Here is a 72,089-nt window from a genome sequence, read left to right as displayed (position 1 = left end):
TTCAACGATTAGTGTTAAAAGGTTGTACCTATTCGTATTGATAATATTCGATGAACGTGGTTGATTTGTTTAACTCCAATTGCTTATATTGAAATATCTTTCCCACATTTACTTATAACAAATCTGCACATCTATGGTCTTTCATCTGGTACATGTGCCGAAATTCGAAAACTCTTCTCACGACTGCAAATGTCTATCAAGTTTGCTGCATAGTAGACTCAATCGATATTCAAGTGAAATAGTAGTTTTCATAATCATGTTCCTATCTTCCCGTTCCATGTTAACTTTCACTTAACCAAATCAGCGTAGTAAAGCCTTCACTTGTTACACGCGCAGAAAACCGAAGGCTATACGTCCACCGCGCTTGTCACAGCCGCGTGTCAGACGTCAGGCACACGGACCCGCCTCTCGTCTGGCAATTGACGCCTCCGTGACTGACACCGAGTAATGAACTAATGAATAACGCGGGGTCACCGCTGCCGTATTTGCATCTCTGACGCTCATCTCTATTCTACAGTAATTACAATGCCGAGCAACGCCCACTACTCTCGCGTAACACTCAAAATTAACATACTTAAAACTCTTGTCAGAAACGTTTCAGAATAACCCAACAGACTCCACCACCGTTCGGAGATGCCATCGTTAAATATGTAGCATAAACGCTATTCCTGTAAATGTTTATGTAATAGATTTAAGAAAATATGAGCCTGTTAAAACGCTTTACGCGCATAACTACCGTATACAGTTACTTATAAAACCACTTCTTGCGGTTTTGGCGAGTATGAGGCTTATTGAAAACGGGTAATTAAAAGTATTTATGATGGGTAACCGTTTAACATTGATTTTGCGGCGCATATTAAATCATGGTTCTTATTTCCCTTGTGTCTCTGGGGTAGGTATACCTACTGTCTGTATATTATGTGACTACGCTAAACTTAGAATGATGGTCGCGTCCTTATAAAATGTAGGTATACGATAAGAGTAGTATCCATATTCAATTTTGCCATAGATATTTTAATGTCAATAAACGTGTTGATATTGCGTCCGTGTAATCCATTTCACCCTTTCATCAGAAATCCATTAATTTGAAACATAACTGAGGACGTGTGGAACCCAAGTAACCGAGCCTCAATAGCAGCCCCGAAACAAACAGAAGTAGAACGCACCTACCTCGCCATTAGACAACACTATTCACGCCTCCGACTACTATCAATACTGGGGCCTCAAAGGTGTAAGGTATTACGGGTGTACGTCACAACACTATTTTGAGCTCTACCCGTTTGTAATACAGGGTGTATTGACTTGCTCCGAAAGTTCTTTTCAATTTTCCTCCAATCGAATTTGGCTGTAACATCAATCGAGTTCCCACATTTTCCGGGCGCACTTACACAATATCAATCAGGTTTTATTGGTGTTATCGGGGTGGAGCGGGCGCGGTGGGGGCGGGCGGACTATTTGTATCAATAACCTGTCAATGGGCCCGCGCCCGCGGGGACCTCTGCGGCTCTATTCGCCGTCTGTGACCGCAAGGATTCGATTAGCCACGCACACCCGTGTGAAACGATTGGTGAATGAAATGCCAAAATTAACCCCAAGGAACCAATATCATATTGAGGTAAGTACAAATAAATTGTATTCCTCTATAAATAACTAGAGAAGAGAACAGTTAATAGTCATAATGTTTCAAATACAAAAGAATTGTTTGTGGAAAACTCTTTCAGTCTTCAAAACTCGCCCGGCGAAATTATCATAATGCTCGTGTAATAAAACACAACGAAAAATGTTCCATTTGCAAAGTTTCCCCGTAACACTACATTAACTGCTATCAGTGGCGGTCGACAAAGTAAAATTGGGGACACCTTATTTCCTCTGCTGGTTTGCAAAACACGTTCACGCTTCCCACCTATCCCCACATCACAACGCTTATAGATAGTATCTGTTACACACCTATTAAAGGCAGGTGAGTGGCGTGGAGCTGCGGTGTTTTGGTTACAAGTCTGGTTTCGTTCGATGTTGGGTTTGCGTGCTTTTGGGGGCGGAGTAATGTGTAAGTAGGAAGGTGATGTGGTCGTAATTTTGGGGTGAGAGTTGAGGATCAGGTGGGTGCCGTCTTCACACCGCCGCCGCCGATAACACGCTAATGCCCTCAACTTTGCACCGCAACGGGCGCCCGGGGGTGGGTGGAGGCCATTCGTGGGGGAAAAACGGGAAAAGTCAGATCATTCGCGTTATTGAACGCAAATAACTTTATCGGGCTGCAATATGCGCTGAAGCCGGGGCCGGGAGCTGAGTAGATTTGTACATAATGTCGAGATTTTCTTCCATTCTATTTGAAAAATAGATTGCGCTCGTTCCTTATATCATATTGGGAATGGAAAAGGATTCTAAAATAGATGGAATGGGTTAGGTATCTAGAAAATAATCATTAAATTATTTAGATATTTGTACATATTGTTTTCTCGAGAATAATGAATTGCTTACTGTTTAGTAAATTCTCTAGTAGGTATTTATGTAATGATTTGTTGCCTATTGTTTGTCTGAAAAAGAAGTAGAGACGTTAAAACATGTAATGTGATTCCAAATAACGACCATGAATTACTGTGCGACCATTATGCATTGTCGATGTAAGTCTAACGTAGTAAATATCTCGCAATAAATAAAAACTCGATTCCATTAGCGAACCATTCAGATAATGTGCCCACCTTAGCGACGAGCCTGCCGATGTACTCTGCATGTATTGTTTCACATGTGCGTAACGCGCGCGTTTGCGTTAATATTTCATAGCGCACGTTCAGAGGATTCCGCGTAAACGGCACGCGGCCGATTTGTTCCGGTACCGACTAGCGAGGTAACGTGTACATATATTTGCGGTAATAAACGTGAATTTATTGGCCAGTTACGTTTGCAGTTTAACTGAAATGTGGAGATGGGCCACGAAATGTGACATTAGCGCCGCCTGCTTCACCCCAACACTTGCTCTGTACTTGCTGTTGATTTTATTTCTTGCTATAATATTTGCATTGAAGAATGTATTACGAAGTTAGTGGGTGATTTACGAAGTTGGTAAAAATCGAACTATCATTCGAATCGATTACCTCTGTTTTAGAATACGAGCAGGTAAGATTGCGAATTAAATGTCCCTAGTCGATTAAAAAACAATTCAGCCAGTTTACAACTTTCAGCTTAGAAGACGACATTTTTTTTCTATGTACGAGTAATTTGTTTTCATTTAAAGGTAAAGTCAACTCTCAATTTATTCTCCTGAAAATGTAAGTTCGCTAAATCTTGTGGTCACAATATTTTAAACTACTTACATGAAGGAGTTTCTCGAAAGTTTTACTGGCAAAGTTTAACTTCAACTGGTGTAGTTAAGCTGAGTACCTACTTATGCTCGTTTTGAAGAAAAGCACAGAATAATGAGAGAGAAACATTATTATCCCCGACACTTGTATTAAATCCATTTCTACGCATTTTATGGTAGTTCGTAAGTACTGAGTTAGGTATAGATGAGTTTTTTCAATGTTAAAGAAGGTACCCAAGACGTACTCATGTTTATTAATACTTACCGAAAAATTGGGAGATATTTTTTAACTGATTAATAAGTTAAATATATTGAAAGTCTAATATATTTCGTCAAAAAACCTACCTAACATAGAATTCAAGAAACCATAGAGATCAATTCTCTTACATGACCTCCTAGGCCCCTTATTATGTAGAATTATAAGTTAGAAAAAGTTCTGCAATTTACAAACAGACAACTTAAAAACTGTATCATCATGTAGTCGTGTAGTAGGTTTGATGTCAGAACAAAAATCTGCCTGCTTAAGTCTGAACCTAAAGCCATCGGTCCACTCGCTATTAAAAGTGCACGGCGTGACGACATCGCAGGAGTGCGAATGTTCACGGGGAAGAAACGGGGCATAAACATTCGGGGCACGTCCACACGGGGGGCAGTTAAAAGGGGATTATAAGCCCGCCGGCCAATACAGGGCGTCGATAATCCAAGAGCTCTGTTGGTGTTATAGCTGGAGACCAAGCTTGAAGATTGGGCTAGTTTTATACTATGATTAATCCATGCTTAAAGTAAATTAGGTTAGTTAGCTCCACTTCCTTTAACCATCTCTACTACATAATAATAAATGAGAAAGGATGTGTTACTTTTTCACGTTTGAATCGCTGATTTATACATATTATATCACCTCTGTCGCCAAAATAAATCTTAAAGGAGAGTGAATCTTAGATAAAAGTTTGTATGAGGAGACCTCATTCCCTTAGTGATAATGAAAACTCATGTCTAGCAGTGTTAAAACACGACATAATAATATTTACTATTTTGATATTGAGATGAAAATTATTTAATTTACATTCAACGACTGAAATTTCAGTCAGCAAATTAATTTACTTATTTATTTAAATAGTGTCTGCAGTAATTGGTTGGTTCTAAGAGGGATTATTAGCTGACTGGCCAAAATGATTCGCCGACCGACAACAAATGAGAGCGACTCGACACGTGTCATTAATCCGAATGGAATGAGGTATTCTACGGAGCTGAAGGTGTCTATGCCCTGTAGTACATACACAAGGGTATCTACTAAAGTAAATATATTTTAATAAGAAGCCTATGGTTAGAAAATTGGCTCCGGTACCTAGAGAATCTAGGTTCTATTGCAGGGTCGTGGGACAGTCTATTTTTTTTAATTGGCTGTACTCCAGCTTGTTTTGAAAACTTCAAGGTTGAATCTTCTTAGTTGGGCTCTCTTGTCAGAGTGGTCGTGGTGCGCTGACGAGGTACACGGTAAGGGTATTCGATGTCATCTCCGAGGGTACCTATAGCTCTCTTGGCGATGTGCTTAGAGGCGTCGCAAGTATACTGGACCATGGTGGACTCAGTAGCTTTTGTGATGGCGTCTATCCAGCGGGTTGACGTCATAATATTAAGCCCTCGATATTCTGTGGTCAATGATGCGGCAGCTGGCAGGCTGGCACCAGGTTTGTGAGATCAATTACCTGTGCTTGTGATGACAATGGTCATGAAGTCACTTTAATTCTGTTGTTCTCGAAATTCTGAATCACCTGGCAGGAATCAAAGCTCAAGACAATACACTCATGCTATGAAAAACAATTGCATTGTAGTGATACCACCTCGCCCCTCAGCTAATCAGTTCCACTTACTGCTTCCAAAACTATGCAGTAAATCTTTGGCTCAATTTATATTAGATTACAAGGCGCCATTACCGCGGACACTGAATGAAGCACCCAGTGGCACGGTAAATTCAATCAGGGCCTATCGAAAGCGTCGCGTCACCCGGACAATTTCTACAATTGGAAACAGTTTTACAAGCGATAAATTTGTTCGACCCGCGTCGGAACGCACAATGTAGAGACAAACGGAATGTTCACTTGGATTAAACTATTGATCACACATTTCAAAGATTGCATCGTCATTAGTATCGAATTTATACTTAGTACTGCTGCATAGCAGAACCCGGAAAATTGCCATAAGAAACATCAAAAACTTAATTAAATAAAGCTTTGTGAAAGAATTAATTAATTATTACAATTTTCCGGCGATAAGTCGCCCTCGATCTAAATTTTTAAAATAACTTCAAAAAATCTAACTGCCTGAGGTGGGAATCGACACAAAAGGTTCATCCAGTGTCTACTAAGTAGCTCAGATAGAAAAGCAGTCGCCCAGCAAGGTTGTGGGTTCGATTCCCACCTTAGGCAGTTCGATTTTTTCAAGTTATTTTAAAAAATTAGATCGATAGGAATGTAGGTATAATTTGAATGGTTTTAATATTAGACTGGTGGAGTATTGCGTAAAAAACTCCTAAAGATTTTAATAACCCCTTTATATTACAGCATAAGTGTACAAATTAGAATAAGTAGGTACCTTTATTTATGGTTTACTTTACTCTATTAAGCAAGTAGGTAAGTAATAATATTCAATTGCATTTTATACATTTAACCACGAGCTTACTGAACCCAACTATCATCTTATCTATATTGTACAACATTTATTAGCTACCATCCAGATTAGATTAGCGTTGCATCCCTCGACCGCTGGGACGCGAAATTTGCCCCCTATAATGTGGCCACGCGCCGCTCTAATTCGATGTAGACCCTTCCTATGTGACTCGAATGTCCCGCCACTGTTTCATTTTAATTGAATAGTTTGCAAGGGTGACGCCCGTTGTTTTCCTAAAGATAACTTTATGGCCGCTTTGCATAATTGCTGGCCGTGTCTCACTAATTTGTTGCAATTTTGCAATCTGTCACGCTCGTTGAAAACGGGTCGATTGAGGAAGTCGCAGATTTATGTAGAGCTTTCGATTAAAAGTCACTTGAATAGCATTATCATTATGATAAGGGAGAGTCCGCTAATTTGGACCAGTTTTTTTCAATCCCATTTTACACATAGTTTTCTTTTGTTTCTGATAATGTCCATGNTACTAAAGTAAATATATTTAATAAGAAGCCCATGGTTTCATCGTGGTTAGAAAATTAACTGGTACCTAGAGAATCTAGGTTCTATTGTCAGGTCGTGGTCTATTTTTTTAATTGGCTTTACTTCAGCTTATTTTGGAAACTTCAAGGTTGAATCGTCTTAGTCGGACACTCTTGTTATAGTGACTTGGTTGCGCTGACGAGGTTCACGCTAGGGTGTTCGATGTCATCTCCGAGGGTAGCTATAGCTCTTCTGGCGATGTGCTTCTATTTCTGACGGTTAGAGGCGTCTCGAGTACACTGGACCATGGTGGACTCAGTAGCTTTTGTGATGGCGTTTATCCAGCGGGTTGACGTCATAATATTAAGCCCTCGATATTCTGTTCTTAATGATGCGGCAGCTCTTATAAGCTGGCACCAGGTTTGTGACATCAATTTTATCTGTGCCTGTGATGACAATGGTCATAAAGTCACTTTAATTCTGTATTTTTTCGAATCACCTGCCAGGAATCAAAGCTCAAGACAATACACTCATGCTTATGAAAAACAATTGCATTGTGGTGATACCACCTCGCCCCTCAGCTAATCAGTTCCACTTACTGCTTCCAAAACTATGCAGTAAATCTTTGGCTCAATTTATATTAGATTACAAGGCGCCATTACCGCGGACACTGAATGAAGCACCCAGTGGCACGGTAAATTCAATCAGGGCCTATCGAAAGCGGCGCGTCACCCGGACAATTTCTACAATTGGAAACAGTTTTACAAGCGATTTGTTCGACCCGCGTCGGAACGCACAATGTAGAGACAAACGGAATGTTCACTTGGATTAAACTGTTTTTTTTTTAAATAATGATATTGATATGCACCTGCAATTGGAGCTAGTGGAGTACTCCAATTGCAGTGCGGTGATTTAGTTTGTGATTTTTATTGTTGTAATGTGTTGGCTGCTTATGTTTGGTTGAATTATTTTAAATGATCGACTATATTGGTAATGTAGGCTTTAAAACTTTTTGCTGTATCTTCTTTTCTGATTATTTCTGAGAGATTGTATGGATCGATGTTTAACAAACGGGATATCATTTCATGATTATATCGGGCTGAAGCAAATCTAGGGCACTGTGTTAAAAGGTGTTTCCAAGTCTGTGGAGTCTGGTCATCGCAGGGACAGCGGTCATCTGCGACGATATGGAAACAATGTAGANGGGGGTGCGGAGCGATTGTGTAAGGTTGTTCATGGATGGAAAATGAAATTTCACTATCGAAAAACATTGGCTAAAACTCATTTTTTATAACAAATAATACCTAAATCAAATTCATGTTTAAATGCAGTTTATGACATAATTTTTAAATTGTCACTATTTATATTTTTTACTGAATAACCTGTAAAAGTTAATTCTACAATTTCTGAAAAATCACCTAAAAGTAACCTTTTCATTAGTGTAACCTAAAAGTGGCTATCTGAATGCGTGATTCTCGATGTATCGGGGAATCCCCGAACATTGGGTGGGACGGCGCGGCAGAATGGAACGTTTGTGAATCGTTTAGTTTTGTAAGTCATCCTTTTCACTCTTGTCGAACGATGAATTTTCTATCTATCTCTCACACGCTAGTGCGTCAGTAACGCCGCACGTAGTTAATGAATAAAATCAAAGATAAAGGGAGGACCAATGAATGTGGCTGACAGCAATGACAGCGTAACGTGAACTATATGTACAGTCACGGAATGAAAAGGTTCGTCAGTTTTCAAATTGATTCCTTCAACGAATCGCGAGCACATATTACCTTTTGAAACTATGTTACAGAATAATCTCGAGTTAGAGAAAATAATCTTTAACTGTTCGTCAATAAAGTTCAAAATTATTCAGATCAAAGTTGTTTGACGATTTAACTTGTCAAAAAGATTATTATGATTGATAAACTAAAACCTTCTTGTTGGTTCAACCTGCCATTATCTATTGAAAAAAAAACTACATTTTGTAACATTGCACTGATGGGATAGAAAAATAAACAAGCAAAACCTCATTCGTTAGCAAACGTCATATTTATTTAAATGTTAGCAGCATTGTTTCTTGCACGGTTATGTTGGCAGGTTTGACTCCTACAGTACCTAGTGCAAGCGAAAACCGACACTAAGGTGACGAACCTTTTCATTCCGCGACTGTACATCTCCTCAGCTAGATTGACAGATTTGCTTAGAACTTCTAAGTTAGAAGTGGCGCCCTCCAAATGAATATAGACAGAAATTGTCTCATAGTTACGGTATAGGTACTTTTGTTTGTGTATGTAATATTGCGAGCAAGACAAGGTGGATTTATATTTGTCTGATGTGTCGTGAACTCGTGACGTGACGCGTCAGAACTGTATCGGTTCCATACATAAGACAGACAAATATAAAACCACCTTTACAAGTGTTGTTGTTTCAAGATCGCTTGAAAAATGCCATATAGATATAGATAGTACAGAGGGCGCGTCTACACCATATTCGCAATGAAACAAAATGTACCTACTAACTACCATGCATGAAACAAAACTAGATACTGGTCTGGTCATTTCTGCGCCCCTCCAGGGTCTGCGCCCTGTGCCTGGGCACCGCTGGCACCGCCCTAGTTACGACACTGCTGCAAGGTGTTGTATGTTGGCAGGAGAGATCTTGTATGGACGCAGGTGTTCGGGTCCATATACAAAGTTTTGGCCGATTCTTTGCATTTTTGCCTATTTTGATGTATAACGAGGCTGATGGGTACGATCACACAACATTTCAAAGATTGCATCGTCATTAGTATCGAATTTATACTTAGTACCTACTACTGCATAGCAGAACCCGGAAAATTACCATAAGAAACATCAAAAACTTAATTAAATAAAGCTTTGTGAAATAATTAATTAATTATTAAAATTTTCGCCCTCGATCTAAATTTTTAAAATAACTTCAAAAAATCTAACTGCCTGAGGTGGGAATCGACACAAAAGGTTCATCCAGTGTCTACTAAGTAGAAAAGCAGTCGCCCAGCAAGGTTATGGGTTCGATTCCCACCTTAGGCAGTTCGATTTTTTCAAGTTATTTTAAAAATTTAGATCGAGAGGAATGTAGGTATAATTTTAATGGTATTCATATTAGACTGGTGGATTATTGCGTAAAAAACTAGCTTTTTATAACCTCCTTTAAATTAGGTACAGCTTAAATATACAAATTAGAATAATATTAAGTAGGTACCTTTATAATTAAGGTTTACTTATTAATCTAATAAGCAAGTTAAGTAATAATATTCAATTGAATTTTTTCACCATTTAACTACGAGATTACCGAACCCAACTATCATCTTATCTATATTGTACAACATTTATTAGCTACCATCCAGATTAGATTAGCGTTGCATCCCTCGACCGCTGGGACGCGAAATTTGCCCCCTATAATGTGGCCACGCGCCGCTCTAATTCGATGTAGACCCTTCCTATGTGACTCGAATGTCCCGCCACTGTTTCATTTTAATTGAATAGTTTGCAAGGGTGACGCCCGTTGTTTTCCTAAAGATAACTTTATGGCCGCTTTGCATAATTGCTGGCCGTGTCTCACTAATTTGTTGCAATTTCGCAATCTGTCACGCTCGTTGAAAACGGGTCGATTGAGGAAGTCGCAGATTTGTGTAGAGCTTTCGAATAAAAGTCACTTGAATATCATTATCATTATGATATGAAATGATTACGTGACATTAATTGGTATTGCACTAAACTAAGCATATAAAAATATGAAATTTATCACGACATTTTCAGGTAGGTAATAAATTAATAAAAGACTACACATTATTTATTAGGTTAGTTAAAAATAACAGTTTCATTTATTTAACAATGAATAACTAATAAGATTCTTATTTGAATATTAACTATAAAATATTCATGTGTCTCACATAATAGACAGAAAGGAATAATTTTATCAATACACTATAAATGCAACACATCTTCCAAACGACTCTACATCACTCGGAACTTACTCGGAAGTTATGCTACGAAGCGTTTCTTGTGAAACTGCTTCTCTTAACGCCATCTAGCGGCGCCACCGTAAACAACTCAGGACAGGTTTTCATTTCAACCTCACGCACCCCTCGCCAACACAAATGGGTACGTTACGTGGCTAAAGGTTGTAATAATATTTGTAGGAATTTATAGAGAGCACCAGTTTAGCCAGCTTCAGATCTGAAAATAAATCCGTAGCGATTAATAGGTAGGTACCAGTTATCAGCTATCGTAGGTAGTTAAGTTATTGATAAGCTTATTTAATGCAGGTATTTCACATCTATGATCATCTAACTTAGTACCTACTTAGGTTTTGGATTAAAGGCGAATTTAAGGCTATATTTAATCTCTACATTAAGTTTTATTGCGAGGAGTATCCTCATAATATTATACCTACTTAGATATTTATAGATAGGTAAATAAGTACTTTTCATGATGGCTGTGGTTTTATATTAGTTTCGCTGAAAATAGTACATTGAGCTCTTTTTTTCTTTACTTTCATAACCTTCGCTTGACTTTGTTGATTCTGTCTCTGAGACTACTTATCAAAAACAGGTACATATTTATTCTCGCCTTGTTACTTGCGTGCGAAACTCGAGGTGAGGCGCAGTTCAAGATATAAGGATAGATAGGCAAGAAACAAGAAAATCTTGATTTTGAAATGAATTTATCTAGGTACCTACTTTTGTTTTGCTACGTCTCTACATTTGGTTCCTAGAACATTAGGAATTTGTATTGTCGTCTTTTAACTCGAAAATAATGATTTTCCACGACACAACAAGTAACTTATGTAAATGCATGTCCTAGGTGAAACTTGCAAATCTAGACTTATTTTTCTACTCCTACCAGATGTTACAAGACAGCTCTAACTGCACTAACCAGCGCTCTATAAATAAATGTTTATGTAGAGTCAAACTAAAGCAGAATAATAGAGAAGAAAAAGCAATCTTTGGGTAAGTAACTTACGCCCGTATTCACAAACATTACTATGAGATCTCAAGGTGCGCGCGGACGCACAGGGTGACATACGGACCAATCACAGAGCTCTCTCTATTCAACGCTGTGAGTTCGATTTGCTGCTTCACTTAAGCAAGCATCGTTTGTGAATACGGGCGTTAATCTTTTGAACGGTTCCGTAAGTATTGACAGTTTTCGTTATGTAGTCTATATGACGTTATGTGGGTACATACGAGATCAACGCTTTTGCTGTATTACAAGGTTCACTGCAAATATTGCAGCCAGATGGCGCTTGAGCCATACCTTTAGCGGAGATTCAGGATTTAGATTTAAACCAGATATTCATTCATACATGTGGGTGGTTAAACCGTCGTAAGGTTAGCAAAGTTTGTTTCAATTATCCTTGCAACAATTTTCAGTTTGAGGCAGTGGTGCCACTTATCTAAGTTTTGCAGATATAAAAATGCTAAACAGGTGATAAGCTTGATAAGAAAAAAAATTGCTAAATGGATTATTGTTTCTGTCACATCAATAAAATATCATGAATAAATAGCAAATCGAAATACGTCAATGCTTCTTACTTTACACATTATATTTTTGTATTATAACCTTCAGTTACCTACGATTGCAGAAGCTTTGAACCTTGTGAAGTTTATAAAATTGACAACTCAATGGAGTGACACCATTTTGACCCCACAGGTTATTTTCATGCTGTCAATAATACATGTCACCAATTAGTTAAATAACTTGTTGCTTTACTACAATTTTTACAGCATTTAACATGTTAATATTTTCTTTATTTCTCACTATTTAGTCAGGAGTTGAACAAAATGAAACAAAATGGTATGTTAACAAACATTTAATTTTTTATTCTTTAGCAATATATTATCTATAATAACTTTAATTTAACTACAAAGTACCCACGAGGATACTTCTATGTGTCCGCTCATATTTTACCAATCATTTGGAATTAATAATAACACAGACAGCAAGTATAAGTTCTACCATTATTAACTATGTCTATATCACTATTTCTAATAGAGTAAGATCTCTTAAACAATTTTGTAATTCAGTTGTATTGCACATTTCACCTGAACAAGCTGAAAATCAGGTGCTTCCACGGCACAAACTTATACGTAATAAACTTACGGACCCATTGCAAATTAATGTAACTACAAAATGCTTCCATCCAATGCGATTTAATTCTAAATTACTAAAGCTATAACATGAATTGCGGAAACCATCATTACTACCAGAGAATACTATTAGGAACATATAACAAATATAATTACAGATAAATTATAGTTAAATATTACACGTATTTTACAATATATTACAAATTTGATAAGACATCGTTCCACGAACTTCATAGTTTATACACATCAGGTGCAGCGAAAAATAAATTGTCTATCACCAAGTCTGTTCAATTGTTCCTAGTCCATTCACCCGTCCACTTTACAATAGTCCACCACCATACTCGGGTACAGTTTCAAACTTCCAACGTTTTTAATATTCTTAAAGAATCACTTTATAAACTCTGTAGGATATCGCGTATAAGGAGATCTCAGGGTGATTTTGTTTGCTGTTTTATCACTAAGTGGGGTTATGCGGCGGGTGCGGGGTGTGAGGCGGGTGCGGCGGCAGGGGGGGCGGGTGCGGGCTGGCGTCCCGGAGCGAGTCTGGTGAGGACCCGGGAGAGGCCCGTCGTGGAGGGTATGGTGAGAACCGGTGCTGCGATAGGCCTGCCGAGCCGGCAGGTAGCCCACCGGGGTACACCGGCCGCGGCAGCTGCAGCCCTGATCCAGAAGCCGCAAGATGCTGCTGCGCCAGTAGCTGAGGCGCCAGGCAAGCCCACTGGCCCCATAGCGCCGCAGCGGGAACACCGTACAATGGATATGCCGCGCGCAGAAACAGTTGCGAACGCGCCGCAAGAATCGCCTTCTCTTCCAACGTCAAGTTATTATTATGCTGATCCAGGTCAAACGGCCGCAGCGGCGACCGCAGGTAGTGCTGCTCCGCCAACATCGACTCCATCGTCTCCCTGTAACAGCAGAGAACATCGAATCAGTTTGGTCATTCCCGCAAATTCAATTGGCATAATTGTACGAACGTATCTACCTATGATGGACAGCATTGAAGCGAGCGACATCGGGGTAGACTGATGTTCTTTCGTGTTCGCCCGTCACATAGAATCTCAAAAGAAAAAAATATTTCAAATAAAAAAGGTGCGTGTGAAAAACAAATGAAAGCGGTGTGAAATTATAAATCGTCTTAAGAAAATTATCTGACATCATTTAATCGCAAATTATACAGTTGCGAACGTTATATCGTATGTCAATGAATTAAAGGTATGAGAATGATTAAGAGGATAATATTATATGGATTCGTAATTGCATAGTCTGAGTTATCAATTTCAATGTCCGACTGTAGGCCGTGTTTGTTTCTGAGACCGTAACCAATGCGCGATTAGACAAACCGAATTCTGACTAATAACATGTAATGAACAGTCATTTGATTTACCGTAGCCGCTTCCGTCGATTAATATTCAATTATTTTCAATAGAATGCCTGCAGTTGGAACTAAATTTCTAACGCTTATTTAAATAGCTCTGAAATTATACGTCAATCTAGAGAATACCTAATGTCCAATGAAATAAATAGCAGATAAAATCAGTGTAATAGTTACCTTTCAAACTCAGTGAGACGTGAAGAGTCGCGAAATCCCTTAGCGAATGGATTACTGTCGATTTTCAGCTTCGTGATCTGAAACAAAATAGATAGTTTGTACTCATTTGAATGAACGACCATCAGCTTGTTGCTTCACGAACACGCAATGTCGTGAACAAATAATCTATAAATGGTGAAGATTATAGACGCTTAGTGTAATCAATTAGGAGTAGTTAGCATTTTAATATAATGGACAAGATTTCTATTAGACGCGGATTACACGAGAAGGGTCTATAATTAACATAAAATCATTATTCAAAGTGAGATACTGCATTTTTAAAGCTTCATTGTGTGAATGATAGAGTTAGAATAGGTGTATAAAGCCTCTCAGTATGAACAGTGCCGAACTGAGACCATATCACCACCCGCCGAGTTGTGGACCAACTAATAACGTTAAGTTATTGACGACGTACCACATTACTCTATCATTTAAGTAGATTTAGATAGGTACTATAATTAGATGTTCAGTAGGTAGGCAAACTATTCAAAATATGTACAATAAAATACTACATTATTTTATTCTCTTTTGGCCGAATGTAAACTTGATTCCAAAATGTTTGCAAGAGATTCCTTTATTTGTTCATGCAAATTGTTAAGAAAGTGTGTTAAGTCGATGTCCTCATAAAACAAACGCCTGATTTAAGTTCGGCCCAAGGTGTTAAAAAATGTGTTTGGCAGAGCAGAGGCAGTGTGGGTGAAAAATCGCCCCCTTGCTGAGTGGCGCTCCCGCTGTGGCTCCACACAATTTGTAAATAATATTTACGATAAAACCTTCCACGGAAACCAGTCACCATTAAATAGCCAGCCTAATAACCGGGCGGATTAAACCAATATTGGTGACCGATGTTATGCAACACTTGGGAGGGATTAAGAACAATTAACGCTTTAACAAATAAACAAGTCCCCACGAATGTCCGCGCAATTTTTCAGCACGTCTTTTGCAATCGATAATTAGGCTTGGCAATAGACCCAGACACTAATCTTGTTCAAGCAAAACACCTACGCGAAATAAACTAGAATCGTTTAAAACTAATACAGTAGGTAGTTTAGGATAATGACTTGTCGAGGACATTTTTTTCCTGAAGTCTAATTGTACACGCCAAGCTTTTGTGTTGCGATAAAGTCATCTGTTGTCTAAGACAAAAAATGCGCGCTATAAACAGTCTGCTGTTGAACTATTTCGGGACATTCCACCGCCCCGACAATTAACTTCTTAATTTTTGTTTCTGATATTTATGTATCTGTTTGATGTGTTCCGTTTGAGATGCGTTAATCTACAGAATGTCTTGATAAAAACTAAATGTACCGCGCATTATGGTCGGGCATCAAAAGAGAATAATAAACAGTACAAAATATTGACCGCCCCGTGACAACTCTTCGGTTTGCAGTGAGTAATTTCTCAAGCTACGTGTCGCCCCAGACTAATAATTTTGAAAATAGACACAAGGAAGTTGTATTTTTTGTGTGCTCATTCTTAAAAATATGTTAATATTAGATATGAATAAGTTAGTAGAAGAAAATGAATGAATGCTTTGTCATTTTTGGTATGAATAGCGTTTTGAGGAGCGTGTGATCATCTGGTGGTAAAATGGGTTTGGATGCGTGGCGGGTTGTGGTTTTGTGGTGCCCGCGAGCCCTCGGGGCGGGCCGTGTCGAGGGTCAGCGTCAGCTACTTAGCTTGCACACCCACCTGGCGAGCGCCATTGACTACAATGGCCGCGCTCTCTCGTCGCGCCTGCGCTTGACGTAATGAGTGCGCCTACAATACCACTAGTAGCTGACAATATTGACGCACTATACATTATGTATGATCCCCAGTCCGACCGCCCGTAATTGTTTTCAATACCACGTATTTGTTCCGCGCATACCATTTACGTAAACTGTACTTGGGTACGTAGCGGGGCTACAATAGAATGTTTAGCAGTTTAAAAATATAGCTCGGGGCAAAACGAATAATGGATGAGTCGAGTTCTTGCTACTGACGTTTATTAGATTTAGTACAAACATAAGAACGAGGCGTGTCAAAACAACCTAATTTAAGTATCAACAAACGTTCGCCTTGGGCGGCGGAGCTCCCGCTCACTGACAACATTAAAGGCGCCATAATGACATTATTCCCGGGCGGGAAACAAAAAAAGTCACAAAAAGGCGTCAAGGAGAGTCATCTCTCGATGAGCGCCCGCGCACCCCGCCAAACGACGCTCTAATTATTGGGATGGTGATGTATTGTTTATGGAAGTTCCAGTGCGCCGGGACGACTACTCGGATTTTACATGTCACAGCGTAAGCAGATGTGCTTCACGTGCATGTATCAATTTTATAGCTTTAAGTTTAAACGAATATTATTATTCTATTCTATTTATATTAAGCAATTGACTTTAAATTATAGCATAGAGTCGTTCGCTAGTCCGTATCTCTTTGGTATTTTCTTTTATCATTTGTGTTGGAATAACTAAAATCACTACCCTGCTGTTAGACATAAAAATCGATTTGTCCTAAACAAAAAAATTGTATTCTGACCTCTTTTTGTAGCTATAATGCAATTTTTTGGTAAGTTTATTAAGTATAGATATTTTGTCCCCACCATACTGAAATTTCTATTCTTGTGGGCTGGATCTACAGCTTATCCACCAATCAAACTTAACCAGTGAAGCATGGGTAGTTCCGGGGAAAGCCTAACTGTCTTGGGACGATCAACGAAATAAATCAGAATTCAATTGGAGCTTGACGCTAGAACGACTTCCCTCTAATTTCAAACGGGACATGACAAAATAAAAGTTTAGTAAGCTGTTCTATGACGTACTTAAGTTGTAGGTTATTTTCTAGTAGTAGTAGTAGTTTTCGACATTATAATCCCAAAATTGCTTTAAATTCCATAAAGTATTTTTAATTCTGTAAATCGAACAATTATTTATAAAAATCTTAAGCTTGGCTATGAGATTCAAAAAGTGGTCATACGAACAGAGTATACAAAAAAGTACACGCTACGAAACTTTGCTGCAGCCATACATTAGACACATCTCAAATTCTCAGTGGTAGTAATTAGAAAAAGAGGAATATCCCCAAGCGGGTGTCGTGTAAACATATGGGGACACGACAGGAACGGTGGGAGATAAATACACGTCAGGTTAGCGCGCCGCGCGCGCATTCTCTGTGATTGACGCGATGCGCGAGAGAACTAAGTTTTCTGCTGAAATATGGATAGCTTGAAACCGTAAAAATGATAATCGGTTGTTGACTAGGCTATTATTAGCACTTTGGAAGAACAGTAGAGAGATTGACTTACTTAGTTCACTCAATCAAATATACAATTAATGAAGGCATTATTTATAAATTATATATGAGAAAATAAACCCCCAAATTCTACGCAGAACAAAATAATCAACTTTTACGGGAACCATATAAAGACAGCCTGGATATTAATAAAAAACCGTTAAATGTAAACAAAGAGTTGTTTAAATGAAAGAACTCCCATTGAAAATACTTCTCCTTGTTTGTTCCAAATTCGGCCTTAGCTTTGCGAATTATTTGCGTCTCACGCGAATGTTTGAGTCCGCTGAGCTGAGAGAGTTACAGCATCGTAATGACAACAAAGTGCATCCCAATTGTGCGTTAATTACAGCGGCGAGCATAACCCGATTCGTTCCCGACGATTCCGCAAGATAGTCGCCGACAGATCACAGAGCCTCTCTGTAAATTCGGAACGACCTACAGCTGCGTGCAGTTACAGCTTTTCCAGAAAACCGATGCTTTATCGACAATAATTCGCGAGTGCCCGAAATAATGTGCGCTGCATGTGGCATCGGTCCGTTCCTGGAGTACGCTGTGGTTTTTGCAAATTGCCTACTGTGAAACTTGTTTAGTGCGTTCATTTGCACTTGCTGCAACTGAGCTTCGGAATAAAATTGTACATCTTTATTACGGGTATCAGCATCGAAAGGAATTATTCCAGATAATGATGTATAATTTACGAGATCCGCTGACTTTGTATCTATTTTTCAATATGAACTAGCGTTTATCCTACCATGTGAATTTCGGTTAGTTGCGGAAAAATATACCTGTCTTTCACGGAAAAGTTTATAGTGTCCCAATAAAAATCAGTTAACTGAGGAATTGAATAATTTACATCTGTAAGAAACTAAGGCTGGGTTGCACCATCTTACTTTAACTTTGACAAACGTCAAAAATCTGTCAAACTCCATACAAAAAAACACCGGTTATCGTCAAAGTTACGGTCAAAGATAGGAGGTGTAACTCAGCCTAAACATAATTTCCAAAAACTTTTCAATAGAGTTAACATTGACAATAGTCAATAACGTCTTTAAGCAAAATAAATCTAATGTAAGGACAGTGAACTCTACTTTTGTGTGCCCAATTGGGTGCATTCAAAGACTTTTTTGTGTGTCATTTATAAACTATTTATTTGTTCGACAAAAATTTCACTTGAAGGTTAATTCATAACCCTTCGTCTTCGTCCAACATGTCGATTAATTGTAGGCTTTCACTGACGCTGCCCACCGAGAGAATGAGCGACAGCGTGTGCAAATCGTACAAGTCGCTCGCGATCTCCGATACTATCTTCACGATCATTCTACACACCCACATCTCAGCTATCTTCTCGATTTGAAGAGTCTGTTCTTTTTATCATATACATCGCGACGTTCTACTGCTAATTGGGAAACCGATCAATGCTCTCTCTGTTTACACGGGTCAACAGGTCCCGCACAGGACCCACTGTCAATATCAGGTCAACCTTGCACTCGTGTCCGTAGTTCTGACTGTACACTCGGAAAATGAGCGAATAGGCAATTTGCCACATTTCAAAATATTTAGAAAGTAAACAAAAAATCAATCATTAAAGTTACGTACAAAAATAATTCACGGACAGAATACGCTCATGTCAGGCTGACGCAAAATCGATGTCATGTGTCACTTATAACACGCTAATAAAAGAGGTTTATTTCAGCATAGAGTGGGTAATAAATTCCTATTTGTTGTGGTTGAATTAATTACAAAAAAAAAANAAAAAAATATAACAGCATCTGTTTGCTTATTAACAATATCTACAGACATTAATTGACTTCAATTAAATTTCAGTGAGTGCAGACTCATGTAGTGGCTTTCTTCATTTACGATACGGCGAAGAGTTAGAAATTTAATTAAACCCCAAGAAGTACAACAAATGTTAAGTTTTTCTGTGGTAGCTGGATGCGCAGACGCAATAAATTCAGCCGGGCCGCACACGACGGCTCTGCGTGACGTCACACCTCGGGTGATCGATGGCGAGAAAGACCGAGATGCCTTTACAAGACTTAACGCGAAAGAAAGAGATGCCAGTTCAATAAATAATTCCATCTCAAATTATTTTAAATCTACTCTTAAGCAAGTACGTTGACTTCTTGTATTTAAGACTTATGTCGGTACGTGTTATCGTGTTTATTGATAAATGAACGGATGTGGAAGTACTGTCCTCTTAAAACGGACTTTTGAATGGCTTAATTGATTTCTTAACAGAATAATTATTTGGTCACCAGACTTGTTTTAATAAAATTATAATTAGTGCTCAAAATAGGATTGGCCTGTGAATAATTGCCGTAAAAGATTAATTGAAACATAAATATAGAGACTCCGAAACAAACAACTAAAGCAAACAAAAAACATCTTTATTGTAATCTTCAGCAAACAAATTAGGCTCGAGTCAAGAGTTACAAAAAGATAAGTTCACATTGAAAAGAATGAATCGATTATTGGAGAAGAAAAAGAAGAGTTGGACCGGCGGTGGGGGGTGGGGGACACCGTGACACCTGACCGCAGCCATTTTGGCCCGTGAAATATGTTTATTTGTCATACCTGCCCTTTGTTATTGAAATTGTGTTTGCCTTCACTCCTTCACTATATTGTTCGATTATGCTCTTGTATAACTCGTTTGTGGACGCTCAATGTGAGAATAGCTTTAGAGATTTTAGAATATTGATTGTTGATACTAAGAAATGAGGAATAAATTTCAATTAAGCGGCTATTGAAAGTGTTTACGTAGCAGCGTGCGCGCAACGAGCGCAGTTATTTCCATGATTATCTCCTCAAGAAGCATGATAGTCCGATGTGGCATGACAAACAAAACTACTGACGCGTTAGTGCTACTGATCGTCTTTATTTTATTAACTCTTCCTTTGTCGTATAAGCCCATGTAACGGCAAGCTTACATTGATACTTCCTTGTCATGAATACAAAGTATCAAGTAACGAAAGCAAACAAATATTGACTAGTATTGTGGAATCGTAGCAGGTTATCTTCCAGTTTTTATAAAGTCGAGGAAATCTCTGCGGGACAATCAATCACCACAAATTCACAAGTCATCGGCTATTAAAAAACGCATTGTGTACATTGAGGATGCGTAAACTCCAACAAACATTGTCACCTCGCAGCAAGTCGAATTCCAGACAAAGGACTCTATAGAAAAGGAACAAAATATCGTGGACGTAGGGTTGTCATCTAAGTATTTTTATATTTTATTAATATTCTGTTAGCCAGTGCAGTTAGATCTTTGGATCATTGAAGAAATCTATACAAAAATATAATTTAAATAAGAAGCAGTATGTCTATAACTTTCAGAAGTGCTATGTTGTAACTGATCTTAAAGTTAATGTAGATTGTAGAGCGCATACCTAACAAAAAAATATTAAAATTTCACCGTTCGTTGAAAAGAGGAAAATCGACATTTTCTCTGGTCTTAATTGTAGCGTGAACTAAACGCTGCCACCCCTAGAGGTTGTAAATGTTTAAATATTGAAACAGGTCGTGTGGCCCGCGGGCGCTTTCCTGGGAAACCACCCCGCGGCGCGCGCGGCGACGCTCAGTCTCACTCTGCGACGCCACAAAAACACAATCCACCTTTTTTGTACACGTTTTTATCCATCTTATATCAACGTTCCTGTATGATAAAGCACCAATAATGATGTTTCATTCCAAACCGATTTACAAACGTCTCGTAAAAATTGGGCGACACTTTTCCACAACCAAAAAGTCGAGATCGCGCTCGTTGATGAAACTTTTTTTTCCATCAAACCATTTTTTTGACTCCCAAGTTATGTGGGTTTGGAAGTATCAATCTCGACAGGCCGCAGGTGCAAACATGCTAAGTGTATTCTTATTGTTGTAAAGGATTGGGTTATCAGTGACACTATCTGGCTGGTTCGACAAATGTTTTAACTGTCAGAGGTGTGACGTCAGCCAAATCGGGACGGTGCGCCCGCGCCGGACACGCATTGCGATCGAACGATATCGTTACTTTGTATACTTATTGCGTACAAATATAGAGCTTATCTGCATGATAATGTGGTATGGAATTAAGTCCAAAAAATTCAAGTGTCAGTTAAGTTTTCTTTTCTCGAAAATCTGTCGGAATTCTAAATATAACGGTAGTTTTATCTTTGGAAAAAAGTTGAATACTTATTCCAGTTTTATGCAATCTTTTTGTATCCAAATCCATCTGATGTAGATTAGCCGATTCAGTTGATCGATAGAACTCTCCAAGCAAAATCCCATACGCACTTATGTCGTAGTATAGGCGTGTCTAGAGAGTGTAACATCGATAATGGATGATAGCATCGTAGGTGTTGGCAGTAAATCTAGAATCGCATTAGAATCAATAGAAATCAATAACCGATAGCCCTCGGGAGTCGTTTGTAGCGGAGGTGGGGCTTCAGCGAGCACAGACTATAGTTTGTCCATTGCTCGAATAATAATTTATCTGCTAAGAGCGCATGTGTGTTGTTCATTTCGGTACTTTATACTTTTTAATAACTAGTGTAAATGTTTTTGTCTACTTATACTAATATTATTAAAGAGGAAAGATTTGTATTTTTGTATGTTTGTATTGAATAGGCTCCGAAATTATTGGAGCGATTTGAAAAATCCTTTCATAATTTTAGATTTTTTACTGATAAACAGCATCTTTATTTTTTGCAAAGCTGTGGCGGGTGTTATCAACGGCTGCAATTTGTTGAGATAGCTCCTGATAGCTCCACTGATCGCTATAGATTGTTGATGTGCACTCTCGCCAAACAAAAAGTGTGAAACCAAGTTACTTACTGCTAAAATCTTTTCCATTCCTCTTAAATTAGGTACAAGATAAAAACCAAGATCGCCAATTAGCACAGAATAACTAATAGCTATTAAATAAATTAGGACAAAAAGTGACCGTATAGAGAAGATTAAAACAATTTAAGAAGATTTCGTTTAGTTTATTCTTGACAGATCCTATACGATCATTTCTAGGTACACTTTTTTTTACTTGTTGCATGCAACTTTGTATACTTAGTTATAAAGTAGACCATTTAATAATAGAACAGATTTGATAGGCTATCACATTAGTCGAATTCTATCGCATATCCAACTATTGACGCAGCCTTGATTGGTAGTGCCAATTAGCACGAAGAATGCCAGTGATGAAAAACTTGTCACATATCTCAAAGTCAACAACAGACGGTATTCAATCATGAGACATTATTGATGGTCATTGTCATGTACGAGAATGTATTAGACATTAATTAGTTAGCGAAAACACAGAATAAGTAAAATCATCATTTATGCGATTCGCTTTTGTTTTTGATTAGACCGACATCATTTTGCCTGTATCTATGTATAAATTGATGATTTGTTTATTCTATAGTAAGTGTTAATGGAGCTAAGTCGAACTCTACAAACTCTACAAGTCGCATTGTATCGATAAACCAATATTTGTAACACGTCACTAACTGGAAATAGCTAATTAAGCTACAAATGAAGATTTATGTACCGCGTTGTCGATATAAAGTAAGCTTCCTTTATGAACCTCAAAACGTCCTAATTATTTCACTACGGTACGGCACAAAACGAGGAACTCGGAGACGCCCAAACGCTCTTGTGACAGAGAATTAATTGCGCGTGGCGACACATGCGGTGACGGGTGGGGCTGCGAGCACAGCGGGTAAAGTAAAGGCGGAGATGTAGCGGATAGCGGGTTACGTAGAGCTACGAGTTTTTTAAAAAAAGGAATAAAACTATGATCCCTGGATTCTCAGGATTGAGTAATGTTATATCCTGATTTGCGCAGATAACCTGCTTGATGATGACGCTTACCTAAGTTAAACTTTTTGTTCTATCGTCCTATGAGAAGCCTGATCATAGTGTTGGCTTAGATCACGGTAGGCACGTTTAAGTACCTATTAATAAGGTGGCAATAGTCCCCAATAGGCTTTCAAGATAGTTATTTCCAAATAAGGGTGACATCAGGCAAATTCACCTGTTTGTAAAGAATCCATAAATATGGCTTCTATGAAAATGTTCAATACTCAGTTTAGTTTGTTAAGTGACAGTTACGTTCTGACGACGCGATCGAAGTTTGCACGTGCGTTCATGGAACGCTTAACGCGAACTTGCGTAATGTTCCTTCGAAGAAAATCATCGGTGAGCAAATTAGCTGTACACGGAAAACATTTGCAATAATAGAGAAACGAGCGTTCGCCAGGATCGAGTCCATCGACGGGCGCTTATTTTAGCCCGGGTGAAAACTGTCGTCGTCACCGCGCAGCGAGCGTCAGACGCACTGTCCGTCTTTCGTCGGCACCGCCCGCGTGTGGCCGTCTGATACACAAAAAAATATGTGCCACCTCCCTTTGTTCAGACTGGACATACCTTTCAACGAGATGCAATTAGTGCGATAGAAATAGCACCCGTCGATAGTCACCCGACAGCTCCGTGCGATTTCAAACGTTCGGCTCTCTGATCTATTTTCGATATCAAATGATAGAAACAAGAAGATCATGTCGCCAAATGAACTACGGCTTATTTATGTCAATAGAAGCGAGTAGGAACTTACCAGTTGGTTCTGATACGCGGTGACGGCGGTGAACACGCACTCGGGGAATATGAACGTCTTGAACTCTTCCTGCTCCAGGTCTGTGATGGGGGCGTTGATGGCACCTTCTCTTCTGAGCACTAGGTGGATCCGTGGCTGATATTTGTGCATTGAATTTAGCACCAACTGGTAAAAAGAACAAAAAAATATTAGTCCCCATGTCAATTAAACTCGTGATGAATACCTAGGTAAAGTCCTCCAATTTTTACGCTTAGTAGGATAAACAAATATTAAATAATAGTATTTTTAAGAAATCTCAATTTACGAATAATAGTTATTCTATGACTTATAAGGTCTTACTTAGCCACCAAAATGCGTAACGATTTGAAGAGATACTATTGTTAGATTCTGGTTTCCAACATCATCAGATTGGAAACATTGAAAATTAGCTGTTGCTCTGATTAAGTATGATGTCTGTGGCGTAGCGTCGCAAGATAACGTCCTTAATGTCGATATTAGTATTATTTAGACCTAGGTCCACAAAACCAGTTTAGATCCGCCGCTTACCTGTCCATTCTTATCCATTTCATTGTTAGTGAGCTTGACCTTCTCGAAGGAGACGACCTGCTTGCGCAGCTGGTCGCCGGTGAAGGGCGAGTCGGGGTGCGGGTAGAGGCGCGCGGGCGCGGGCGGGTCGGCCTTGCCGGCCACGAGCCACGAGGAGCGGTGGTAGGCGTAGCGGTAGCGCTTGCCGTCCACCGGCACCACGTCCAGCAGCACGGCGTAGCGCGCCTCCGCGCGGCAGCCCGCGAACGACACGCGCACCGTCGGGAACATGCGTCTGCGCACAAAAACAACACTTATAGCATATAGCTACAAGGTACAAAACACCGTGTCCGAGTCGATTCAATTGGGAGTGATCCTGGTGACACTGCACCGTCGGGAACATGCGTCTGCGCACAAAAACTATACTTAGTACACATAGCCACAAGGTACAAAACACCATGTCCTAGTTGATTTAATTGGGAGTGATCCTGGTGACACTGCACCGTCGAGAACAATGCGTCTGCGCACAAAAACAATACTTAGTACACATAGCTACAAGGTACAAAACACCATGTCCTAGTTGATTTAATTGAGAGTGATCCTGGTGACACGTGCACCGTCGGGAACATGCGTCTGCGCACAGAAATTATACATGCGTGTCCGATCCGGTTGAGAGTGATTTTGGTGCTCTTGATATTGTGAATCCCATGCATATAGGAATCGAACCCAAAATGATCCAACTTTCTCCTCACTAGGGTTATATTAACTTAAACCCTTTGATGATGCTCTGATATTGTATATCTGACCAGTTGATACTGGGGGTATAAGATCAGAGAGTTCAGAATTTGTATCCCAATCTGTAATTCATCGTATCGATATCAAAATTATGGATCTTTATTTTGACGTTTTTGTATTTCAACAATCAAAGCTACCCAATGCCAGCAACACATACCTATTAGACTTCCTTCTTCCATTGTTATGTTAAAGCGTATATTTTCACATTAGCGCAATTATTCGACAATTAGTCGGTCAGCTCACAATTACGGNAGGTACAAAACACCATGTTCGATTTAATTGAGAGTGATCCTGGTGACACATGCACCGTCGGGAACATGCGTCTGCGCACAGAAATTATACATGCGTGTCCGATCCAGTAGAGAGTGGTGCTCTTGGTGCTCTTAATATTGTGAATCCCATGCACATAGGAATCGAACCCAAAACCGTTGGATTAAAATAATCCAACTTTCTCCTCACTAGGGTTATATTAACCTAAATGCCCTTTGATAATGCTCTGATATTGTATACTGATACTCGTACCTATATCTGACCAGTTGACACTGCGGGTATAAGATCAGAGAGTTCAGAATTTGTATCCCAATATTCCCGATCTATAATGCATTGCATTGATGTCATGGATCTTTATTTTGACGTTTTTGCACATTTCAACAATCAAAGCTACCCAGTGCCAGCTACACATACCTATTTATTTAGACTTCCTTCTTCCATTGTTATGTTAAAGCGTTTATTTTCACATTAGCGCAATTATTCGACAATTAGTCGGTCAGCTCACAATTACGGCCCGCACCGGTACGAATGTTCCCTTGCTAATTAAGACGCGAGTTATCGCGAATTATCACCAGTCATTAGTATAACAATAGGCAAATCTAGAGCTTAAGCTTCTCAACAGTAAACGCAAATTTTATTATTTTATTTAGCTTGGCTCCCCCATCATAACTTATTTTGTAAAGGCTTTATTCTGAGATAAATAAGAGTAGTATTTTTTTAAAGTTAGATATTGAAACATTCTTCTCAATACCTCCTTTAACACATGTAATAAGTTATGTTTTTAGGTATCTGAACAAATAAAAATGATTCAGCTTTTTAGATAGGCTGAAAGGAAATCGGTAGAGCACAGATGTACTCGTAAAATGTCCTAACTGAAATATTAAAAAATCTCAAGTCTTCGTTACACTATGTTCTGTGTTTCTTTTGTATAGGTACTCTATTTTCTTATATTTTTAGTGAGAAACAACCCAACATTACGTTCCCCTTTGCGTATACGTTGTCAGCAATAATACATATTTTAGAAAAAAGAAATAAAAAATCCCTAATAGATCAACAAAGCCCAAAATTTTTAGACAATATTTGAACACAGCAAACAAAAGTTACATGTTTGACATAAAATGCTACACACGAAATTGACTCTTAGATATTCACTGGGTTCCCCCTCCTTAACGGAGACATTCTTAAATGTCTCCCGTTCGAGAAAGATGAATGGGTAGACATTTTTGAAAAGGTGTATGTTTTTGTTTACCCACTGAAATTGTTTGCGGTTGGTCGGTGTAATGGGTCTTATTACACTATTCCATCGCGGTTTCCTGTTGTTACTCACTTTAACTAGGGGGATCGCTACATAATAAAAACATATGCGGTATCAAAGACAGTTGAAACGAAGCAGAACTGTTAAAATTTAAAACCAATAACAAAAAAACTTTCACAAAAACTGATCTAAGATATAAAACTGGTTGCGAGAAGAAAAGAGTGTCATAAGAACTGGTGTCGGTAGCAGGCGCGTGAAACACTATCTTCTAATCGACATAAAATGGTAGTCATTGAGGCGGCAAGAACGGAAACAACAAATCTGAAATGTAAGCTGATACGGAGCTTCGTCTAGCGGCCTCTCACTTTTTTCGAAGCCCGCGGCTGTGTAGCGTGCGCGAGAGCACTTTGACAATTCGCAGTCGAGCTTACGCAACGTCTGGAATGCGGGGTCTGACCCGCGAACTATCAAACTTACATTCATAACAGGTGACAGCCGACCACCCAAGTCGTTTGCTATGATTGTGTGAAGAAGACGCATTATATTTTACAATATAATTTTGATTGGTTTGATTTATCTCGAAAATTTTATGCTTCACAGGCTCGGAGTTCGAACTGAGCGTGAGTTTAACAAAAGCAACGCTAGTTATATCTAACGATTTTACAAGATCGTGGTAGGACGAGAATAAGAATGCCATTAATAAGATTTATGCGCGTTTAGCTGTGGTCGCGCGCGTCGATTTGTGAGACGCTTCTTATAGCTTTCGCGATGGTGCATGCGCTCGCACACGGGCAATTGCGCGCATGCGTTAATGGCGACACTCGGCGCACCGCGCGATATATTACCGCAATGATATATGGCCACCGACGTCGTCCATCATCCTACCACCCAAAAGTTAGCGGAAAAGCGACCGAGCAAAAGGACATCGAGCTCGTATAAGAAGCACTTTAATGAGCAGATACCGAAGACAGAAATAAGGCGCGCGCGTTTACAACGCCTCGTTATTGTTATGACATTGTTAAAATGCTGCTCCGCGGTTGATATCTAGATGCATCCCATAAATAAAACTTTCTGAGTGGAATTTACGCATGAATGATAGTTTTCTATAACAGTGGTAAGCATACCCTTAATGTGCTATGCATTTGTATGTGATAGCATGCCACACTGACAGTAATGAATATATCGTGCTCGAAATGTATTTATTCCGGATTAAGAATTTAGTCGATGTTTTATCTTAATATTATGATGAAATGTTGTTTAGAGCAGAAGGGTGAAATTAGTGGTTTTGTGAGTTAAAGCGCTGCAGCGAGCAGCGGTGCGCGGGCGCATGTCGTCTTAATTAGAGAGGCGCGGGCCGAGGTGCGAACTCGTCAATCATTGTTTCCTTGCGACCGCTTGATGAATCTGTGCGCGGTCTATTGGCGGTTTGTCGACCGTGCATCCTCAGTGATCCTCCGCTAAACTAACATTTTAAGACTAAACTAATTGCTGTATTTCTGGAGTGTGTCTTAGCTTCGTTTTTAACACCTGCAGTTCATAATCGTGTCCTGATTGCATGCAAACTTAATTACGTGTAGTAGAATTATCTATTACGCATAAACAATATTAAATACCCGTAAACTAGCGCATAAGTGTTATTATAATTAATTACGTATTAGATACCAGATGCAATTTATTTTTATCTAATAACCGATTTCCCTTTTGAGACGGGACCATTTTATGCGCCACAAAAATTAAATACAATTAAGAGATACGAGCGACCTAACGAAAGCAATAATAATTTAGGCTGTGATTATGCAATAGGAAGCCGTGCGCGCCATTAGCGCAGTGTTATCACGTCGTGATTAGGGCCCGTCGCGGCCAATCCGCATGCGCGCCGTCTAATTATACAGGAAAGCGCTTTATTAATAGCAATTACACCCGCCGCCATATTGCCAACGCGATTTAATTAACTCGATTCGTTGATTAGAGACAGATGGCGCGAGATTGCAGATTCCGACCCGGCCGCTCATTAGCGCACTTTTGACGCTAAATGCTAGTGCTATCTGGCGATTGCTTTACACGTGTTTTGAATGTGCAATGTGAGATATTCATCACCACCGGTCTGTGTTAGTTTCAATTTATTGGACTTTATATTATGTTAAATATTCAAAATCTGCGGCTTACTGTACGAGCCTAATTGCTAATATTCAGTTAATATTGGTTAATTTTAGTAACGGTATTTACGGTGCCACTTAAGCTTGCAATTAAAAATTCCTAGCTCGATTAATTCAAAAGTGTATTCTAATCGGTGACAAGCTAAGCACGGCGCTGCGTTGAGTTTTTATGAAAAAGTTATTTTATAAAATATAGCCTTAACACGGCCGGTTACGTTATTGCATGAAGCGGACCTTTCATGTTTTGTAGTGCGGCCCCATGTTCCCGGCCGCTATTACAGCGAATTAGCACTAATAGTGGAGCCCTAAGTGATTTCTGCCGCATAATTCCAGTGACAACAATCCATACCGGTGGCCAATGAATATTTCATATCAGATAATGAACCCACTTACAGTTAATTTTATAACCCACCAGTGAGTTGCAGAGACATACGGAAGAGTGGTTATGATAACAAAATTAAGATAAATTAATAATTTTCTCTTTTTATACTTTGATGAGATGCAAACGATCCTAAGACGATGAGCCGCTCTACGAAGAAGACCTAAGAGTCTAAAGCACGTAACTTACAGAGGAAAAGTTTCTAATGATGATAATGTGACGAGTAAAAATTCAAAATACATTCAGAAGAACTAATGAATGGGTAATAAGTATATTCATGTATTTTAACGGTTTCCTTTTCATAACTTATTATGACTTGAGATATTCTTATAAATAAACAAATAAAATATAAACAAATCGGTAAGTTCAAAGATTAATCAATATTACACAGGTGTACAACCTGAGTGATATTTGCTCACAAATGCGAGTGCATTTGCATGTGGTTTTACAATATTTTAGTAAAAAAGGAAAACGTAGAGTACAGCGCCCCTATAAATATTCATAAGACAAACGGTTGATATCAAACAGTGGCAGTATTCGTCGATATGTCAAATCACTCATCTCAGCTTCCCGTTTCAGTGTCGGGTCGCGACGTCGTCACGGTCCGTCGTGACGGATCGACGCTACATCGCGCGACGTCGCGCAACTCAGTCACGAATCGTCGCCTGCGCATCGGACGCGCGTTTGAAACGCTACACGCGTCGGGTGACGCTACGTACGAACTGTCGCACGCGTCGTTAATTTTAGTAACGAAGACTGTTTTAATTAGTTAGTAATGGTATGATATAGGATAGGTTGTTACAAAATTAGCAGAAGAATGACTCAATTGAAGATCACTCATCGATTAAGTTTTACAAAAATATTATTTGAAATCTGGTAAACTGGTGTCATTCAAATTGATAATTATACGGACTAAAGCCACGGTTTAGAAAAAAGTTTTAAAAAATCTCAACCGCCATAAAATTTGTGTAAAATTTGACTAGGACAGAAAAGGGCGTAGCAAAGAAGATGACGTGTGAGTGACATAAAGACAAATGACCTAACATATACCAGAAATATGTGCATAACACCTTCCTCACACAGAGCTAAACAGGACAAAATTTTAATAGAAAAGAAAACTGACAAAGGAAATTGTAGGTGGACACTAATACAACTTACCTGTCCCCTTGACTCTAAATCATAATTGATGATAAAAAGTTATGACATTTGGAAGTAACATACAGTAGTGATACTTAGAACACACACATTTTTCTTTCTTTTTTGTACAAGTAGGTAGAGCATGCTTGACATCGAGAGAGCCGGTGACCCTACATACTCTACTCTACTATTCAATTCATTTTCAACTGTCCACGCGAGTTGATTAATCAAAATGGAATTAATTTATCGATGGAAAGATAGGCACGGCTCTATCACTATACAAACACTCGGATATCTCTATTCAGGGAGCTTTACAACTCTACATCTTGACAAACCAGTTATGTATAAATAAATACATCGTTTTGGCTTAGGACTATTAATTATCGCCTCTATCAGGGCCTGTCGCTTGACATCAACAGCGAGTACAATGTGAACGTGACAATAAAAGTTATCGCTAAAAATAAATTATTGTTTTCTATTGTGTCTAAAATACAGGCATGTCGATATGACACTCTTCATATTACACCCAATTTGTAAAAATAATTTTCGTGAATCACCTATTTACGAGTAGGTATTATTGGTAGCGTTTAATACTCGTTTAGCAATACTTTATAGTGATTTTCTCAGTAGGCATAATCGACGAAAATAATCACATTGAAAAATACAACAAATCACGAAGCGAAATAAACGTCAACTTCAAATTATGCTCTAATACGAAATCGCTTCGACATGGTATTTCGCTGGCGCGAGAAAAAGTGGATTATCGCTACACAAACGAACATTCTCCATGCATGGTAGAAAGTAGAGATTGATGTGCATTAGGCGCACATAATGAGCAGGGGGGCGTGGCTGGGCGTTGTGGCTCGCGGTGAAATATCGCTCGTCCTGGGAGGTCTGGGATTTTCGACACTCGCACGATTTTGTCAATCGCGCTGATTAATATCTCCGCTAGACTACCGCGCTGTCACGCCCGTGACTTGCAGGCGGAAAAAACGGTTAGTTGTTTGGTACCGGCTCCGATTCAAGTTTGATCATCGCGTTCGCAGTCGAAAAAGTAAGGTATAGTTGTTTCTTTTTTATGATAATAATTTTGGATAGGTTTATTATTAAGCTTTATTGGAACCTCCGCACTAAAGTAGTGACTGAGTTTCTTGCGATTTTGTCTTCTCAGTACTGGCCCATTTATTATCCCAAAACAGTGCAAGGGTTAAAGTAATACTGGGACACGTAAAAGCGCTTTAGATACCTATTTGAAGAAAATAAATTACTTTCTTGACTTTCTGAGAAAACCGAAAAATTTGTCCAACGTGTCTGTTTTCACGCGTAGATCGATATGCCATTAAAAGCTCTATTCATATAAACAAAGGCATAACGGCACCGAATGCTATTAATACGTATAGATCCAATGATATCAAAGTATTTGCTAGCACTTTGTATCATAAATTCTAACCACGTAAGCTCCGTGTTCGCACGAACAGAAAATTATAAGGTTCGGTCGATGGCGCGCGTATCAAATAAAACATTTCTACAATGGCGCGGCCATTAGTGCGCAGATGTTGCATGTAAGTATTTATTAGCGGCCGCGTAATTAGTGAATTTAAACAAATATAACTTAAGCGTACCATTTTAATTGCGGCTTGCGAGGTAATGACACACTGTACTACCTTCACCCGCCGGAAACAGTGCCTTTTGTATAGGGCCCTCGATTGACTACCCTGTCCATGCCAACTCGCAAACACTACATTGAGCAGTTTGTGTGACAAAATAATTTAACCCCAGTCATTACATAGTTGCAAGGAATGAACGACAATTTAATAAACGCTAAAATAATCACGCAGAGTCGAGATTTATTATTTAAGTGTTATTGTTTCTAATTATCGATTAAAATGCTTTGATTCGCACTTATACTAAATCATTGCTTGTAACTTGAAAAGAGAAGCCGCACGTCATATTTCTTGACTGCTTTAAAAATAATTCGGACAGCTGAGCTGTAAAGGAAATTAGCTGAGGCAAGTTTCATCGCGGCGAATTGGAAAGTCGTTAAAATTCTTTTAATTTGTTCGCACTAGCAGCGAAATGATAGGATCGTGCAAGCTGGGGGCGGGCCGAGCGGCGACTTAGCGCTACCCGCGATGAGAGGAATTTGGCGAGGTATGTCGCACTAGCGATGGACGTCGGCGTCGGCCGTCATCGGACAGAATTCTCTAGTTAAGATCATTTGTTCTTTGGGTCGCTATTTGCGTTAATATGCTCAGGGTTGTCACACACAAACATTTGATTTTCTATGCTGGTGGTGGCTGATAGAGAGCATTGCCTGTTAACCGAATCAGGCACAAAATTTAAAACAATACACAAATAACTTCTATAGGTAATCATTGCCAAATTATTAACTAAATGTCTGCGCTTTGGAAAAGTCAGCCTTTGATGATGTTTGAACTAACACATTAAATCATGTGGGCTGTAGCAAAGCTTTTTCTATAAGCCTGCGCCAATCATCTAAGTAGAACAATTTGGAAAAGTTTAAAATATTAAAACCATATTAGAACAGACTATCGCTGAACCGTTTCAGTGATCACAACATTATTTCATTTTGCAATCAGAGCAACTTTATTCACATCACCAGGAATAGAAAAGATTTCAATGCTAGTCGGCCGTATTTGTTTGCGAGATCGCTAAAGTCAATCGGTGCGCTATAAATAGCAGTCAGTTAGCCAAAAGTTTCCGCTAACACATTCTAGACTTCGCCTTATTTTGTTACATGCGTTGTGTGCACTGGAATATAACGCTAATGGTCGCTCTTTATCACTATTTTATAACTTTAAATATCCGCAAAATGGTCTCGTTAGCTCTATTACAAACTATTGCATTGAGCAGTTTCTGTGAATTTACTTTGCATCCTTATTGTTTGCACGACTCAGCTTGTAAACTTTTTAAGCTTAAACTTAAGTTTCATTTTCTATAGTTTTGTAAGCACACAATTAAATTTTAATCTATATAGTTGGTTACAAAATTACTGCAACGAAAGAAGTCTACCTATACCCATAGCCCATAATTCATACAGAAAAGCTTTATAAAGTAAGCAAAATGTCGACTTCAGAGTTCAGAATCTTACAAAATAACAATTAAAAGTTTTAATCTTTTTAATATAACACTCTTTAGGCGCCTTTGACGACGCAGTTGATAATTTGGGACTCTTGAAAATATTAACTTTAAGAAAGGAAAATGGTGTCCCATTTTCATTCATTTTCTCCCATTTTCTATGCAAACTATGAAACTAGTGTAATAATCTAGGGGCTGTCTATTTACTTCAGTTTATTTGTAATCAACTGTCTAAATAAGTCAGTAAAACTCTTCGTCGAGGCCGAAGGTATCCACGCCGTCGCTCGCGAAATTCCGCTTCGTTTTGTTCGTGTGCGCGCGCGCAGTTTACTACGCTAATGGTGTCACATTGCATAGCGAACGATGTCAGAACGCGCGCTCCTCTTGTTGCCAGCGTATTTTGGTCGTTTGTGAATTTTAACACGATGACTCGTTAAAGCCAATACGTTACGTAGAGACAAAGGTGGACAGAACGTTAATTTATGTCGTAGAGACCCAACTGTATTTATTTAAACAATTTTACTTCACAAAGAAAAGTCCAGTTAATACCTTAATGCCTTACGCCTTTCAGCATTTTCTACAAAAGATCTTTGGGGTAATGCAGAAAATTTACCAAGGTTCCTAATGGACAGTTACATAGGAGTATAACCATTCAAAACCGCATAATAAGAAAATGTGATGAGAAGTAGAGTTAAAAATATAACATTATAGTTCAGAAAGAGCTTTTTTGACTCAAAATACCTACAGGGAAAACCTATACATACATACAGGGACATATTCACTTTGTTTTATTATCAGCTAGCCAAAGAAGCAATAATTCAAAACTGTTACTCCAATAGGTACCTACTCCAATTTACAGTGCAAAATTATTCAGTTAGAATACAGCAGTGTGAATTTTCGTGCATGCGAATGTGGAAATTAGGGCACCGTACTCATTACACAGTATTCGTAGGAATTATTCCTTGCAAATCCGGCGTTAATTCCCGCAAAGCCCTCAATTTGGGATCACGTTTGCACACCGCACGGCTCGATACACGCTCACCTGTGTGCGCTCTACATAGAGCAATGAGCAAAATATACGAATTGTTTATGAAGGCGATTATTTTCTCTAATATGGCAATTAGCATTTAAATCGTGAACATGGCGAAAACAATAAAAATAATTGAGTATCTACAATGATGTATGAATATTTAAAATTTTAGAGCAAGATAAAACATTTAATTAAATTTTCAGCATCAAATCTCCATTCATGATGATTTCTTTTGCACCTCGCGCTTTTTGTTTTCTATTTACAACTTCAAATACCATCTACGAAAACAATTCAGCAACTCATCCTAATTCAATAACAGATACTTACTAGCTGCTTATTGTTTTTTAATTAACACGAACAGATAGATTTATTGTTTTATTAATTAAGGTAAAATTTCGATCGTTGTACGCTAAGAAGAGATCACACAGCGCGGTCTCTATTAAGTAAGTTGTCTACCACCAGCGCCTAATACACGCGCACCTGTTTCGCAGAACGCGGAGTTTCGCAAGTCGACACCGAATTCGGCAACTTTGGCGACAATATTGCGAAAACTGTCACCATTCTGCCTCCTTAAGTTGCAGCGACAGCAACGTTGGAATCTCTTCACTTTGTAGGTAAGAAAAATGATGTTGATACAAGAAAATTTTAATGTTTGATAAAATTTTAATAACTTTATGTTTGTGATCATTATTAAGAAGACTTTCAATTCTTTTAGCTTAGTTTCTATTTTGTCATGTAATTTTTTTTAAATTATGTTACAAAAAGTAAACATTTTCATCGATCAATTTCTGTGTGATAGACATTAGATAGGTACCACCAACATACGCGATGAAATTTTAGTTCCCACTCTTTCTCTTCCTTGTGCAAAATAACCAAAAGACTTTTCAGGTTTGCAACTGAAAAACGGGAATAGGTCAACCATTTTTAGATCAGACGTGACCTGTGCAACTTCCTACCTAGGTACAGTGTAGGTACCACATCAGCCTACACATATTTTTTGTAAAACAGAACCTAATACGACCGCATAAGATGCTCCAGTGTGTGGCTTGACGTGCCATCCAACGTCGACGTCTGGCGTTCCGCCCTATGTCTGCGGCTGCTAATGTCATCAGTTCTGTGGGCGCCCCCCCGGGGGCGGTGGGGGCGCACGTACAGACTGTTAAAACGCGACATGTCAACGGGCGGTGGGGGCTCGTCTCCGGCCCTGTAATCGCTGCGATGGAGCCCTGTTGATAATGTCGTGACCTCTATGATGGCTTCAACTATTATGGCTTTATTAAAACGGTAAATTAAGGGATTAAAGGGTAGGGAGAAGTTGGCTGATAATATTATCTAATGAACTTTGAAAACCCGCTTTCGAGAATCTAGTACCTACCTAAATGGTTTTAAAAATTACTACATAAGTATTATAAAAAAAATCGCTTTTCTGTCTGTCTGTCCCTATGTATGCTTAGATCTTTAAAACTACGCAACGGATTTTGATGTGTTTTTTTTTTTAATAGATAGGTAGATAGAGTGATTCAAAAGAAAGGTTTTTAAGTATACATACATTGTACCTGTGCGAAGCAGGGGACCCCGCTATCTAAATATATATAACTCAAAGGTGACTGACTGACTGACTGACATAGTGATCTATCAACGCACAGCCCAAACTACTGGACGGATCGGGCTAAAATTTGGCATGCAGGTAGATGTTACGACGCAGACATTCGCTAAGGAAGGATTTTACGAAACTCCACCCCTAAGGGGGTAAAACGGGATACAAGCGTACGAAGTCACGGGCGGCCGCTAGTAACTTATGAAACATGATGCATTTAGACTAGCATCTGTCGTTGTTGTGCATCGTCAAAATCGGAAAATTTTAACCACAAAAATATCCATATGCTCGTTTGACTCGAGTATCATCTGACTGGCGCTGACAGCGGCGTCATCAAAGGAAGTCAACGCGGTGGTCTTTCTCTACGTCTGGAGGTATTTCTTTCAACAGTAGGCGCCAACTTTGATGCAAGGGTCGTCAATCGTCAAGTCAAAGATGCAGCTTCAAAGACATTGGGCTTCTATTTGGAGGTCTTACATGGTGGTCGAGGAAAATTTACCTACGTAGAGATACCTGTAAATATCTGTAGATCATAAGTGCCACTTGTGGTCTAAACTGAATAAATATTTTTGATTTTTTTTTTATCATTTAAAACGAAAAATAAAAAATATCTAGTGATTAAGAATATGGAACTCTCTACTTCATTAATAGTCTGTAATTGCGTATTTTGTCGATACGCAAGAAACATAATTTAGGTATTAGTTGTACTGGAAGTGTACCGGATGTCAACGACGTAGGGCAAGAGGACTCAAGTGCCTACATAAACATTTTCCGCGTACTTACTTCCATAAATTAGTTCCCGAGAAGGCGCGGTATAAATACCCGCGAAACGACGGCCACTCGCTCATTACCTACTAATAGTTTTATTTATCGGCTTCCTGCACATTTCACAACAACGCCGCTGACGCCCGCGGCGATCAACCTCAGAGCCCCGTTTCAACATTAACCCTTCCTCAAGAACGAACCATAAACACATGAGTAAACGCAATTCATAGACAACAAAACAGTCATCAAAATAATAAGCACCTTCCGACAGTCAGACAACGCGTCTCGGCGAAAATTTCAAATTACACCTCCAAGTTTCCCAGACGTTTATCCGAAAAAAGTTGTTCGATAATCACCTATCATTACCCGCGAGGCGGCGGGCGACGCACACAAAGGGTGGTGGCAGGAAGAAAACGACGAAAATTAAAAGTTTCCTCCAAACAAAACAACAGCTGTCATATTAAACCGTCAAAGTAAAGATTACAAATGAAATATTCACGGTGAAAGCGGGGTTCAGCCCGTGGTTATGTAAATAAGTGGCTACGAAAATGTACATAATTAGTTTACACGTTTTCTCCAACAACCCCCACCCTGTCGCGGCATATTGCCGGGCGGGGGGAGATTAGCCCGCGATACACTTGCTAAGGGTACATTTACATGAATCACACATCTATTACACCCTGTATTCAAATAGGTTGCATGTGTTCTCTTCACATAGCCTAGATAACAACAGAGAGGGTTGTATTTCAATCTTTTATTGAGCATTGGAAACGTAACTGTCAAAGTTCGTTTCTAATGCATTCAAAGTAGGTAATTATGTATGAAATACAATGGTAAAATGTTGTGAATACCAACGTCATTAATTTTTCATTACAGTGATGTCTTAAAGTTAGATTGAAATCAAGTGCAATAATGAGGTATGTATGCTCAAAGTTTTAAAATTGAAAGGGTTTATGACTGGCGGTGCCCAAGTGACAGCTAATCTCTTAAGGTGGCACAAGCAAAGTGAATTTGCAATGTGAGCGGCGCGGGGGGCGCGGTGTCGCCGCGTCGACGTCGAGAGCTTCCTTCCTCCTTAATTCTTTTGTCGTTTTCAACTCCGTCAAATATCGCGTTTCGCGTTTGCATACATTTTCACCAGAGCCCCCACCACTCCCTAGAGGCGTCCGACGCCGTCTCTCACGAATAAAATTAGTGTCAGCAGCGTGACACCAACTGAATTTAAGCTTAATAAGATATTTATAAAGAAATTTCCGATTCAGCGGCAAAGTTCAAAATTTGACTCCGACTCCACAAAGAGTTCGGTGGCGTTTTCAATTTAAACTTTGAACAAGTTAAATAATGTGCGAGCTCCGGCCAACTCGATTCATTTAAGGTTTTAGTGAAATTAGCTTTTGAATTCGAATGACACTCAGACATCCGCGGTATCAGTCGGAGGAGCTTAAAATATATTAATCTGGCTTTTCCAATAAAATTTACTGTTTGATGAGAGCTTTTTGAAGAAGGGAAGATTAGCAAAGAAGTAATTACTTTCCGCCATTACAAGTTATTTCGGAGTTGTAATTTGAATTTCGGATAAGCTTATCTGGCATTTTCTTTAGAAGATCAATTATGTATTATGTACTGTCTCATAGTATACCTACTAATTATTAGTAGATTGATAAAGTTCCAGTTAAGTAGGTACTATAGGTTTTATGAGACGGCATATTGTTATGCAAGTAATTTAAGAACAAAACCGGACCTTCTCAAAGTAAGTTGTTCAGCAGAGCTCATCTGGGATACATACCCAGGCAGAACTTCCAGTTTGTAAAAGATGTCCTTTTGCTACATAACCAAGACTCGACGGGGAATCCCCTACCAACAAATACACCCAGTTTACAAAACAATTCCTAGTTCCTCCTAGGAAAAGCGTCTCTACATGATGTAGGTGGACAGGTGAGAAGGCGAGTGAGTGGCAATGGTCCACGCGGCGTGTGTGCATTTCTCGCGTTTCGCCCACCTCGGTCTAATGTCGGGCATAAATCAGAGGTAACGCGCCCCACTCCCCCCACCGATAAAATTCCAAATTGTTTTCTCGCCCCCGGTGGGCGCCGCCCTGGGTTCGCTCTTAAACGCCGTTTCAAGTTGCACTTGTGAATCGCACTTTTTACTGTTCTTGAAATTGGCGTTGCGAATTGCTTTTCGAGCGGGCGCTGCTCGCTTTCTTTTATGAGGATTATGGTTGAGGAGTGCTGCGTCCGGTGGGTCGGGTAAATGGAACAAACTGGATGTTTTAGCATACAAAACATTAAGTTTCCTGTTTCAAAAAGTATAAAGCTTTTTACTAACTGAATGTAGAATGATTTCTACGTATAATGCAGTGATATGTAATATTAACTAAGTTTACAGTTTGGATTAGAAAATGGTGCAAGCGCCAATAATAATAATATAGATAGCACCTGCGCTAAATGATCAAAGAAATATTTGAATAAGTGGCTTAACACACTGCCCAAGGGAGCTATTAGATGTGAACTTGCTTGTATAATTTGCAAGACATTTAGCCACGACCCATCAGATAAAAAAGTAAGTCGTCAACGTCTCTAAGTTAAACGTAAATTTTAATCACAGAAAGAATATATATTTCCTTTAGTTACAGAAAGCGCGTAGTTTGTTTGGAAAAAAATTGCCACCACCAAAATGATAGCGTCTGTACTAAATGGGCAAGGAAATATTTGAATAAGTGGCTGCCCCGCTGAATGTACGCTGCCCAGGGGAGCGAGGGCTATGAATTTGCTCGTATAATCGCGAGTGTAGAGGCGGATTTTTCACCCGCGAACTATCAGTGCGATTGGCGGAGGCGACACGCTGGCATTGGTAAATGCGCGCCTATTAGGAGATTAAGCGTTGACAATTACGCCGCCGGATCGCGATCGTATATCAACAATTATCGTGCTAGTGCGACAAATGGACAAATTGCTACGTATGTAGCCCGTGCATGGTACCTGCACATGATAGCCCTATCTACATATACATGTACATTGTACACGTTTCCGCGGCCTAACGTCCAGGTACCCAACTAACTTTAGCGGTTTAAAATCACTGCTTCGGTAGAGTCGTCATCTAAAAGAAAAAAAGAGACTCTTTCTTCTGTAATAAGTTTAAAAACGTAGAATGAAGCTTAAAGCTCTTAAATAATTTCAATCAAACGTACATGATCAAAACTAGAAATAAAAATAAAACATTTGAAATCCAGGATAAATTATTTCACACCACTCAAATCATAAATAACATTATTGTCTTAATCTAAATGTTAGACATTTCAAAACAATGAGACGTTTGATTTCTAAAAACTAAACTAGACGTTTCAAGAAATTAGAAGTGAGAATAAAATATTTTTGTTTGACATACTCAATCCAATCATTATTAATCTAATTTGCAGATCAAAGAGTCTCCGGGGAAAACACGATTTAGGAGACAAGTATTACGGCACTCAGCACAACGACGCGTTAATATTTTAAATCTCGATAATTTATTGCGATTTGTCCGAATTTGCAAAGTTCAGGGAGCAAAGAATGTTTGCTTTAATATTTTATGAGATAGATTTATGATGGATAGAATGGTGGTGAGAAGTAAATCAAAGAGCCGGTAGTCTGCCAAGTCCGCGGCTGCGATTAAAGCGTCGGGAGCGTCGCTGCGCCTCCGACGCGAGCATTCTATTATGAATACATGTTAATTTAAAACTATTCGCGCGCGATCGCCGACTGAGTCGTAAAACAGCGACAGCAAAGCGATTTCTGTTTAAAATGTTATAAAAGCCGAATAGATCCATTTCAGATTATCGAACCGGTCCAGTTTTGGTGAAAACCCATTATTAAGTTAGGACCACCGTTTTATTGGCTCTAAAGATTCCTTTAACGTCGTTCGAATTTATAAAAGTGCAAACAAACTAGTGCATCAGCCGGACAGTTAGCTCGTAAAAGCTGATCCAAAGCCGCGCTTCCGACAAACATCAAAATATTTGCAGAGCGGATGAAAAATGGGTCCCTCCTGAATAAACTAAAAGAGCTGTGCACAATAGGGACAGGTTTTAAAACGGAGCTTACCGCGAGCGCCCGATTAGCATGGCAACTAGCGGCCGACAGACAGACGTGAAATATTTACATTATTCTATTACGCCTGTTATGTTAATCTCCGAGGGGTTAGTGCAGCGAATGTACTTGGATTTATAGAGCGCTGCATTTTTACCCTGACTTTTTAATAAGTGGTTTTTAAAAACGAAAACTTGGTGCAATAGAAATCGTATCACCCTGTATAACAAATATAAGTTTGATACAGTTTACAACGGGAAAAATAAAAAAGATTCTTTTAAACAAGAATCGTTATATTTGCAAGCTCTATTTAGAAATTTTGTATATGAAAATGAAGAATTGACGAACATCACTAATTCTGAAAATATTTTGAGCGGTACCTAAGTACCGTACTTAAAATTAAATAGCACAGCTCGTAATGGGACGCTACGCATCCGAGTCAACAGTCTCAACGCACATTCGCGCAACATTATTTGACGATTTGGCAGATCTCTGTGGGGCAATTCAATTACAGTGAAAGATCCCTCATAAGCGAATCGTTTTTCCGAGTCATTAATTTTTTCGAACGACACGGGGCTCTGCGTGATATGGCGGGGTGGGTCCAGGCGGCTATCTCGCGAGATAATACTGATTTATGCGGGCAGGCGACGCTCGCGATTCGTCGCGCACCGTCGCCGCGACACGACGCGACGCTGCGATCGCATCATCGCGCGTCAGTTTGTTTAGCCGCTTCCCGCGCCCGCCGTTCATTTGTGACGGTTAGTTGGCGAGATTTATGCTAATCGACGAGGCCGACTCGGATAAGCTCGCGTGACGGTGTGTGGCAAATTGTCTCTCATTGCGATTTCCGAAAGCCCTTTGTTGGGCCATGCGGCCGATCTTTTGTGACGGCACCGGAGCCAATCCGCTGATAATGACGGATAAACTCCCCAATGATCAGCGTTTTATGAAGAAGTAACTACACCCAGTAGTTTGGTATCAAACGTCATTTTTACTGCGAAGACTAACGTGAATCGACACAATAAACATGCATACGGAGTGTTCTGGGCCGCTAAGTTCGGAAATAATACGACTGGCATATATTTCCAGATGTCGTATTTTATGGTGCGTGGTGGAAAAAACTGAATGCTCGAGGCGTCGTTAACTCGAGAACATTATAAGGAATAAATAAGTGAGGTATTAATACGACTTTATAGTCCGTGAAAGAGCCTTCATTGTTTTGAGTGTGCCCCGCTTTTGTTCGAATTTATTTCGAGGTGACGTATTTAGCATTAAATATTTCAGGGCGTGCTGTGAAATGTGCACCGGTCCTCTAATTAGGCCCGCGTATGAATAAATGACTACGCGACTAGAGCGCGCCGTTGGAACTATGAACACATTCTGGAAATACGGTTGTGTTTTGTTTTGTTACTTTCCTAGATAAGGGATATGGGGCTCCAAAAAGTATACTTATAAGTACATGACACGCGACGATGCTCTACTATTTTAGAAGTACACAGTTGTACCAATTTGGTATTCATTGAATAAGCTCATGGCTATTTCGTAAAAGGATTCCTTTAACTTTCATGTAATAAATTAAGCTCATTTTATAACGAATTGCAACTTCCACCCCTTTCATATCGCAAGATTTTTTGAAAGTTTACCTCAAAATCAACCCATTAACAAAATATTTGTGGTAGCAACAGTTTCAATTGCGGTCTCTTGTCTAAGTAAGCGTTCGTTATCAAAAGATTAGGTGGGTGAATTTGTCACGATCGGTGGGCTGTCGTGTTGATTTACAGCGCGCGCGATAAGCCGCGGCGACGCTGCGACGCGTTGCCGTTACAATTCGATAACTTTCATGTACAAATGATAAAAATGTTTGCCTTTGTTAGACTTTTGGGTAGGCAGAGAAGAAGGTTTACAATTGGCGATAACCCGCAAATAATTATATTTTTCAGAAAACGTTATCAAGGTGGTTTTAAAGCGATGTAAATTATGTATACTCATTTTATTCATTCTAGCTTGTAAAGACGTTATGCCTATTCAAGAAACATTTTTCTGCTATGTTCTCTCTTGCTCCTAATTGCCGTGCCCTACAGGGCCCATAATGTTCTAATTTTAAGTACATAATGGATGCAATAAAATATTGAGTATTGCTCCGTTTTAAATGTTAAAATAGAAGCAAATAAATAGTACTAAATATGACAGGGATCCGCAATTAACTAAAATATGGTAGCATTTCTGTAGTGATGATGCATGATTTGATTCTAGTCATCATCATCATCTCAGCCATAGGACGTCCACTGCTGAACATAGGCCTCCCCCAATGCTTTCCATGTTGCCCGGTTGGTAGCGGCCTGCTTAATTGTATTTATTTATGTAAGCTTTTGCACATAAAACTGATGATGTACAGTGGCGGACGGTGGGTCAGACGTTCTTAAAAATATTTTAGCTTGAGGTTTACACTGAAACCCATTAATTAAACTCACTATTTGCTCTAACCAAACTCACTAATTTTGAAATAAAGGTAATCAATTTTTCAGCGAACGTCGTCGCCAGTTCTGTTTAAACGGTTTTTGATCGTATAAAGTGGTCCGACCACCTCTGAGCCATCGGTGGCGAGCACGGAGGCCGATTGGCCATTGTTCGCACGCCGCCACGCCTCGCACCGCTGCTACTGAGCCACCTACCTTATCGAGGTTGCTGGCAACTAGGGATGTTCCATGCGTAACCGAAAAAATCCGGAAATAACCGCAACCGGTGAAGTTTAAATACCGGTTAAGGTATTTTCTGTTTAACCCATCAATCTCCAAACGGTCGCATATGAACATGACTGTAACAATTGATTTTATCTATCGTGTTTCGATTCGCAAGACTTGTAGGGCTACATAGTTTTTGATGGTATAAAGTAGATCAACCACCTCTGAGCCATTGAGCACAGAGACCGATAGGCCGCTGTTTGCAAGCCGCGACGCCTCGCACCGCTGCCACTAAGACACCTACCTTATCGATGTTGCTGCTAACTAGGGATGTTCAACGTAACCGAAAAATGTATCTGGTAATAACCGCAACCGGTTATGCGTTGAAGTAGGTATATACCTACTGGTTATTTTAGTTTATTAAACGTAAGTATTTAAAGAAATACGAAATATATCACCGGAAGCTATTATTATAAGGTACGTGTAGCTAGATAATTCATGAAAATGAAGGAGCCGACCCCTGAAGCATTAATTTATAGTTTATTTACTTAACCTTATTCGTTTAATTTCTTAACCTGGATGTAGAAAGGTTACTTAATGCCTCATCGAACGCAGAGTAGCCGGCGGCGCAGCAATAGAATTATGCATGGTTTGTTTAATTAATAATATACTTTTTATAATTCAAATAGAATAATGTTATAGGTATTAACCACGTTTTATACCGGGCATGTAAGCTTTTACGTTTTTTTAACTGATCATTTGTACGTAATTTCGTATCTCTCCTTGCTGTGGCATAGATTTTTAAGCACTAATTGTCTGCCAACGAGTCTCTACCGCCTGCCTATCATCCTAATAGTAACAGTAGTGTAGTACACAGGGCAGCAGCCCTGCGCGGTTTTGCACTTTATCGAACCATTTTGTATTTTTATGTAGAGCTGTAGACTGTTAAGGAAAGAAAAACTAGGTGGAGTTTCCCGTCCTGAAAGCGTCTATATGGGACCGATGATTTATGGTCGAAATGTTGTATCGGTATCTAGGTATCCGAATATGAGGATATATCCGACTGAGAACAACTACTCTTCCCTACTCAAACAATGCAAGGGCTACCTTGTAGTTTTAATTTCTCAGTGACTTCGGAACAAAGCCTAATAACCATCAGATTCGACGATTACACAATCATGCGCGTTTTACCGTACTGCGCCGATTTATTATGGACTGATTTTGATTTCTTAACCAGCAGTTATTAAGGCTACCTCATTCAAAGAACGATTTACTCGCAACGAAGTATTTGTAGACTTTTTAGTATGAAGATGGTAAGTACGTAGGTATTATGTGTTCCGTAATGAGGGTTGTAACGACTGATTTAATAACTATAATAAATTAAATAAAAGAGCCACCATAGACGTCCGCATCATATATATCATAACCTAAAAATATGACCTCGGAAACCAAATCAAAACCCCTGAGTTCACTTCTTAGGTAGGTAATCTTGTGATAGAAGGAGTAACCACTTCACGTTTGTTCCTCTTTTTAAAATCTTACATTAATGTAAAAAAATCGCAAAAAGTTAAGACATACCTCCCAGTTTTGGTGATGATCATCTCCGTGCCGAGTTCGTTAAACTTGTCCCATAGTTCCTTTGTTTCCAGATGGCACTGTATATGCCGCATCTCCTCGCTCGACCACCGTTCGGCCAGCTGAGGGTTCCTTGGCGGAGGGGAGAGTGCTCGCGAGCCGCTCGCTGCTCCGCTCGCCGAGCCAGCTTCCGAGGTTGAGGACACGTCTACGGGGGAGTCTCGCTCGTACTCCGCCAGAGGGGGCGAGGGAGACCCTGACGCTGATGCCGTCGCGTCTACGAACTTTTCTGGAAGTGCGAAGTATGCAGTTAGGTAAGGTTCTAGTTCTGCAAAAGAATTAATTGGATATTTTCTAAAGAAATTGGATTGGGTATTAACCAGTAGGATACGGGCGAGCCTCAACAGTATCTTGAAGACCATGGCGGAGAGGTACGATTCTCCCATTTATCCGACATTTCGTTCGGCTACTTACCAAACAGGTTAAGTAGTACCTATTATAATTAATAAATAGATAATTACTAATAGTTGTATAAGGCATACGTTTAGTAACCATGTGAATCAATGTTTGTCTTAAAATAAATTGAATTGAATCAAACATTTATAATTTCAAACAAATGTAATACTCAGTAATTTGCCTTAAAAAAGAGTTTCAAACCCGCTTAGTTAAAATGATATGGAATTAATATCCATTGTGATTCATAATTTTCATTTTTCAGGTTTTACTCGCAAATCTGCTGGTAAGGGAAGATATGCTTATGCAATCTATCTGTATTGTACCTACCATCATAAAACTGTTCGGATTTGAGTTTGTAATTTTGCAAAAGTCAATTAAATGAGCAAATAATAAATAATGTATGGTTCGCTTTTAAGGAGGACCAACTGAACTAATTAAGATTTTGTATTAATTAGTCAGCAAACTAAACAGTTTAACATTATTTAGATAATAAATAATTAATTACAAATCATTAGATTACTTTGGCAAACTCTACTAACCTTTTAATTATTATAACAAGTGAGTGCTCTGCATGAAATTATAAACTACTTTTGGAGGTGTAAGCCACGGGATTAAAACCATAATTATCTTATTTCTCTCCCAGTAGCATCGTAATAGCCGTAAATAAAAAAGAGGGCAAAACTAATTCAGGAAAGATTAAACTATAATGAACTTCGTGCTACTGCAAATATTATCATAGTTAAGGGCAATGTTACGTCTAAAGTGTCCAAATTATACAATTTAGTATTTAGCTGATGTCAACACGCATGGCAAAAAAATGTTATGTGTATTTTATTTAATAGTCGGTATGTTACCGGAAATGTGTATGTATCTATAATCCGGCATTCTATACAATAACCTAGGCAATGTATAAGATGCCTAAAATGTTCAGGTAATGTATGAAATATTATTCATTTTAAACATTGCCTACGTTATGTATATGTTACAGTCAAAACTTATAATCGGTCAAAACCACTTTTGACTGGAAACATCATTCAAAAGTGATATTGACCAAGAGTAACAGTCAAAACCAACAGGCAAAAAATGAGTCTAAATTCATACAAAATATACTAATGATTAGTGAAAATTACTAGGAAAGCATCAAAAACCTTTATAAAGTAAAATTTTTGTATGATTTGTGCATACAATATGATCACACCTACCTTAGGTACCACAGTAATGTTGCTTTTTATTTCTTATCATATTTTTAAGAAAGGTATTTGTCATTCAAAAGATAAGTAAAATCATAACTTTGTACGAAGTTTGGACTCACTGGTAAATTTTTTAAATAAGATGAAAGAGAAGAGACTAATTATTTGCAATAAAAAGTAGTTTTGATCGATTATGAGTTTTGACTATAACTATACAATACCAAATGCGCAGCCAACAATGTATTAAAAAACTAGCAGGGTGGAAACGATAAATGATCTCACTCGATTATTTCTATACTATACAAGATATTAAAAAAACTGGTTTATATGAGGTTTTTATTTAATAAAAAAAAACTTCTTACATTGTGTGGCTGGCATACATTTATTTAGTACTAGCGGCCGCTCGCGACTTCGTACGCGTGGATCCCGTTTATCTATCTTACGCGGTTTAGATTTTTTCATACAAATGTTTTTTTCCAGCTAACTCCCGTTCCCGTGGGAATTTTGAAATATCCTGTTGTAACTAAGCTTTAAATTTACTAAGGTACCTGCATGCCAAATTTCAAGCGTCTAACTTAAGCGGTTTAGATTTTTCATACAAAAGGATTTTCCCGCTAATTCCCGTTCCCGTGGGAATTTCGGGAATTCCTTTCTTAGTGCACCTTTACGGTACCTAAGCTACGTCCCTTCCAAATTTCAAGTGCCAACGTTTAGCCGTTTAGGCTGTGCGTTGATATGTCAGTCAGTCAGTCAGTCAGTTTCTCCTTTTATGTATTTAGATAGACATTATGCTGTTGCGGGATATTTTTTAGACAATTTTATTTAGAATATATTTCCGTCATACATGATTTCTATGTATGTAACTTTAACCATTAAGGCTGCACACGCGACGGAAGCTTAAAAAATGGAGTAACTTCTCCCGTTTTCCCAAAATTTCCCTTCACTACTCTGCTCCTAAGTACGAGTACGTGGGACACTATTTAAGTTGTGAGCCTAACTATGAAAACAAAGTAGTTTATTATTAAAATGGTATTGATTCCGTTTATTGGTATTGTCTTTCATGATTTATGTACTTTTTAATGTGTCCGAAACACTTTTCATAGCATTTTTTCCACTCGGCTTGAGGCACCTCCAAAGCATGGTTTTTGACCGCACCGACAGTTGCTTCTGGCTACATAAATAGCTGTTCACGCATTTAATTTTAATATATGGGTACCAAAAGAAGTGTTTAGATTCCAAGCAAGAATTTTGTAGCGTTGGACCTGTTTATTTCATATTTTGAGTGTTCAAATAGTCAGTTGTTTGACGAGACGTGTAAAAGCTCACATTTTCGTCACGAATGGCGATTCGACTATGCTGGTCAGTTTCCCTTATTAAACTCAAGACTTTTGGAAAAAAAGTGGCTGTTTACTATTAAGAATAGTTAATTCTAAATTTCTCTAGTGATGTTCTGTCATATAATCGGATATTTCTGAAAAATAGGCGACCGTAAGTTTCAAAGTGTTCCGAGCGCATGGGACTTTTGTTAGAATTGGTTCATCTTAAAACACCTCCATAGACGATAGCTGTTTATTTTCAGGATCATTATGCATAGATCCTTAATTCGTCAACTGTCACAATTTTAAAAACGGCTTTTAAAGCTTTTTAAACGTATTTATCAAACATTTCCAAGGACTAAACGACACAAGCGTCCTATTGAGCGTTTGAAAAATTTTGTGACATCCAGCGAGAAAAAAACGTATTAACCATAATATGGTCATACAATATTTTATTACTGCTAGTGGAATTAATGCCTAGGATTATCTCAATCCTACGATATATCACATGACGAGGTTTCTCTTCCATTTTTCTGACAACATCAATGTTTTCCGCCACTATTAGTCATTTTGGACGACTTTCGCAAAGTTCACTGGTGAGCCAATGACATACAATATTATACTTCTTAAACTAGCGTTTTACAATGGTAAAGGACAGATCTTTATCACCAAAAGTGAAATTTAGCTGACCGCTTCAGTTTTGTATTGATTAACCACGTCGAAAATCATAATAAATCTTCGCGCGAAAATTTCCGCAAGTCAATTCCATGTTTTTGTAGTCAAGCTAATTTTCAATTCAATGTTAATAATACAAAACGTGCTCAAATAATAAAAAGTTTTGAATAAGGTAGTAGTCAAAAATGTCAAACTTTTCATTAAAAGTATCAGATGTCGTCTAACAACACGTTATGTTGTCGAGGCTCACAACTTAAATAGTGCCCTAGTATACTATAACCTGCCCAGGACTATGAAGAATAATTCTACCAAGTTTTGTTAAAATCCGTCGAGTAGTTTTTGTTTCTATAAGGAACATACACACAGACAGACAGACAGACAGACAGACAAAAATTTTACTAATTGCATTTTTGGCATCAGTATCGATCACTAATCACCCCCTGATAGTTATTTTGAAAATATATTTCATGTACAGAATTGACCTCTCTACAGATTTATTATAAGTATAGATGGAAGCTGGAAGCATTAAATTTTCGGTTAGATCCGGTTTAATCTGTAACCTATTATTGGTACCGTTTGAAAGAGCTTATGAAGCACTTTCAGGATCAGTAACTAGTTTTTTGATATCTAGTATAGTTTAGAAATAATCGAGTGCGATAACCTATCGTTTCCACCCTGTATACTCGTACAATGTAGTTGATGAAAAAGTTTATAGAGCTTTCTCTATCACACATTATTAATTATTGTTCGAAAACCACTGAATTAACATCCACCAGAAACATAATGTACAAAGGCTTTATAAATGGCTGTGATATTAATAAAAAATTGGTTAAGCATTTTATGTAGAGCCAATTACACTAAAAATAATAAGAAAAGAGTTATTGAAATGTCGTACATAATAATCAATTAGTTATAGAATAGCAAAAGGAATACAATTGCGAATGTTTTTGTTACTCAAATAGGTACGCTTTTACGACTAAACTTATTTGTAGCGTGTAATGTTAAATTGAATATTTTGTAGAGCGGTTTGCTTAATGAAACGTGGTCATGTGACTTTCATACAATTCTCAGCTCAGCAATGATTTAGTAATAAGCCTCTAACTTTTATTTAAATACCTACTTATATGAGGATTCTTTAAGAATTAGGCAGTGTACATGTAATTGGTCAGGTGTGTTACACATGAAAATCAGTGGTTTTAAATTGTAAGACCTACTGCCATTTTCAACCAGGAAGTAAAATATTAAAGTTCTTGAACTAATCTCAAAGCTTTTTTTAACTACAACGAGCTTTTGGCCTGCATTTCAAAGTTTCAAATCAATTTCCTTAAATTAGTTTACTTTTATAAAATACTAATACCGAAACTTTTTTAATTCATTTTAAACTTTCGTACTTTAAACGTTGTATAATTGAATTTACTTTTTTATTTTTTATTGTTTAGGTATATCTTGAAGTGTACAAGTAATTTTAATATTCACGGCATCATATTTAATCTACACTAATATTATGAAGAGGAACGATTTGTTTGTTTTTATTGAATAGGCTTAAAAACTGAGTGATTTGAAAAATCTTTCACCATTAAATTCCTGCATAGTTTCCGATGAACATAAATAAAGGAGCAATAAAGAATTTGAATTTGAATTTGAACATTAGGCGGTACTAAATTCGCCTGGGTCAACCAGTTTTGTATAAAACAAAAAGTCTGCATCAGTACGATCAGTAACTACTGGTATTATAAAAGTTAACTAAAGGTCAACAGTAGCTCAGGATTAAACCCCCAAATAAGATCTCATTTAAGACCAAAGGATCCATCTACGGTCACGTTCTAAGTAACACTGACAACCGCAATTGGACTGTTAAGCCTGACCAACGATACCTTGACTCTAAAGAGCAGTTCTTAACTGTCATTTACTATAATTTAGTGGTCATTGACAATCATAGTCACGAGTTGGAAATATTTCCGTGATGTGATAAATTGTTTGTGTATTAGTTAGATGACTGGAGAAAATTTCCATAAAGGAAATTGTCGAAATATACCTACGTAGTAATTGTCTTGTTGGATAAATTTTTGAAAGAGCCCAAAAGATAAGGAGACATGTAAAGTGCCCCATAAGGGCTACCTTTTTCTTTTTTTATTATTTTCTATTGACGTTCATAAGTGCCACTTGTGGTCTAAACTGAATAAATATTTTTTGATTTTGATTTTTTGATTTTGATTTTGAAAAGAAAATTCTTGTTTTAAGTTTTACAAGTAATACGAGTAATGTTACGCCCGTATTTACATACGATGTTTGCTTAAGTGAAGCAGCAAATCGAACGCAAAGCGTTGAATAGAGCTCTGTGATTGGTTCATGTGTCACCCTGTGCGCCCACGCGCACTGTGAGACCTAATAGTAATGTTTGTGAATACGAGCGTTAGACTCCTACTAAAAGCGGTGATTTATAAGTAAAACATACATACACAAATATTATTGTTTCAAATTATTACTGACCCTTAAAATGCATCCTCCCCCAAAGTACACCCTCACCATTTTGTTACATAGCGGTCCCCCGACGGTTATTCGTTCTAAATTACACGTGTTCAATAAATAAAATAGATGTATATTAAATATTGGAAAAAAATGTTATGCATAATTAACTAATGTAATTCTAATATTGTATCTATAATGACAATCGATCGTCATTAATTTGAAAGCCCTGACCATTCGTAGTAAAGTACGTAGATAATAATATTAGTAATAACTGAGTAGGTTTTATTTTTTACAATACTTTTCAAATAACACAAACCGAGGAAAAATATTACGTTTATTTTACGATAAATTAATTATTAATACAACCGGCAAACGATTGATATACGAGGTTGTTATTGTGCTATGTGTACAAGAGCTCAAAGTGCCATTTCCGCATTAAAAATTGTTCAACTCAGAACCACTTTCAGAATTGGAGAAAAACGCGCCGTAATGATGTTACAGCGGCAAATTTTTCGATTGTTCTTTGGCGTAGAACAAAATGTACTTTGAGTCCGTTGAAAAAGACTGACAGTAGCTTGTCACGGAGGCACCCCATTCAAACTGAGTAGACAGGTTATTGCGCGGTTGCAAACGTACTGAATATTTGTCTTCGTGTAAGTATCGACCCATTGTATGATTGTCATAATGAATATACATCTAAAATGTATATAAAATTGTTGAGTCACAGTGTTTGTAGCAAAATTTCTCCGACCGGCTTGGCCGATTTTTATGAAATTTTGTGTGCATATTTAGTAGGTCTGAAAATAAGACAACTATTTTTCATACCCCTAGGTGATAAGGTTTTTCACAGCTACTACGTATTATGTATATCTAACTATGCAACAAATAAACTACTTATACACGTACGTACATGGTCTAGTAAATTGAGTTTTTTTATATCAAAAATTAAGATTTCAGATTCTCTTTATTATCAGAAACGATTGATTTTAAAAACCTGTTTCATGTAATTAATACGATTGTGCTAATTCATTTATCTGTTTTAAGCTGTTTTCGATTTCTCGCTGCGTATTTAATTAGTTAATGAAGTATTGTTTATTTTTCGTTTTAATTTTTATTATTATTTATTAGACGTTAATTTAATTTAATTTAAATTTATTTGTTTATTAGGCAGCTGCTGTTTATTTAAATGTAAAGCAATTTTATGTTAATAAATTTGACATATCCGTAACGTTTAAGCAATTCGAAGAAAGCGATTTACAAGTATTTATTTATCAGTAAATAATGTTTGATGTTGGGCAATGTGCGGTAGGCCTTACAATTAGCAATAAGTAAAAATTATTATACTGATTGATATTATTTAATTAATCATGTAGGTAGCTGGCATATTCTGACAAACCTAACTTTAAATCTTACATAAGACCACTTAAATGTTTGACTCTCTTACAGGCTCTTGGTTCGATTCCCAACACAAAGCGTCGGTCACGATTTCGGTTGTCATGTTGAGAATAATTAACCATAGCATTATGTGTCACATCACAAATATTGTTTGTTAGATAGTTTGATCTTAATGTGAAACAATGGTTTAGCTTTGTATTTAATGCAAAATGTATAATTTTCAAACCACTGAATTTCATGAATAGTTATAACACCGCATACCATATAGATACTAGGCCTAATTTAAAAAAAAAGATGTATGTACCGTCCTCTTAATTTTCTTATAACAGTATTAGAATTTAGCTCTATATTATATTCGTGCTAATGTGTATTTTTAAAATAGTTTTATCACAATTTGTATTGCTTTTTTCTTTCTCAGAAAGGGTTTTCGAAAACTTAAAATTTAACTTAGATGATAATAGTTTTTTAGTCCAAATATAACAATAGGTACTCGTATGTCTAAGTATCGTTACTTGGATTTATAAAAACGTTTTTCTTAAAAGTTTCTTGTAAGAACAAAATTACAAAATAAAAATATTTATCTAATGGGTTTTATTCTACGTTTTGGCTGTGCATTGAATATGGATGGGTAGTGCCAGGATAAACGATTTTCTAATGTAGAGTTTCAGTGTTTATTTACAAAAGTTTCAATTTATTTTATTAAATAAAATATGGTAATAGTAATAAAAGTACTACTTTTATTACAATTACCATACTACTTTTGCATACTCGATATTTAAACTTACAACAATAATAATTTTCAACAAAATTCATTCATTCATATTGATTTTTGCCTTTTTCTTGATGCAGAACAAAATGCTTTTATAAATATTTACCATTTTTATTGTTACTTTACACAAAATAATTATTAGCGAAATCAGTTGAAAGAAAGACTTGAAGTGATAAATAAATAAATAGAATTAACAGTTAATAATTCATCACAAATCTTAAATCATAATTTTCTCGATCAATAAAACATTAAACTCGTGCTAACGCTATTATTTGATTTTTCAATTTTTAATTGACTTTCATTTTATAAATGAGTTCTCTGATTTTCAGCTGACCCTTTTTTATGTTTCATATTTTTGTGTTATAGATAAGATTTATGAGTCATCTTTAGAGTTGGTAAAAAACAATTAATTTGTCTTATTCAAACTTTTATATTTTTAAGCATTAAAATACGATAACTAAGTCTGTGTTTTGGCTTTTCATTTTTTGCTTTAAATTCTTAAAGCAAAAAATTCTTTATTAGTTTCGGTTGGAAACTAAAATTTTTTTTATTTTCATGGATTGTATAAATTAAAGTTAACTTTTGAAAGTGGATAATAAATATTAGATAAACCTACCATTATTAAGTGCTAGTTAGTGAGCAATTTTATTGGCTCTACATAAATATTACCACCTAATACAGTTTACTTCAATTTCATTTAGATACAATTTTAAGAAGTCGCTTACTAACTGAGACTGCATAATAAGAACGTTTTCATGTTTGTATAAACAAAACAAAACTTTGATAAGGCAAAGGTAGAGCAGTTCTAAACTTTTGCTCGCAACTTTTCTCCAGCACCCAGTGCAATAAAATTATCAGAACAGATGAGCACTCACCAAGTGGCATGAGCGTGTCTTCCCTGGGGTCCCTGTGGCGCCTCCTCTCCCGCCTCTCCTGGCGGTCGCGGGCCATGATGGCGGCGATGGAGAAGTCGGTGGCGCAGGGCCGCGCGGAGCAGTCCTCCTCCATGGGCCCGCGCTCCCGGCCCTCGCCCTGCAACAGCATCAAGTTGGCCTCCGAGCCCAGCCTGCCGCCCGCCCACACGCCGTCACCGTCCGAACATCCCATCGAAGGAACCAAACGACATAATCTCTCCAACTTCAAGCCCAAATCTCGTCTCGACGCTATCTTGACCTCTTCCACCATTCACCAACTTTCAAAGTTTACAGTTCCCAATTTTCACCCTACAAATTAAACACAAACTCTCGAAAGTCCTATCAAAACATCGCTCGAAACGCTCAGCATCAGTCACGCTGTCGGCGCTGAGATCGCAAGTTTCGGAATAGTGTTAAACTTTTTACGCGGCCGTCACGCGGCTAGAGCGGACCGCTGCGAGTTGGCGCGATGTCGACTCGACTGAGGCGGCGGCGAGCGAGGCGGCGGCCGCAGGGAGGGGCCTGCATCGCCGCCCTATACCACCACACTCCGACCACGCACACACAACCGCTTTTTTTATTACCTACTTCTTTCTTATTACGTCCGTCCCGCTCCCGCCGGCCGCGCTCCTCGCGCCCGTCCCTCTCGCGGCGAGTTTTTCTCCGCGCGATAACTATTGAAATTCGCTAAATGGCTCACCGCGGCGCGGAAAAGGCTCTCTCGTTAAACGGTGAGTTGATCGTATCGAAGTATTTATTCGCATTACTCGCTGCGCCGACGCTTCGCATCAGTATTTATGCACTGTGAGAGCTCGCCGCCGCCAATGGGGCTGGCCCGTCGATTACTCGCATGAGAATATTCGCGGTTATAACATTATGAATAAATAAATAAGTTCATAGTTTATTACACGATGCAAATGGCTTCAAGCAGACTGGCTATTACGGGATAACAACACTAATGGGCAATGATTAACTGCGATCGATACACATAAGAAAGTTTTTTATGGGGGTAGAACAAGTTTCTGCTATGAGATTTTTATTTTTGTCCCGCTGTGAACCATCTTATATACCTAAATATTCTTTATGAAGAGTTTGTGAAGTACATAAATGGATTTATGTATAAAATTAATTGGTTTAGTTATTAAATAATTATTTACTAAACTTGAAACCTGGAAGACTGGTAAAAAGTTTACGTTTAAGAAAAATATCCCACTTTTAACACCAGGTGCGATTGCGGTCAAATACTGCTTTGTCATGTATAAAAAAAATATGAGCCTGAACATACTGAATATTGTGTTAAACACACTCGTGTGGATTTGAAAAAGTTTTAAATTACCTTAAAAGTTTTTAAAACAGCACTCAGTGGCGGCTCTACCAACAAATCAGCCCGCCAACGCGTCAATCCGCCGAGATTGCTCCTAACTTTATGGCGCTAGATCAAATTTGCGGAAAATTGAACGCACCGAGTTTCGTATTTATAATAATTTATTACGTGCGAGTGGTGAAACTAAGCATGTCGCCTGGCAGTTAAACTTATCGACGGCGAACCGGTAATGGCCGCACAAATGGCCATCGATATACCACTCGTGACGAATCCAATTAATTATTTCGTAGATTTATACGCGAGCCAAATGGAATAATAACTGTTTTAGTCGTGAAACATATTTTTTCATTTTCTAACACATTACGTTCTTTATCGTGAAAGAAAATTTATCCAGTAGTTTTAATAGTTCACGACATGGACATGAACAAGTGACAACTTTCAGGAATTTACATTAAGCTCATGTTAAAATAATATTTACTGAGCAAATGAAAAATCATAACTCTACAATTTTAAAATAACTGACTGCTTATATTACAAAATTCCTTAAACTTATAAGGTTTTAATTAATTTCGTGCCACTATTTTCAATAAGGAAATTTGCATAAACCTTTACATAAAACAGAATTGTTTGTTCTGTTCATGTAAAAAAATAGTCATTTATTTATTACAATGATGCAATTTAACAAATCCGAAGCTTATACATAGAGACGGTACTTAATGATTACAATTTAACAACAACGTTAGAGCTCTTATTTCAGAAATTATGATTTAGATTGGATAATTTATTTTAACAATTAATTATAAATAAGTATAATGTATTACCTGATGTACTTACTTACCTGATTTTATTAAATATTTCGTTGTACATCGACATCTTGTCTTACAAATTAAAATATTATCGGCGATATTTTGTTTCTTTATAGTCACTTTCATAACGATTTAAAGTTTTTGCATTTCAAACCGCGTCGTTTATTAGGTAAACAGTACCTCTGTACCTCTAGTAGGAAAAACTTTCGAGTTCGTTTCGTTGCGTATTCAAAGTGTCATCGAAAAATTTTGTATGAAAAATTAAACAGCGCCCCCTAGGGCGGCTATAATGTAGGAGGTACTGGAACAAATTTTTTACACGTTTTTAAATAGAATTAATTGCATTTTCTTTTTCGAACAAGTCTATTTATTTAATTTACTTTGCCAGGAATGTTTGCTTGGAACGCAACTTTTACCTATTATAAGTTTATAGCTAAAAATAATAATAGAGTCAGTATTTTCTGCAAATGTTATTTTCCACATATTGATTTATTTATCTATTATAATAGATAGAGCAGTATACATTTTAATAAGTTAACGTAAAATTTTATAGCTTTTCATTATTTATCATGGAGATAAAACTGTACAATGATAAAATAACACCATAAAAATAAGTAGGATACAGATAGGAAAATAAATGTTAAAAAATGAATGGTATCATTTATTTCATTCTGGATAATATTTACTTATTTATGGATGGCAAAGCCCTGAAAATTAATCTTCATAAATCTTATTTGAAAAAATTACCGACTTTTTTATGTTTAAAAAAAAATCTTAAGTGCCGGTTATTATCTTTTAAGAAAGCCCTATTTAAAATCTATTACACTGAAAAACAAACATTAATAAGCGCTTTGTGTACGATACCTTCAATTACGTTTGAAGTTTTTAGCCCCAAACTATAATTAAGTGGACGGGTTAAAAAAATCGATAGTATTGTCCTTAAGAATCGCTCCATTCCTTCTCCAAATCAACGAGTTGTGATTAAAATTTAAAAGTAAGCAACCCGTGTGAACGCACTCGCTGCGACGGAGGGGGAACGACGCCCCCAGAAGGCGGGACGGTGGGCTGCCACAGTAGAATGAACCTTATTTACTTGTCTTTAAGTTTGTTTCGCACATTTGTTTGTGGGTGCATTTAATGCAAGCCCGTGTGGGAGTAAGCAATTCTCCGCTAAGTAGCTTTCGAGTACGCGACGTGCTTCGAGTTTTTTCGAACGTTCATGATTATTATCAAAGCTTTTGCGATGCTCAGTTTTCGTTCGATCGATTACCGCTGTCTTGTAGTTTGGTTTTCAGGTTGATCAGGTTGTTGTTGATGGTCAGGGGTTTATTTTATCATGCTGTTAAAAACTAGAGCAATTTTAAAATCGTTACATTTTAGATTTAAAATGCACTTTTATAAAGAGGGAAACCTGTTATTGGCTATACTATCAGTCTAAATCTTATGACTAATATTTTCAATGTATCGCTGTTGGTTTTTATAAATAAATAAAAATAATAAATAAATTTATCGTTTAGTTTATGAAAGGTACCTTTTATTGCAGCTTTACAACACGTAGGTAATTAAGAATAAGCACAAATTAGGACATTTATTATTTTTATTACATTTTACAAACTTGAATTTAATGTTGTTTCGGTCCGAAAATATTCCCACAATCATCACTAGGTATAATAACTAACCATCAGTGTGCCTACTATGAGTTTACTTTAGGTGTGCTCGCTAGCGACTGCGTAAAAAAATGACATTTAAATGTATGACATATTGTGCAGCGCCCCTAGTGGCTACTTTCAAGAAATAAGATCTTCATAGAATTTTTTGACGTATTCGCTAGCGAGCTCACCTAACGTAAACTCATGGTAGGCACACTGAAAGAATTCAGTTGTCATGTTTAAAAAAAATATTTTCCCATCACATCTCACTGCCAAAAATAATGTTGTTAATTTAAATAAGTATTCTGAATTAATATCTTTACTACCTATCCAGAGCATCCCGTCAATCCATAAAACCCTCCTGTCATCGCGCTTTTTCGGCCTCCTTTATATCTGGATAACGTTTTTAATGTAGAAATATTTCATTGTGTTAGAAATATATTTACTTTTAATTTTCTATATCTAAAAATTGTTCTGATTCTCAATATAGAGTTAATATTAGACTTAACTATGAGTATTTATTTCTTTCAATACACAGGGTGGAATTCTGTAATGCCACCTGAAGGGAAAGTACCCTTTATACTGTAAATAGAAAATTTTACTCAAAGAAAACATTCCTTCATTTTTGAAAAGAAAAAGAACTGTATTCAAAGGTTTCCGATTTTTTCTCAAAAATTCCATACCATAGCTTAACATTTTTTGTAAATAACTAAAATAATTTAAGATTAGGTACATGGTTTTCCTTTAATTTAATTTATTAAGTTTTTTAGAGATATTTCATGTCATTTCATTTCACAGGGTTTAATTTTTTACAGATTTTAGTTGGTTCGATTCCCAGTGTGGCAAGCAAATTTTTGGAAATCTTTGAATGCAGTTCTATTTCTTTTCTAAAATAAAGTAATGTTTTCTTTGAGTAAAATTTTCTATCTACAATATTAAGAGCACTTTCCCTCCAGGTGGCAATTCAAAATTCCACCCTGTATATAATTCTGCTTTGGATCTACAGAAATAAACTTTTCATAAATTCAATTTGAACAATTTGTTATGTTGATTTAAGCTATCAGTGTATTTATTAGAAACACTTTTATCCTGATTTATGAAAATATAAGCTAAAAGTAGAGTTTTACAGAATATTCTTAGATAAGATTTTTTCAGTAATTTCTAGCCTTTTTTCATCTTCAACTCAAGATTGAAAAGTAATGCTATAAATCCATCTTAATTTATATCACCTTTTTATCATTTATTATCTATTTCTTAGGTATTTAATTACAAATATCGATAATAATTAATAGAATTTTACTGAACATTATCTAAGTTAAGTCATTAATCTATTTTACCATTTTAATAAGCAGACGAATTTTAACATTATTTAATATATTAGGAACATTTAGAAAATGCTAAGCATGTAGGAGTCTTGTCACGAGTATCCGACTTAGACTGAGTTGCACCACCTGACTTTAACAGTAACTATAACGTTAACCGGTGTGTTTTGTATGGAGTTTGACAGATTTCTGCCTTAGAGCAAGCTGTATTTCGTCATGTAAAGGTCTGTGCTAGATTGAAAGCGGTGCTAGTCTCATTATGTAGAGACAACGGAATTTCAAGCTTAACACTTGTATCTTATGCACTTTAAATATCGGCGATTTTTTACCTGAAATGCTATCGAATGTAACAAATAACTGACACTAACTTCCTACTTAAGTTCTAACAAAAGTATGTGTTATAGGAGCAATATTCTAGACATGGAGGTTCTGGAATTGATTCCAAGGCTGTGTGTAATATGTCATACATTACACACAGCTTACTTTGTGTCCATAAGTTCCCAGTTTGAACAAGATACTTCAGCCTTAAATCAACCAGATTATTCAACAAGAATCAGTGCTTCGGGGGACACATTAGACCGCAAAAGAAAATTCGATTTCTCATTTAAAATAATTGTAGTAATACCCACTGTCCTGAATTAGCCAACTACGAGGTACTCGACACTAGAATTCTAGTTGGTTATTTTAAATGAGAAATTTATTTTACTAGGGCATCCTCTTAAGTGACAATCCAGAAGATAAAAAACAAAGGTAATCGAACCCAGGAAGTCTAAACCAACTCGATCCACTTAGCAGAATCGAGGCGTTCTACCGCAATGTTCTATCTCTAAATTGGTATAAAAGAGTTCATAACGAGAGGGTGCGTACAGAAACTAATTCGATTCAGTCAAATGACGTCCACTGCTGGACAACGGTCTCAACGACCGGTCCTGCGATGCCCGCATCCAGGTTCTTCCTGGGACCTTCACCAGTTACTAACTAATTAAACAAAGTTCGTTCGTTCGTTCGTTTCAGCCGAAAGACGTCCACTGCTGGACAAAGGCCTCCCCCAAGTAAAATAATTTAATTATTATAACATTGCTCTGATCATTGACATTCAGATGTTGAATAACAAGAAAACAACACTGATTTGCACCATATTATTTTGCCTTTATTTTAACAAACGTCAAAAATTTGTCAAACTCCATACAAAAAGCACCGGTCATTGTTAAAATTACGGTCAAAGTAAGTTGGTGCAACTCAGCCTAATTGTGATAAAGTTCCAAAAGCTTTCGATTATGTGCAAATATACTACCTACTTAGATATTTTGTTTATGAAACTACAACGTTAAAAATNTTAAAAAATTTTGAATGATTCAGAAACGCTGTTAGATTATAATTTTATAGCTTGTAACTATAAACCATGAGAAACTAATAATATTGTGTCTAAAAACTGTAGTGCCTATTTTTTCTTCTTGCCATGTCAATCAATGCCGCAGATATTGGTAGAGCTGGTAATATTTGGAACATTTTCAAAAAACAAATACATAAAACTATATTATTTACCTATCTAAATTCCAAGTCTGTGAAAAGAAATCTTATTATACATTATCTGGAATACATAGAAAAGTTAAAATGTTCATCTCTCAATAAATTAACTTACCTAAACTTTTACTTAAAGCGATATTTATACTTCATCTACAAAAATGAAATTGTCAAAGGCACACACCGATGAAGTAATGAAACACTATGTTATAGTTTTAGGTCCATACACATCGATATGACGCTATCGAGCTCTATGTCCCACAATGGTTCACTATGACAGTAAAATTTTACCACCGACAGTTATTGAAACGGGTAAATCACACGGGTAGTAGCAGCCGCAGTATGAGCGCCACTATGTAACTGAATCCAATAATGTTTTGGATTTTGGATATTAGGAAGCCAATACAGGAAAAATTGTTGCGCCGATATGGTCCATAAAATGAACAGAACTTTCGTTTGTTAAAAAGATAATTGTGGTTGCGTTTAGATCATGTTCATTCTTAATTAGCTAAGTTAATTAATTACTAACAACTATAAATAAAGCTTTTTCTTCGAGTTCGTTCCAGCACCAGTATTTAGCGTGATAATGCCAATGCCATAGCTACTCATTATTTACGAACGTAAAAGCTTACTGGTTAAACTGAAAATTATATTAATTATGATGTTTAGGGTTCACAAATTTTTCCAGGTATTTTCACACACGTGATCCAAAAGGGACATAAATATCACTAACAACTCATGATGTTAGCTTAATCTGTCTCGGTATTTCTCTGTGAGTATTTGTTCAAATCTGGGGAGTTGAATTTACTTCAGAGACCGATTGAGCTAAAATTTTTCAAACACTAAGCTATTTGTCTTGTCACGAAGCTGGTCCAATAATAGAAGTGATATTTTCTAGAGGTCTATTTCAATGGATTTTCATATCAATGGATCACCTTAATAAAAACTTGTGCAAACTACCAAACTGTGGTACCTTCAACTTGTATTGGCTCATTGGAATTTATTTCAATTCTGACGACCAAAACGTACAAACTTACTAGAAAGTTCATAATCGTAAAGATTAACAAAGAAATTATAGACATCTAACAGATACAAGACATACAGAACATTTTTACAGATCCATAGCAGCATGAACCAAATAAATAATCTTCTGCAGACTGAGTGTACTTTAACTTAGCTGGTTTTTGTGATTTGAGTGTTTCTCCCATACTAAAAGTTGTCTATTCGCTAATAAAATAATAACAATTTTAATTACTTAGCTTGTGACGAAAAGCAAGGCTGTTCTATACAACAATCGTTTTCAGGGGGAGAAAATACATTAATGTTTTGACTTAACAATCTACAGTGTGTACGTTAATAAGCGATTTCACACGATTTTTCCTGAGTTTGATAGATAATAAAGAACTTTTCACTTAGGTATGTAATAAAGCTTTCTCCCATACATTTATTAGCTTGCTTTCAGTCTACAATGAAGGTAAGAAACTGTAAAACATGCTAGTTACAGTTTGACGTTCCAACATTCTACGTGATAAATTAATAAACTAAGAAGTGCCATTTCTAATAGTAGTGGGTGTATTTTTTCCGTATTTAGAAATCCTATTTTGCCAAACAATGAGGATTCTCAACAATAACACTTCAAATATTTCCAAAAACATAAAAAGTAAGAAGTAAGTAATCATTTAAAATAACTTTCCATGTAATACCTATAGAATTAAGTAGGTACATAGACTTGTGTGACATGGATTTTCCCAAAATCTTAATTTACCTATTTTTCAGCCATTTTATTATTGCCACAAAAAGTACCTAACCTACGTCATTTCACGTAATTTTCATAACTCCCGTTTATCTTTTTCCGTGTGAAAATATAGTATCTTAGTAACTTTTAAATTATCTATATATATAAAAGAAAGTCGTGTTAGTTACTTCGCTTATAACTCAAGAACGGCTGAACCGATTTAGCTGAAAATTGTCAGGGAGGTAGTTTAGAGCCAGGAGAAGGACATAGGATACTTTTTATCCCGTTCGAAATAAAAAAAAGTCTGCTTATTTATTGCCATTAAGGCGGAACAAAGTTCGCCGGGTCAGCTAGTTTTTTATAAATCAAGATCACTAAATTATGAAAATTATTTTTTCTTCAACAGAATCACAAACTGTGTGATGAATCAAAGTGTTGTATGGACAATTTGCAAGTAATTTTTAATTGAATGACATGTAAACTGCAGTGAAATGCGCCACTATAATAAATAATGAAAACTGTATCGAAAATATGAGATTATTCTCACGCTTACATCAATTAATTCATAGAAGCTGCTTCAAAAGCATTCATCCTCGGTCTCATTCACATATTATGGAGATTCTTAAACATCTTCATTGTTTACACTCATTCAAAGGTTACATACGTTCATACATGTTCTTTTTACATTACAAATTACCTTTGGAGAACACTTTTTACATAATTTATGCTCGTTCTACATGTCTGAATACCCTCAATGTATGTGTTCAGTCAAAATAAAACGAGACTTCTGAATATTTTGACTTAGTAACAAAGTCATTATCAGAACTGCTTTTCATCGTTCAATGTGAAAATTGGTTACACTTAAAAATAAACCAATTACTGCCTCTAGGGCCAAATTTTGGTTGTGAGAAAACGCTTTCGAGCTGCTCATTAAGGGTTACACGAGGGTCTAATAAGCACTAGCTTCTGCTTGCAGCTTTACTGGCGTGAATTTCTGTTCGCGGAAGGTATGAATATGAGATAGTAGGTATCGTAGGCAAAGTGAGAAATTATTACAGTAAAAGGGCTAGACCATTGGTTCCCAAAGTGGCACCCCCCAGGGGAAGCGCAAAGACATTTAAAGGGAGCGCGGGCCATCTGAGAATACATTCCAGACTGCTCGATACGACCAATAAATAATCTTGACTTTTTGTATGGTCGAAAGGGGGCGCGTCTGAAATAAGTTTGGGAACCAATGGGCTAGACAATAACCCCCTTACTACAAAAAGTTTAATGCCCGTTTTCACCATCAATTCCTAATTTTTAAGTGACTCTTATGAATACAAAATGTCTGTATTGTGTCACCATAGGGGTCACTTAAAAATTAGGAATTGATGGTGAAAACAGGCATAATAACTCTAGTTTAAATTGACATTTAGGCTAAGTTGCACCATCTTACTTTAGCAAACGTCAAAAATTTGCCAAACTCCATACAAAAAACACCGGATTAGTTACGGTTCAAGAAAAGTTGGTGCAACTCTGCCTTAGCATGGAAATGTCATTTTGAACCCTAAGTTCTATGCCAAAATTCATATAAATTGGTGGTTCAGAAGTTAATGCCTGAAAACATAAAGCTACTTTCGTATAAGTATTGGAGGTACATTCTTTAATTTATATGTATGCGGCGTTGAATTCCATCTTAGTATAATGTATAAGTCTCTACATTTTTCTTAATTTTGGAAAAGGTACTTAAAATAATGTACTCAACTCAATAAGTAAGCTCTGTAAAACTGTTTTACAAGGCAACCGCACCGTATAGTCGGCTAAGTAAACACAATAAAAGCAAGCGTAGACCACTGTACCTGGGCGGTGAGGCACACTCAATCCATCTTATTCGCAAACCTCTTTTTGTGAAGTGGCACTAGGGTGGCGGACTGCCACACAGTATAACAACGAAACTAGCATTTTAATGGTTACTAATGCCTAAAGAAACCACCATTTTATCTCATTACTAGCTGTGCCCGCGACTTCGTACGCGTGGTAATCAAATCGTAATTTTTCCCATGTTTTCTCACCGTTTAAACCTTCCCTGGACTACAACAATTATTATTTAATAACAAAAATCAGCAATTTGGCTGACGTCTGAGTCCAGCCATTCTCGAGTTTTAGCGAGACTAANGCTGACGGATGCATAACTAGCTAAGTTGCACCATCTTACTTTAACAAACGTTAAATATCTGTCAAACTCTATACAAAAACACCGGATTATTTACGGTCAAAGAAAGTTGGTGCAACTCAGCCTTAGCATGGAAATGTCATTTTGAACCCTAAGTTCCATGCCAAAATTAATTAATAAATTGGTAGTTCAAAAGTTAATGCCTGAAAACATAGAGCTTCATTCGTATATTTAAAATAAGTATTATTGTAGGTCCATTCTTTAATGTATATACGGCGTTTAATTCCACCTTATTATAGTATAATGTATAAGTCTCTACATTTTTCCAAATTTTGGAAAAAGGTACATACTTAAAATAATGTACTCAAATCATTCAATAAGAGTAAGCTCTGTAAAACTGTTTTACAAGGCAACCGCACAGTACGTACAGTCGGCTAAGTAAACACAATAAAAGAAAGCGTAGACCACTGTACCTGGGCGGTGAGGCACACTCAATCCATCTTATTCGCAAACCTCTTTTTGTGAAGTGGCACTAGGGTGGCGGACTGCCACACAGTATAACAACGAAACTAGCATTTTAGTAGTCACTACTAATGCTTAAAGAAACCACCATTTTATCTCATTACTAGCTGTGCCCGCGACTTCGTACGGGTGGTAATCAAATTGTAATTTTTCCCATGTTTTATCACCGTTTAAACCTTCCCTGGACTACAACAATTATTATTTAAAAACAAAAATCAGCAAATTGGCTGATGTCTGAGTCCAACCATTCTCGAGTTTTAGCGAGACAAACGAACAGCAATTCATTTTTAATAGATAACTGATATTCACAGCCTACGGATTTGGATTTGCTTAGTGACCTAATGATACAAAACATCAAAAGAACCAAACTTGTAGGCTCGTCCTTGTGGGAAGATATTCAAAAATATTGCCAGATTGGATTGATAATAAGTTTAATCAGGATTAATTCTGAAATATTCGTAGCACGATATGCCACCATTATCTTGCAATCTAAAAGAGGGCAGTTCGCATCATTTCGTTTTTCTCACACAGTTACAATAATTTCGGAGGCACCACTGCTAACGCAATAGGTACTTGGCCGCACCAAGTGTTGCATTAGCAGCGGCACTTGCATACCTACATACTTTAAAGGTTATGAAAAACATGAAAACAGAATAAAAATTTGATCTCTATTCAGTAAAACTTGATCAAAATAGGTCAACCTACTAAAAACTGATTCCATTGAGCAAACTTATCATTTGAGCGGAACATTCATGGTACTGGCTTCAACTATGTATGTCATACTAAATATCCGCTAAGTTTTGTACTTAATATAATATTTTTTCTGTCACTTACACAGTTCTACATAAAGGCAGTGCGATGTGACCGCCGCGCGACGTGGCAACTGCGACGCAACACAGCGACAAAACGCCACACCTGAATAAATTAGGTGATCCTGCCCTAATTAATGAGACAAATACGACCACTAGCTTTTACAAAGATTTAAGGCCACCGATTGGATTGAGAAAAGGTAAAAATGTATTATTCTTTCATTTAGAGACGGTCAAACCTGTAACCACAAACCGACTGGTGTTAAAAAAGCAAAAGCCAATCGGGCCTTTAAGCTACTTTACCTTTAATAATAATAATAATAATATCATTTATTTCAGATAAACAGTATCCATATGGGTTAGTAACAATTTGTGCTTAAACAATAAATGGTTAGTAAAAATATTTCAAACAAAATTAAATTAAAATTAAAATAGGCATCAAACAATTAAAATTAAGTAATATCAAATTAAAATCAGATTAAATTAGAATCAGGAATTTAGTAANAAAAGCAAAAGCCAATCGGGCCTTTAAGCTACTTTACCTTTGATTTAGTAATTTTCATTTTAATAATTCTATAATTTAATATTTTCACTTAAATAATAATAAGAAACGAAAAATATTATTATTAAAAGTTAGTTCAGTTGAAGAGGATACTCTTTTCAGCTTTCTCCCCGGAAATTGACACTAATTGGATAGTGTGTTTTATATGAATACGATCCATAGTCTATCAATGCTAATAAGCTTGTTTTTATCACAAAAAATAAAATAAAAATGTAAAAAATTAGCAGTTAAAACCAGTTAGCAGTAAATGCTTTCTATAGAGAAAATTGTTCAATTGGTACGAGAAATACTTTACTCACTTGTCAATTAGAACACTGAGAATGAAATGTGACCAATATTCGTAATTTATCATACATAGAAAAATTTACTTATAAATTAATTTTCCCGCTGTACCCACTTGGCTAGTTTTGATTTGCCTTAAATATATACTTAGGCTAAGTTGTACCAACATACTTTAACCGTAACTATAACATTAACCGGTGTTTTTGTATGGGTTTTGATAGATTTTTGACGTTTCTTAAAGTTAAAGTAAGATGGTGCAACTCGGGCTTATAGTGTTATTATAAAGTGTAAAAAGACACCCAAATACAATAACTTTATGAGAGAATTATGATTATCCATTCTGTCTAGAACTGTAAGCCTCGTTCATCTTATCATGAAAAGTAGTGATACAGGAACAATAATTCAGTTTCGTTTGGTAACAGAATGTATGGTATCTCATCTTAGTACCTACTCACACACACAGGAATATCGTTTATTAAAATTTCATAAGACAAGTGCACTATCACTTATCATCGTTTAACTCTATCTCTATCTATCTTTCGTATTGGCTAATTGTTAAAATATATATTTCATTTTCAGTTAAAAATTGTTTTGTGTGTGACTAAAACGGGAATGCTTGCAAATCCCCCTGAAAATCTCTGGTGTCTAGCACCGATTGGCCAGTGCGCCGGGGCGACAATACGGCCAAAAGTTGCACCATCTTACTTTATCAAACGTCAAAAATTTGTCAAACTCCATACAAAAAACACCGGATTAGTTACGTTTCAAGAAAAGTTGGTGCAAGTCTGCCTTAGCATGGAAATGTCATTTTGAACCCTAAGTTCTATGCCAAAATTCATATAAATTGGTGGTTCAGAAGTTAATGCCTGAAAACATAAAGCTACTTTCGTATAAGTATTGGAGGTATATTCTTTAATTTATATGTATGTATGCGGCGTTTAATTCCATCTTAGTATAATGTATAAGTCTCTACATTTTTCTTAATTTTGGAAAAGGTACTTAAAATAATGTACTCAAATTATTCAATAAGTAAGCTCTGTAAAACTGTTTTACAAGGCAGCCGCACCGTACAGTCGGCTAAGTAAACACAATAAAAGCAAGCGTAGACCGATTGAGCCAGTACGCCGGGGCGACAATACGGCCGGGCGACAGGACAGCGCCTCTCCCGGGACCGGCAATCGTATTGGTTTCTCTGCCTTTTATTTATTTGCCTCTTCCTTTCTCTACCCACTCGAGGAATGGCCCCCTATTTTTCGGGTGAACTCCGATCACGAATTGTACGATTTTCTTCACAAGGTTTTGCCCGCGACTTTGCCCGCGTGGTTCAATTTAATAATACCTATTAGGTAATGTTGTTAAATTAATTGGTATTATGTATAGTATCCAAACGCAACCCAATTAGTGTTCATATCAGCAACATGAGGAATGACTGATTTCCCCCAATCTTTTAAGCCCAATTTCACCCCTTCAAGTTTCATTTCCGTGACGAAAAGTAGCCGCCCATATCCTGTGCCAAAATTAATCAAAATTGGTTTAGCGTTTTAAGCTGAAATTATAAAGACACTAACTTTTACATTTATTATATTCCTACGGATTTGTTTTCAATTGGCTTAGTTATAAAATCTGTTGCAGTTTAATTCTGAAATAGAGCAATGCTCTTAAAATTGTTTTATATGAAACCCGATAAAAATATAAATTACGACATAATAGGTATTTATTATTTTATAATACTCGTACTTAACGCGTATGCAATTTAACCGTTTTGTTGTAAAGCCGTAATAGCTATTAGAATCACAGCTTTGCTGTGTTTTACACACCGATCTCACGCACGCGTTCCATAGAGGCGAGGTGAGATATGCCCACATTTCATTATGAAATCACAACCACTAAGCGCTACAACTCTCATTTGTAACAATTTTTTTTTTTTTTTTTTTTTTAAATCTTTGGAANTGTAACAATTCGAGGCTTATTTAACTCATGTTATAAATATACGGCACTTGGGTTCTTTATTTACTGTTTAAAATAATGTAGAGTTTTAATTTCTATAAAAAATAATTTAGTACACCAATTTATTTTAACAACCACACTCGAAATTTCTTAATTTTACAAGACCACTTTTCTTTACAATAAATGAAATCTAATCGGATTATTATCTAGCTATTGCGTGATGAAGACACATTTTTCATGCGTTAATTATTAAATCCAGTAAATAAATATAGACGAAACACAAAATAAATAACTGTCACAAGCAAGTTACTGACTTTTCACAAATTAACGAATTCTTTGCGTGTCTGGCTGAATGCGAATTAAAGTGTATCTAATAAAAATTATGTTGTCAGTTGTAAGTGTAAATAGTTGATATAAAGAAATAACAAGCGGATAACAACGTCCTCGTGGCAGTAATGTGCAAACGCTAGGCTCTCCACTGTCTGCTCTCCGCGTTCGGCTGACAGTTCGGTCGCGGAGGAGCAGAGTCGCGCCTCACTAACAGCGAGATATTTCACGAAGAAAGCCGTAATAAGGTGAAATTGCTGCTGCTTAACTTCATTAACACTAATTAATAGCACGTATCGCAACGACATCTGCGTTACAAACAGCGAATAGCTGCAATTTTTCGTGTAAATATGACAGAGACTTATGCAGTGAAACTAGTCGCAATTGTTCCTGTGTTGGATTTTTATTAAAGGAAAATCAACGAATGGACTGTTATAGCTTTTACCACCGGCCGTTTTCTATACCGTGTACTAATTATTAACTGATTGACATTTGAATAAATTAATATTACCTATAGCTAATTTCATTATGCGTATAAGTGCAGGATGTAAGAACCAGTACGGCTAGCACGAAAAACTTTCGAGCTCAAATGCGTACTCGAATCGCCATCAAAAGATTTAGTAAGAAAACTACTACAGCGCCCTTGTGAACGTGTCGTAAAGTGAACTTATTTTGAGAATCAAAATTGTCACGTTATCGTTTAATTCGAAGATTGAGTATCGAATTTTATCGAGTACGCAATCGATTCAAAGACGAAAGTTGTTCATGCACAGGTAGGGAAAACTCAAACAGTTCCGACAGGATATTCCACTAGCTTTCAATTAGATGGTATCTCCAAGTAGGTATATTATTATATAGGATATTTGAGTCATAAAGTCTTAAACAATAGCGAATTCTACAAAGTGTTTATGCTATTTTTCCTTCGATTCAATTTATTCCGCTGAAAGTGGCGCCATGAATCGGAGGCAGCGAGGCAGAGCGAGGCGCGAGCTTGCTTTATCTGCGCTGGCTCCGCGCGAAACAATATATTTATTGGACAGTAGCGCGGCGCTGCGCCCGATCCGGCGGATGATGTATTCGCCGCCTGCGCCCTCGTAGTGGACCAACGCCACAACGCTAGAACGCTAAAACGCTGGAACGGTACAACGCTACAACGCCACAGACGCTAAACGAAAACAGTAGTCCAGTGCAAAGTTAATTAATCTTCGGCCTGGAAAACGCTTTGCTTTATGCTGGGAGCTATGATGGATTTTCTTTTTATTGTTTGAAGAACGCTTTAAAGATTTTCAATTTAATATTTCACTGCTTTAATGTATCATCCGCACTCCTGATTTATATGTAATGTACACAAATTAGTATACAGTGTGAGTCACGTTAAAGTGTACATATGAAAATAGATGAAACTAAACCTATTTTTATCGACAAAAAAGGGGTCAAAAATTTTTTGAGATTTTTTTTTAATTTTTTATAGAATTTTTTTTCTTCCAATTACTTATTGTAAAGAAAACGTAATAACTTTTGAACTAAGCGGTATATCCTGATAAAATAAAAACTGTAATAATGCTAAATAACAGGCGATACTAAAAAAATACATAAAATACACAAAAAAGGCCAAAAAATAATAAAATATGATACTTTTTGAAAAAAAATCTGCTTTTAAATTCGTGTTTTTTGGTTATTTGATAAATTTTTCCAAAAAATGCCCCTATAACCGGTGGATTTTATTACTTTGTATTATTCTCCATCGTATTACCTTCGTAAAACCAAAAATCAAATGTCTCTATCCCTATCACAACGTTTGCAATGATCCTTTGAACTAAGCCTCTCCGGGCGCGCCATTCAACGCTTCGTTATCAACGAAACTGAAAATGGCTCTAAATTTGTAATTTTGATAAAGACAAGTTAGATTTCAAATCAAAACAAAAGATTTCGAAGTAAAATAAGCATTTTAGTTAAAATTAAAATTGTCTCTACCTGTAGCGGAGAATAATGTTGAGGCAGGCCTTTGTTCAAACGATCATAGCAAATGTTGTGATAGGGATAGAGACATGCGGTTTTTGGTTTTACAAAGGTAATACAATAGAAAATAATACAAAGTAATAAAAACCACCTCTTATAGGGGCATTTTTTTGAGAAATTTATCAAATAACCAAAAAAACACGAATTAAAAAGTAGGTTTTTTCAAAAAGTGTCATTTTTTATTATTTGTTGGCCTTTTTTGTATATTTTATGTATTTTTTTAGTATCGCCTGTTATTTAGCATTATTACTGTTTTTATTTTATCAGGATATACCTCTTAGTTTAAAAGTTATTGCGTTTTCTTTACAATAAGTAATTGGAAGAAAAAAAAATCTTTAAAAAATTAAAAAAAAATCTCAAAAAAATTTTGACCTCTTTTTTGTCGATAAAAATAGGTCTAGTTTCATCTATTTTCATATGTACACTTTAACGTGACTCACACTGTATTTATTATCTATTAACATCATTAATCTCGGTGTCAAATTATTTAAAGAAAATTCCAACTACTTTTACGTAAACAGAAGACAAAATATCCGAGTGTAGACTTCAATAAATTAGTGAATATTCACAGAGAGTCACAACACAAAC

The 72,089-nt window shown here is 37.2% G+C and overlaps 1 protein-coding gene across 2 annotated transcripts; it reads right to left on the bottom strand.

The window, feature by feature from the left end:
* Positions 1–12,299: 12,299 nt before the first annotated feature.
* On the bottom strand, positions 12,300–55,202 carry LOC114359891 (T-box transcription factor TBX20). 2 transcript variants are annotated; one of them, XM_028314424.1, is made up of 7 exons: positions 54,480–55,202; positions 45,338–45,623; positions 24,550–24,823; positions 24,004–24,168; positions 14,104–14,180; positions 13,537–13,611; positions 12,300–13,459 (listed from the first exon to the last, which is right to left on the bottom strand). In XM_028314424.1, the coding sequence occupies exons 1-7, from the start codon at positions 54,787–54,789 to the stop codon at positions 13,012–13,014; spliced, it is 1,635 nt and encodes a 544-aa protein (XP_028170225.1). In that variant the 5' UTR covers positions 54,790–55,202; the 3' UTR covers positions 12,300–13,011. The 2 variants fall into 2 exon arrangements, with proteins under 2 accessions (XP_028170225.1, XP_028170226.1); XM_028314425.1 differs by lacking the exon at positions 13,537–13,611 and having other exon boundaries at positions 54,480–55,200.
* Between the last annotated feature and the right edge of the window lie 16,887 nt (positions 55,203–72,089).

This window comes from Ostrinia furnacalis, unplaced genomic scaffold (genome assembly GCF_004193835.3).
Source record: "Ostrinia furnacalis isolate ACB-3 unplaced genomic scaffold, ASM419383v2 OfSCF4672, whole genome shotgun sequence".
Classification (NCBI taxonomy): Eukaryota; Metazoa; Arthropoda; class Insecta; order Lepidoptera; family Crambidae; genus Ostrinia; species Ostrinia furnacalis.
Note: the sequence above shows the minus strand (reverse complement) of the source record. Positions and strands in the feature narration are given on the sequence as shown.

What these genes read in the sequence shown, in the direction of transcription:
- LOC114359891 (XM_028314424.1), bottom strand. Translation starts at nt 54,789, where the DNA reads ATGGTGGAAGAGGTCAAGATAGCGTCGAGACGAGATTTGGGCTTGAAG. An exon ending in AGACACGCTCATGCCACTTG is followed by an intron (nt 45,624 to 54,479) that starts GTGAGTGCTCAT and finishes TCGCACTTCCAG; the next exon opens with AAAAGTTCGTAGACGCGACG. An exon ending in TTCAATGCTGTCCATCATAG is followed by an intron (nt 13,460 to 13,536) that starts GTAGATACGTTC and finishes CTGCTGTTACAG; the next exon opens with GGAGACGATGGAGTCGATGT.